This window comes from Hyaloscypha bicolor, assembly GCF_002865645.1.
Source record: "Hyaloscypha bicolor E unplaced genomic scaffold K444scaffold_53, whole genome shotgun sequence".
Classification (NCBI taxonomy): Eukaryota; Fungi; Ascomycota; class Leotiomycetes; order Helotiales; family Hyaloscyphaceae; genus Hyaloscypha; species Hyaloscypha bicolor.
The window spans coordinates 1,918,103-1,990,191 of NW_020194555.1; the positions used below are offsets into that span (position 1 = coordinate 1,918,103).

Here is a 72,089-nt window from a genome sequence, read left to right on the forward strand (position 1 = left end):
CTAGTGCGGTCTTCTTAGCTATGGCGTAGCTAATTAGGGGAGCCTGGCGGGAAGGGGTAGGATTCTAGGCAGAAGGGCCAAATACGCATAAAGAATAAGTACCGAGCATTATGAGGCGGAGGTTATTGGGTTATTAAAAAGGAAGGAAGAAGGGAAAGAAGCGAGTAATAGAGTCGCGAGATTTTTATACCCCGCAAAAGCGGCGGCCGGCCCGTATATACGCCTTGCCTAATACGGCGATTACGGTTTCCGCATACGGGCTTGCCGTCTAGTCATTTACTAATCTAAATAAGTTTTGGATATAGATAAGAAATAGTATAAGAAATATAGGGCTATTTTATAAAATACTAATAAATATAGATCTAAATACTTTAATACTATTATTAAAAGCTAGTTATAATACTCGGTTATCTAAGAATAATAATACCCAGAAAATAAGACTAATAAATAGTAATAAACTAATTATAATCTATAATAGCCTATTTTTAAATATATAATTAAAGGCACTTTTAATATCTAGAAAAAGAATACTAGTTTTTAGTTTATAGGACTTATTAGCTTCTATTTTATTTTATAATAATAAAGTAGTATTAATAGCTAATTTATAGAATCTATTTCTTATTTAAAAATAGTATAATAGATTACTAGTCTCGACTAAATAACTAAATTGCCTAGCTAGTATTTTTTTAGAACCCTTTTCTAAATAATTAAATAGAGAAATAACTTAATATATTTTAAATAAAAAATAGTTTAATTTTCTTAATTTCTTTAAAATAAAGCTAGTAGCTTATTTCCAGATTTTAGAATAGTATTCCTTATTAATAAATAAGAAATATAGCTTATAAAAAATATCTGGAAAAATTCTATAAATATAAATTATAATCTCTTAAGTAACTAAGTCTGGTTCTGGGATTTTTCCCTTTATCTTAGAAATACAGGCTTATTCTAGTTCTATTTTAAATAAAATAGACCAGTTCTATTTTAAGCTAGGCCTATAGTTTATTAGACTAGTAGATTTAGTAATTAGAAATAGTAGGAAAAGTATAGTTCTAAAAATATTATCCTTTTTTTAGAAAGTCAATTTTAGCTTATTATTACTATTTAAGATACTAGATATAGATTAATATATAATATCTTTAGTATATTTTATAGCTTTAAAAATCGAGTAGAAATCTTTATTTTCTAAGAACTTATTCTAATATATTAGCTTAGTACTTTTAATAGTATTAAAATAGGTATTTTTTATATTTTAGAATTCTTATTTATAGAAAGTATATTCTAAAGCTTTAGATTTATAGTTATAGTATAGTATTAATTTATATAAGGTCTTTAAGTCCTTATTCTACTAAGGTTTAGAATATAGACTAGTAATAGATTTTGAAATACTATTACTAGCTACTTCTATTATTCTATTAATAAAGCCTTTTATTAATAGGTCTAGTTTATAGTTTCTAGATATATTAGTAAATAGAAAGAATATATTCTTAAAGCTATTAATAAGGTAGCTTATAAATTTAGTCCAGTCTGCTTTTTTAGTATTAAATCTAACTGGATTAGAACTAGAGCTATAAGTCAATTTACTAATAATAAATATAACTCCAAAGTAATTAGAACCTAAATCTAATAATATTTACTATTCTATTAGTAATAAAGCTTAAGTCTAATATAAAAGAAATAGATATATTAGATTTATAAAAGATATTTTTCTCTGGTTTATTTAATAGCCTTAGAGAATAGTTCTTTATATAGCTAATTAAATAAACTATATAATTACTTTAAGGTTTAAAGGAATTTTACTAAAGATAATATATATTAAAATTACCTAGTAATAAAGAGCTATTATAGAAAGTAGTAAGTAAAATATCTTCTTTTAATATAGTTAATATATTATTAAAGTCTTCTAGATAAATTATATTATAGAAATTAATTAATTATATTTTTAGTATATTTAAACTTAAGTCTATAATTAAGTAATTAGGATTATTTAGTAAATTTAAGGCTAAACTAGCTTATAGTTTATAAGCTATATAAAATAGAGTTCTAGATCTTAGGATATTATAATTCGGGAGTATTTGGAAATAGCTAGAATATATAATAGAATAATATTTTTAATTATTATTTCCTATTATTATCTAAAGCTTCTGAATTACTAGAACTTTAATATTTAGTTCTATAGCTATTTATAAAATGTTTTTAGTAATAGAGCTATTATAATTTATATTAATTTATAGTATTTTAATATAGCTATTTATTAATAGTAATAGTAGAAATTATAGTAGTAATAGCTTTTTTAATTACTAAATAAACCTTATATAACTTAGAACTAGCTAAATAAATAGCATTTAAATAATTAGAATATTTAGTAGTTATATAAAAGTATTTTTTATTCTTTTTTTTATAAATAAAACAAAAATAGCTTTGTCGGAATAGTCGGAATTAATAGGGAGGTAAGGTCTTAAAAACTAAAGTCTTAAAGAGTAAAGTAAAGTAATGGTTTAAATCATAAACTAAAGAGTAAAGTGATTTTAAAGTACTATTTAAGTGCTTGATTTTCTGGTTCTAAGGAGGGAAATCTAGCTACTTAAATAATAAAATCTAGCTATACTAAACTACGAGAATGACTCATAACTCTATTAATTATAATAAGTACGGCCTATAAATCCACCGATTATTAGAAATCAAATTATAAGACAGCTAAATAAATGTCTTATTAAATCGTAATTATGGCTTAATAGATATCCCGATCTTATAAACCGAATCCTTAGTTCCAAATCCAAGTCACGTTCTTAATTAGCTAAGAGCTTACTAAGAAATCACGTTCTTAATTAGCTAAGAGCTTACTAAGAAATCACGTTCTTAATTAGCTAAGAACTTACTAAGAGATTTTAGCTACTTATAAGAGGGCTCTCTTAAATAAGAGATAAAATAGCCTAATAAGGCTAGTTTAATTTTTATAATTTATAGTTATTAGTTAAGGTAACTATTTAATATAAAAATTTAAGTCTTTATAGAATAATAATTCTTAAGTTAAAGACTTTTTAAATCTCTTAGTTACTACTTTAATTTTGGAATTTAATAATTAAAGTAATTATTAATTAAAGTAATTATTAATTAAAGTAGATTTTGTTTTAAATATAAAATACTATATATAGTAGTATATTATATAAAAAGGTTCTAGTGTTTTTTATTTAATATATAATAACTTATATTATTAAAGAAAGTAATATATAAATAATTATTTAATTATTTAAATATAATAACTATCTTTTTAATCTATTATAAACTTTCTAGCTTATAGGTTTTTTGAGGATTTATTTCCTGGTCCTTTAACTACTAATACTATAAAACTAGTATAATTACTCTAAAGTTTATATAACTCTTCTTTAACTATTTGGTTTCTCCGGGAAGTATTCCGGAGAAATAAAGTAAATCTAATTTTTTTTCTTTTTCTTTTAATGTGCTTTATTAGTTTAGAACTATATAGTACGGCTAGCTAGCTAGCGTGTGTCTCAGTAGCTAATATACAGGCCCAAAATCCAATATAGGTGTAATAAATAGTTAGGGACATATCCCTAGAATAAAAACTTAAGGAAATAAAGAAAATAAGTATAAATCGTAAATCCTCTCCTATTTCCTATTCCCCTTTTCCCCTATTCCCTTTCTCCTATTTCCTCTCCTATTTCCTCTCTTATTTCCACTTCCTCTATTTTTACGCTTTGCTTAATATATTATTTTCTTATATATATACTAGTTTCTTTTAATAATACTAGTATATTTAATATTTTAATTTCCGTATATAATAGTAATTATAGGTTAAAAGTACTAGCTTCCAGGCTCCCTTTAAATAGACTAAATAGTCTAAAACATTTCTTTTTATATAGTATATAATATAGAAGGAAGTACTTTGTATTCTTAGTTTTACTATATTTGTATTTATTATTAGATACTATTTTTAGCCTATATAAATAGGACTTTAAATATCCGTAGCCTAGCTTTAGCTAGAAGAATATACTAGCTATAGGCCTAAGTATTTCTATAGATAGGTTTATTTTTCTGGATACTTTCTATAGATATATATTACTATATAATTCTAGCTAGGTTTTCGGTTTAGTATAAGATTCTAAAAGTAGTCTATACTCTAGTTTCTTAACTTTATTAATTTCAATCTCTAGGAAAGTAAAGAAGGTTTTTACTAATTCAGATTCTAATATAGGAGAAGTAGTACCTAGCTTAGCTAGTATATCTACTTCTTTATTCCTTATTATATCTATATGCCCTGGAACCCAGATTAGTTCTATATTAGCTCCTTTAGCTTTAAGGGCCTTAGTAGCTAATATAGCTCTAATCTATTAACTTTGACCGGGCTTATTAGAAGGAGTTTTTAGTCTTAGTAAACTAGCTTGGTTATCTATATAGATATTAAAAAGCTCTTCTCTTTTTGCTTTACTACTAGTATATTTAATAGCCCTAGTAATGCCTTCTAGTTCTCCGTTATAGACTATAGTACTAGCTCCTATATTCTGGCTTTCTCTATATTTAGCTATAACCGGAATATAAGGAGTTTCGTAACTATAAACCACGAGCCCTAGGCCTATTCCGATTCCTTTTTTAGTTTAAGATCTATCTATATATATAGATAATATAAAGCTACTATTATATAAAGTCTTTAGGTAGAAATTATATAATATAGTAGTCTTTTCCTTTAGCTCTTTTAATATAGTAATTTTATAAGGCACTTCTCTATTCCAGGGAGTAAAATAGAAGTGTCTTATAGTCTCTAGATCTCTAGGGTCTACTAGATTACTAATAGAATTCACTATAGTTTCTATTTGAGACTTTTTAGCCAAGTAATCTCGCTTTAGATTAGTATTTAGACTATAAATAGAGTCTATATTAGATTCTATTACTTCTAAATCTCTAGATCTTTGGAAGAACTTCTCGAACTCTAGTCTAATAGGGTGTTTTAGACTTAGTTTAAGGATACGGAAGGCATATTAATATTAACTATGGTTTAGCCTTATAATAGGTGGAACTAAAGCTAATTCGACTTCTATAGGAATAATAGGAGTAGTTTTGAATACTTCTAGGGTTTTCCTTAGGATTAGGTTTTAAATTACCTATAAAGGCCGAATTTGAGCTTTGCTTTTAGTTTTCTACTATAGTATAGAACCATAGTCTATTATACTAGTAATATAGGCTAAATATAGCTATCTAATTATAAAAGGAGATAAGCCACATAATATATTTATAAGTCTTTATATCTTATAAAAGGCTTGTTTTGTTTTAGATACCCTATAGGCTATATATTTCTTAAATCTGAGATTTTTATTAAAATAGATCCCTAGCTATTTGACTACTTTACTAGGGGAAACTAGTTCCCTATTAGGTAGTTTTAGACTAGGCTTATTTTTGGAATTATTAAAATAAATAAGCTTTATTTTATCTATATTAAAGCTAATAGTATTCTTTTTCCCTAAATTAACTATATTTTTTACTTTCCGTTCTAGGGTCTTTATATTCTTTTTAAGACTTTTAGAAGTAGTAGTAAGGGATATATTATCTAAATAAGATCTGAATTTAATATTTATTAACTTAAATAAGTCTCGGATATAGATAAGAAATAATATAGGAGATATAGGGCTATCTTATAAAATACTAGTAAGTATAGACCTAAATACTTTAATATTATTATTAAAAGCTAGTTATAATACTCGGTTATCTAGGAATAATAATACCTAGAGAATAAGGCTAGTAAGTAGTAGTAAACTAATTATAATCTATAATAGCCTATTCTTAGATATGTAATTAAAAGTACCTTTAATATCTAGGAAGAGAGTACTAGTTTTTAGCTTATAGGACTTATTAGTTTCTACTTTATTTTATAGTAATAAAGTAATATTAATAGCTAACTTATAGAGCCTATCTCCTATTTAGGAATAATATAGTAGGTTACTAGTCTTAACTAAATAGCTACGGGCTTAGAGAATTATGAGTATACAAAAACATTTTCCGGTTTTTTTTACTCCCCTTACTTTCACACCCACACTTCACCCACCTTCAGAACTCACTCAATACACCTCAGCCCTTTGGCCCCAGGCTCTAGAACCTACTATAAGTAGAGCTAGAACAGGCTAAATGGCCCCCCCTGACCCCCCGGGCTCTAGCCCCCCTCCCATCGACTTTCAAGAGCTCGGAGAGCTTCCAGAGGGCCCTAGCGAGGAACTAGAGCTACCCACTAGCTCCCCACTAGCCCGGTTTAGCCAGGGAGCTCAATTCGCATTCAATTTAGCTATAAATCTAATCTTTTTAGACGAACTCGCAGCCCCTTTTCCTTAGCCTAATTTAGCTAGTGCGGCTCGACTAAGCCGCCTCCAGAACGGGCTAAAGCGTGGCCCTAGCGCGAGTAATATTAATAGTAATATTAATAAGGAATACTAAAACCACGGAAACTACTACTAATACCAAAATCAAGCTTCGAATAAAGCTAAATTACTAATTCGTTAAGCCCGGGACTTAATAGTCAAAGCTATTACTATTACCCCGTCATATGACTAGTAATCTCGACTACTAGATTTAGTAGAAATCTTTAGGGAATACACAGAATTCGGCCATATTCGCTATACTAGTACTTTACTAGCTTTATAGGTAGCGAACCTCGAAAATGCCACTAAACGGATCGAAATTTAGTCAAGAACTCAAGCTAAGCTAGCTACTCAAGCTAAAACTACCTCCGAAAAGCCTACTTGGGCTAAAATCGCTACTCAAGAACCACAAACACACTCGGAATTATACTCGGAAAAGAACTGGACTTTAGTATTATATACTAAGTCTAAAAATCAGGGAGGAAAAGGCCCTAGTATACTTACTAGTGGCGGTAGTGCTCGTGGCACTAATAAACCACCCAGTGCACGTGACACTAGTGGTTCTGGTACTCGTGATACTAGATCTATAGCCCTCTCTAGGAAATGCACCTTCCTACTAGCTTATATAGAGTAGGCTAGCTCGTTCTCTGCTATTTTAACTCGTAATTTGCTTAATACTGCTTTCCGCTCTAAGGGAATTAAGGGACTAGTAATCTCTATGGTTTTTCTTTCCTCGAAAAATAATATTATAGTTAATACTACTCCCGAATTCAACTCTGACTTTCTGGTTCAAAATTAAGCTATTATAAAGGGAGTACTTCCCTTAGTTATAAGCATATAAAAAGGAGAACCTTAGTATAAAGTTATTATTTACGGTTTACCTATTCGTGAGTTTAATATACCCGAAGGAATAGACTTAGTCCTAGAAGAAATTAAGATCTTTAATAAGGGACTAGAGCCTATTAGCTAGCCCTATTAGGCTATTTCTAAGGAGAAAAGAAACTTAGGCCTCTAGCGAGCCGGTTTAGTAGTAGTGGTATTTCCTACCGAGATTTAAGCTAATAGAGCTATTAAAAATAGACTTCTTATAGCCGGGATCTCTGCTAAAGTAGTAAAATACCATATTATTTCTAGTACTATATAGTATACTAGGTATGCAGGGTACGGGCACTTAGATTCTATTTGCAAAAAGGAACCTAAGTGCTTACTATGTGGTGAGGGTCACGTGACTGAGAACCATTTTTGCTCTATCTGTAAGAAGAAGGGTAAAAAATGCCCCTATATGATTACTAAATACTCTAATTACTTAAGCACTGCCCACTTAGCTAGTTCTAAGCTATGTGAGGTTTATTTAGTAATTAAAAAAGCTACTATTACTATAATTCCTACTATTACTATTAATAAGTAGCTATGTTAAAGTACTATAAGTTAATGTGAATCGTAATAGCTTTACTACTGAAAACGTCTTGCAAATAGCTATAGAACTAGATATTAAAGTCCTAGTAATCCAGGAGCCTTGGGTAATAGCAGGGAATAATAATCGGGAATATTATTCTATTATATACTCTAGCTATTTCCAAATACTCCCGAATTATAGTACCCTGAGGCCTAGAACCCTATTTTATATAGCTCGCGAACTGCAAGCTAGTCTAGCCTCAAACTCACTAAGTAATCCTAATTACTTAATTATAGACTTAAGTCTAGGTATACTAAAAATGCAGCTAATTAATTTCTATAATATAATTTACCCAGAAAACCCTAATAGTATATTAACTATATTAAGAGAGAATATCTTACTTATTACTCTCTATAATAGCTCTTTATTACTAGGTGATTTTAATATATATTATCCTTAGTAGAATTCCCTTAAACCTTAAAGTAGTCATATAGTTTATTTAATTAGCTATATAGAGAACTATTCTCTAAGGCTATTAAATAAACCAGGGGAAGATACCTTCTATAGACCTAATATATTCATTCCTTTTATATTAGACTTAAGTTTTGCTACTAGTAAAATAGTAACTAAGATTAAAGACTAGCAAGTACTACTAGACTTAGGTTCTAATTACTTCGGGGTTCTATTTACTATTAGTAAGTCGACTTATAGCTCTAGTTCTAATCCAGTCAGATTTAATACTAAGAAAGCGGACTGGGCTAAATTTATAAGCTACCTTATTAATAGCCTTGAGAATATGCCCTTTCTACTTACTAGTATACCTGGAAACCATGAACTAGACCTATTAGCAGAAGACTTTACTAATAGAATAGTAGAAGTAGCTAGTAATAGTATTCCAAAATCTATTACTAGTCCGTATTCTAAACCCTAGTAAAATAAGGACTTAAAGACCTTACGTAAATTAATGCTATACTATAGCTATAAGTCTAAAGCTTTAGGGTATACTCTCTATAAATAAGAACTCCAAAATGCAAAAAACACCTATTTTAATACTATTAAGAGTACTAAGCTAGCGTACTAGAATAAGTTCTTAGAAAATAAAGACCCCTAGTCAATTTTTAAAGCTATGAAATATACTAAAGATACTATATATTAACCTATTCCTAGTATCTTAGATAATAGTTCAAATAAGCTAAAATCGACTTTTTAAGAGAAGTGTAATATCTTTAGAACTATACTTTTCCTACTATTCCCTATTACTAAGCCTACTAGTTTAATAAACTATAGGTCTAGCTCAAAGTAAGACTGGCCTATTTTGTCTAAAATAGAGCTAGAATAAGCCTGTATTTCTAAGGTAAAGGGGAAAACCCCTGGACCAGACTTAGTTACTTAAGAGATTATAGTTCATACTTATAAAGCTTCTCTAGATATCTTTTATAGGCTATACTCCTTATTTATTAATAAGGGATACTATCCTAAAGTCTGGAAATAAGCTACTGGCTTTATTCTAAAGAAATTAGGGAAACCAAACTATTTCCTACTCAAAGTATATCAAGTTATTTCCCTACTTAATTACTTAGGGAAGGTTTCTGAGAGAATACTAGCTAGGCGACTTAGCTATTTAGCCGAGACTAGTAACCTACTATATTACTCCCAAATAGGAGGTAGGCTCCACAAGTTAGCTATTAATACTGCTTTATTATTATAAAATAAAGTAGAATTAAATAAGTCCTATAAGCTGAAAACTAGTACTTTCTTCCTAGATATTAAAGGCGCCTTTAATCACGTATCCAAGAATAGGCTATTACAGATTATAATTAGTTTATTACTACCTACTAGCCTTATTCTATGGGTATTATTATTCCTAGATAACCGAGTATTACGACTAGCTTTTAATAATAGTATTAAAGTATTTAGGTCTATACTTACTAGTATTTTATAAGGTAGCCCTATATCCCCTATACTATTCCTTATCTATATCCGAGACTTATTTAAGTTAGTAAATATTAAATTCAGATCCTATTTAAATAATATATCCCTTACTACTACTTCTAAAAGTCTAAAGAAAAATATTAAGACTTTAGAAAAAGAAGTAAAGGATATAGTCAATTTAGGGAAAAAGAATACTATTAGCTTTAATATAGATAAAACAGAGCTTATTTATTTTAATAATTCCAAAAATAAGCCTAGTCTAAAATTACCTAATAGGGAACTAGTTTCCCCTAGTAAAGTAGTTAAATAGCTAGGAATCTATTTTAATAAAAATCTCAAATTTAAGAAACATATAGCCTATAGGGCTTCTAAAACAAAACAAGCCTTTTATAGGATATAGAGACTTACAAATATATTGCGTGGCTTATCTCCTTTTATAATTAGATAGCTATATTTAGCCTATATTACTAGTATAATAGACTATGGTTCTATACTATAGTAGAAGACTAAAAGCAAAGCTCAAATTCGGCCTTTATAGGCAATTCAAAACCTAGCCCTAAGGAAAACCCTAGGAATATTCAAAACTACTTCTATTATTCCTATAGAGGTCGAATTAGCTTTAGTTCCACCTATTATAAGACTAAACCATAGTCGACGTTAATATACCTTCCGTATTCTTAAACTAAGTTTAAAATACTTTATTAGACTAGAGTTCGAGAAGTTCTTCTAAAGATCCCGTAATTTAGAACTAGTAGAATCTAATATAGACTCTATTTATAGTCTAAATACTAATCTAAAGCGAAATCGCATGGCCAAAAAGTCTTAAATAGAAACTATAATAGACTCTATTAGTAATCTAATAGACCCTAAAGACCTAGAGACTATAAGACACTTTTATTTTGCCCCTTGGGATAGAGAAGTGCCTTATAAAATTACTATATTAAAAGAGCCAAAGGAAGAGACTACTATATTATATAACTTCTATCTAAAGACTTTATATAATAATAGCTCTATACTATCTATATATATAAATGGATCTTAAACTGAAAAAGGACTTGGAGTAGGCCTAGGGCTCGTAGTTTATAGTCACGAAACCCCTTATATTCCGGTCATAGCTAAATATAGAGAAAGCCAGAATATAGGAGCTAGTACTATAGTCTATAATAGAGAACTAGAAGGCATTACTAGGGCTATTAAGTACACTAGTAGTAAAGCAAAAAAAAAAAAGCTTTTTAATATCTTTATAAATAACCAAGCTAGTTTACTAAGATTAAAAACTTCTTCTAATAAGCCAGGACAAAGTTAATAGATTAGAGCTATACTAGCTACTAAGGCCCTTAAAGCTAAAGAAGCTAATATAGAACTAATCTGGGTTCCAGGGCATATAAATATAATAGGGAATAAAGAAGTAGACAAACTAGCTAAGCTAGGTACTACTTCTCCTATATTAGAACCTGAATTAGTAAAAACCTCCTTTGCTTTCCTAGGGATTAAAATTAATAAAGTTAAGAAACTAGAGTATAAACTACTTTTAGAATCTTATACTAAACCGAAAACCCAGCTAGAATCATATAGTAATATATATTCATAGAAAGTATCCAGAAAAATAAACCTACCTTTAGGAACTTTTAGGCCCCTAGCTAGTGCCTTCTTCTAGCTAAAGCTAGGCTACGGATATTTAAAGTCTTATTTATATAGGCTAAATATAATATCTAATAATAAATATAAATATAGAAAGACTAAGAATGCAAAATACCTCCTTTTATACTATATGCTATATAGGGAGAAATGACTTAGACTATTTAGTTTATTTAAAGGAAGCTTGGAAGCTAGTGCTTTTAACCTATAATTACTATTATATACGGAAATTAGGATATTAAATATACTAGTATTCTTAAAAGAAACTAGTATATATATAAGAAAATGGCATATTAAGCGAAGCGTGAAAGTAGAAGAAGTAGAAGAAGTAGAAGAAGTAGAAGAAGTAGAAGAAGTAGAAGAAGTAGGAGATAAAGGAGAGAATAAAGATGAAGAAGATGAAGAAAATGAAGAAGATGAAGAAGATGAAGAAGATGAAGAAGATGAAGAAGTCCCTAACTATTTACTACCCTATATTAGAATTTGGGCCTGCATATAAAGCTACTAAGACTCACGCTAGCTTAGCTAGCCGTACTATATAGTTCTAAACTAATTAAAAGAAAAAAAAAAAAAAAAAAAAATAGTCTTAACTAAATAACTAAGTTGCCTAGCTAGTATTCTTTTAGAAACCTTTCCTAGATAATTAAGTAAGGAAATAACTTAATATGCCTTAGATAAGAAATAGTTTAGTTTTCCTAGTTTCTTTAGAATAAAGCTAGTAGCTTATTTCCAGACTTTAGGGTAGTATCTCTTATTAATAAATAAGAAATATAGCCTATAAAAGATATCTAGAGAAGCTCTATAAGTATGGACTATAATCTCTTAAGTAACTAAGTCTAGTCCCGGGGTTTTCTCCTTTATCTTAGAAATATAGGCTTATTTTAGCTCTATTTTAGATAAAATAGGCCAGTTTTATTTTGAGCTAGGTATATAGTTTATTAAACTAGTAGGCTCGGTACTAGGGGATAGTAGGAAAAGTATAGTTCTAAAGATATTATACTTATCTTAGAAAGTTAATTTAAGCTTATTAGAATTACTATCTAAAATACTTAATATAGATTAATATATAGTATCTTTAGTATATTTTATAGCTTTAAAAATTAACTAGGAGTCTTTATTCTCTAAGAACTTATTCTAGTATACTAGCTTAGTACTTTTAATAGTATTAAAGTAGGTATTCTTTATATTTTAGAGTTCTTATTTATAGAGAATATACCCTAAAGCTTTAGACTTATGGCTATAATATAGTATTAATTTATATAAGATCTTTAAGTCCTTATTTTACTAGGGTTTAGAATACGGACTAGTAGTAGATTTTGGAATACTATTACTAGCTACTTCTACTATTCTATTAGTAAAGTCTTTTGCTAATAGGTCTAGTTTATGGTTTCTAGGTATATTAGTAAATAGAAAGGGCATATTCTTAAGGCTATTAATAAAGTAGCTTATAAATTTAGCCTAGTCTGCTTTCTTAGTATTAAATCTAACTGGATTAGAACTAGAGCTATAAGTCGACTTACTAATAGTAAATAGAACCCCGAAGTAATTAGAACCTAATTCTAGTAGTACCTGCTAGTTCTTAATCTTAGTTACTATTTTACTAGTAATAAAACTTAAGTCTAATATAAAAGAAATAGATATATTAGATCTATAAAAAGTATCTTTCCCTAGTTTATTTAATAGCCTTAGAGAATAGTTTTCTATATAGCTAATTAAATAAACTATATAATTACTTTGAGATTTAAGGGAATTCTACTAAGAATAATATATAATAAAATTACTTAGTAATAGAGAGCTATTATAAAAAGTAATAGATAAAATATCCTCTTTTAATATTATTAATATACTATTAGGGTTTTCTAAGTAAACTATATTATAGAAATTAATTAGTTATATTTTTAGTATACCTAGACTCAAGTCTATAATTAGGTAATTAGGATTACTTAGTAAGTTTAAGGCTATACTAGCTTGCAGTTCGCGAGCTATCTAAAATAGGGTTCTAGGCCTTAGGGTACTATAATTCGGGAGTATTTGGAAATAGCTAGAGTATATAATAGAATAATATTCCCGATTATTATTCCTTGCTATTATCCAAGGCTCCTGGATTACTAGGACTTTAATATCTAGTTCTATAGCTATTTACAAGACGTTTTTAGTAATAGAGCTATTATAACTCACATTAACTTATAGTACTTTAATATAGTTACTTATTAATAGTAATAGTAGGAATTATAATAATAATAGCTTTTTTAATTACTAAATAAACCTCATATAGCTTAGAACTAGCTAAGTGGGTAGTACTTAAGTAATTAGAGCATTTAGTAGTTATGTGGGGGTATTTTTTACTCTTCTTTTTATAAATAGAGCAAAAATAGTTCTCAGTCACGTGACCCTTATTATATAGTAAGTACTTAGGTTCCTTTTTATAAATAGAATCTAAGTACCTGTATCCTATATACTTAGTATACTATATAATACTAGAAATAATATAGTATTTTACTACTTTAGTAAAGATTCCGGCTATAAGAAGTCTATTTTTAATAGCTCTATTAGCTTGAATCTCGGTAGGAAATACCACTATTACTAAACCGGCTTACTAGAGGCCTGAGTCTCTTTTCTCCTTTAAAGTAGCCTAATAGGGCTAGCTAATAGGCTCTAGTCCCTTATTAAAGGTCTTAATTTCTTCTAGAACTAAGTTCATTTCTTCGGGTATATTAAATTCACGAATAGGTAGACCATAAATAATAACTTTATACTAAGGTTCTCCTTTTTATATGCTTATAACTAAGGGAAGCACCTCCTTTATAATAGCTTGATTTTGAACTAGAAAGTCAGAGTTGAATTCAGGAGTAGTATTAACTATAATATTACTTTTTAAGGAAAGAGAAATCATAGAAATTACTAGTCCCTTAATTCCCTTAGAGCAAAAAGCAGTATTAAGCGAATTGCGAGTAGAAATAGTAGAGAACAAGCTAGCCTGCTTTATATAAGCTAGTAGGAAGGTGTATTTCCTAGAGAGGGCTATAGATCTGGTATTATGAGTACTAGAACTACTAGTATCACGTGCACTGGGTGGTTTATTAGTATCACGAGTACTACCGCTACTAGTAAGTATACTAGGGCCTTTTCCTCCCTGATTTTTAGACTTAGTATGTAATACTAAAGTCTAGTCCTTTTCCGAGTAAGATTATGGTTCTTGAGTAGTAATTTTAGCCCAAGTAGGCTTTCCGGAGATAGTTTTAGCTTGAGTAGCTAGCTTGGCTTAAGTTCTTGACTAAATTTCGATCCGTTTAGTGGTATTTTCGAGGTTTACTACCTGTAAAGCTAGTAAAGTACTAGTATGGCGGATACGGCCGAATTCTGTATATTTCCTAAAGATTTCTACTAAATCTAGTAGTCGAGATTACTAATCATGTAACGGAGTAATAATAATAGCTTTGACTATTAAGTCCCGGGCTTAATAAATTAGTAATTTAGCTTTATTCGAAGCTTAATTCTAATATTAGTAGTAGTTTCCGTGGTTTTGGTATTTCTTATTAATATTACTATTAATATTGCTCGAGCTAGGGCCATGCTTTAGCCCGTTCTGGAGGCGGCTTAGTCGAGCCGCACTAGCCGAATTAGGCTAAGGAAAAGGGGCTGCGAGTTCGTCTAAAGAGATAGGATTTATAGCTAAATCGAATGCGAATTGAGCTCCCTGGTTGAACCGAGCTAGTGGGGAGCTAGTGGGTAGGTCTAGCTATTCGCTAGGGCCCTCTAGAAGCTCTCCGAGCTCTTAAAAGTCAATGGGAGGGGGGCTAGAGCCCGGGGGGTTAGGGGGGGCCATTTAGCCTATTCTAGCTCTACTTATAGTAGGTTCTAGAGCCTGGGGCCAAAGGGCTAAGGTGTATTAAGTGAGTTCTGAAGGTGGGTAAAGTGTAGATGTGAAAGTAAGGGGAGTAAAAAACCGGAAAAAAGATGTGACTATAGATATTTCTTAGAACTTTATAAAAGTATTACCTTGACTATAAAGTTTCTATTTTCCTTGTATTACTTACTATAAAATATATAAGAGGGAAACTATAATAAAACAAAAACCCATATAAAGTATACTAGAGTACAAAACATAACTAGATAATAAAATAATAAATTAAAAACATAAATAATAAAGCATAAATAGTATATAGTATATAAAAGCTTAATTAATTAAATATATATAAAGGATTATTTTCTAAGTCTATAGAAAAACTAGCTTTCTTATGTGATTTCCGCAAGTCACGTATAAAAGGCCGCGGCCTTTACTATATAACCTAAACTTTAAAACCGCCAAAATAACATGATTTTCGACGAGTATGGCCTGCCATACTATACTAGATAAGCTAATATAAGTCTCAGTAGCTTATATATAGGCCCAAATTCCAATATAGATAATAAATAGTTAGAGATATATTTCTGAAATAAAAACTTAAGGAAATAAAGAAAAAAAGAATATAAATTATAATTTCTTCTCTATTTCCTATTTCCCTTTTCTCTTTTTTCCTATTTTCTTTTTCCTATTTTCTTTCTTATTTCCTCTCCTATTTCTTCTTCTATTTCTACTTCTTCTATTTCTTCTACTTTTATACTTTGCTTAATATATTATTTTCTTATATATATACTAGTTTCTTTTAAAAATACTAGTATATTTAATATTCTAATTTCTATATATAATAGTAATTATAGGTTAAAAGTATTAGCTTCTAAGCTTCTTTTAAATACTATAGATTAAATAGTCTAAGTTATTTCTTCCTATATAATATATAATATAAAAGGAAATATTTTATATTCTTAGTCTTTTTATATTTATATTTATTATTAGATATTATATTTAGCCTATATAAATAGGACTTTAAATATCTATAGCCTAGCTTTAACTAGAAGAAGATATTAGCTAGGAGCCTAAATATTCCAGAAAATAGATTTATCTTTCTAAATACTTTTTATAGATATATATTATTATATAATTCTAGCTGGGTTTTCGGTTTAGTATAAGATTCTAAAAGTAGTCTATATTTTAGTTTCTTAATTTTATTAATTTTAATCTCTAGAAAAGTAAAAGAGGTTTTTACTAATTCAGGTTCTAATTAATATAAGAGAAATAAAACCTAGCTTAGCTAGTTTATCTATTTCTTTATTTCCTATTATATTTATATATCCTGAAACCCAGACTAGTTCTATATTAGCTCTTTTAGCTTTAAGGGCCTTAGTAGCTAATATAGCTCTAATTTATTAGCTTTGGTCTAGCTTATTAGAAGAAGTTTTTAATCTTAGTAAACCGGCTTAGTTATTTATATAAATATTAAAAAGCTCTCCTCTTTTTATTATACTATTAGTATATTTAATAATACTTATAATACCTTCTAGTTCTCTATTATAGACTATAGTACTAGTTCTTATATTTTGGCTTTTTCTATATTTAGCTATAACCGGTATATAAGGAGTTTCATAGCTATAGATTATAAGCCCTAGGCTTATTCCGAGTTCTTTTTTAGTTTAAAATTCATTTATATATATAGATAATATAGAGCTATTATTATATAAAGTCTTTAGATAGAAATTATATAATATAATAGTTTCTTTCTTTAGCTAGCTTAATATTATAATTTTATAAAATATTTCTTTATTCTAGAAAATAAAATAGAAGTATTTTATAGTTTCTAGATCTTTAGAATCTATTAAATTACTAAAAGAAATATCTCTTTTATAATAGCTTAATTTTAAATTAGAAAGTTAGAATTAAATTCGGGAATAGTATTAACTATAATATTACTTTTTAAGGAAAGAGAAGCTATAAAGACTACTAGTTTCTTAATTTCCTTAGAACGGAAAGTAATATTAAGTAAATTATAAATAGAAATAGTAAAGAATAAGCTAGTCTATTCTATATAAGCTAATAGGAAAGTACTTTTTCTAAAGAGGGCTATAAATTTCGAACTAGTATTATAAATACTAGAACTATTAGTATTATAGATACTAAGTAATTTATTAGTATTATAAGTATTACTATTATTAGTAAATATACTAGAGCCTTTTCTTTTCTTATTTTTGGATTTAGTATATAATATTATAATCTAGTTCTTTTCCGAATAAGATTATAATTCTTAAATAGTAATTTTAGCCCAAATAGGCTTTTCGGAAGTAGTTTTAGCCTTGAGTAGCTAATTTGGCTTGAGTTCTTAACTGAATTTTAATCTATTTAGTAATATTTTCGAGATTTACTATTTGAGAGACTAATAAAATACTAGTATATATCTTTTTTCGGTTTTTTTACCTCTCTTACTTTTATATTTATACTTTACCTACCTTTAGAACTCACTTAATATACCTTAGCCCTTTAGCCCCAGGCTCTAGAACCTACTATAAGTAGAGCTAGAATAGGCTAAATGGCCCCCCCTGACCCCCCGGGCTCTAGCCCTTTTTCCATTAACTTTTAAGAGCTCGGAGAGTTTCCAGAGGGCCCTAGCAAATAGCTAGACCTATCCACTAGCTCCCCACTAGCTTAGTTCAGCCAGGGAGCTCAATTTATATTCGATTTAGCTATAAATCCTATCTCTTTAGACAAACTCGCAGCCCCTTTTCCTTAGCCTAATTCGGCTAGTGCGGCTTAACTAAGCCGCCTCTAGAACAGGCTAAAGCATGGCCCTAGCTCGAGTAATATTAATAGTAATATTAATAAGAAATACTAAAACCACGGAAACTACTACTAATATTAGAATTAAGCTTTAAATAAAGCTAAATTACTAATTTATTAAGCCCGGGACTTAATAATTAAAGCTATTACTATTACTTTATTATATAATTAGTAATCTCGACTACTAGATTTAGTAGAAATCTTTAGAGAATATACTAAATTCGGCCGTATCTGTTATACTAGTACTTTACTAGCCTTCCAGATAGCGAATCTCGAAAATACTACTAAACGAATCGAAATTCAGTTAAGAACTTAAGCCAAACTAGTTACTCAAGCTAAAACTACCTCCGAAAAGCCTACTTGGGCTAAAATCGCTACTTAAGAACCACAAATATACTCGGAATTATACTCGGAAAAGAACTAGACTTTAGTATTATATACTAAGTCTAAAAATTAGGGAGGAAAAGGCCCTAGTATACTTACTAGTAGTAGTAGTACTCGTGGCACTAATAAATCACTTAGTACACGTAATACTAGTAGTTCTAGTACTTGTAATACCAGATCTATAGCTCTCTCTAGGAAATGTACCTTTCTACTAGCTTATATAAAGCAGGCTAGCTCGTTCTCTACTATTTCTACTTGTAATTCGCTTAATACTACTTTCCGCTCTAAAGAAATTAAGGAACTAGTAATCTCTATAATTTCTCTTTCCTTAAAGAGTAATATTATAGTTAATATTACTTCCGAATTTAACTCTAACTTTCTAGTTCAAAATCAAGCTATTATAAAAGAAGTACTTCCCTTAGTTATAAGTATATAAAAAGGAGAACCTTAGTATAAAGTTATTATTTATAATCTACCTATTTATAAGTTTAATATACCTAAAGGAATAGACTTAGTTCTAGAAGAAATTAAGACCTTTAATAAGGAACTAGAGCCTATTAGCTAGCCCTATTAGGCTACTTTAAAGGAGAAAAGAGACTTAGGCTTCTAGTAAGCCGGTTTAGTAGTAGTAGTATTTCCTACCGAGATTTAAGCTAATAGAGCTATTAAAAATAGACTTCTTATAGCCGGAATCTTTACTAAAGTAGTAAAATACTATATTATTTCTAGTATTATATAGTATACTAAGTATATAGGATACAGGTACTTAGATTCTATTTATAAAAAGGAACCTAAGTACTTACTATATAATAAGGGTCACGTGACTGAGAACTATTTTTGCTCTATCTGTAAGAAGAAGGGTAAAAAATGCCCCTATATGATTACTAAATACTCTAATTACTTAAGCACTGCCCACTTAGCTAGTTCTAAGCTATGTGAGGTTTATTTAGTAATTAAAAAAGCTACTACTATTATAATTCCTATTATTACTATTAATAAGTAGCTATATTAAAGTACTATAAGTTAATATAAATTATAATAACTCTATTACTAAAAACGTCTTATAAATAGCTATAGAACTAGATATTAAAGTCCTAGTAATTCAGGAGCCTTAGGTAATAGCAGGAAATAATAATCGGAAATAATATTTTATTATATACTCTAGCTATTTCTAAATACTCCCGAATTATAGTACCCTAAGGCCTAGAACCCTATTTTATATAGCTCGCAAACTGCAAGCTAGTATAGCCTCAAATTCACTAAATAATCCTAATTACTTAATTATAGACTTAAGTCTAGATATACTAAAAATACACGAATCTTTAATTACTCACTTTTTCTTCGGATTTTTATCCCCCCGGCTTTTACCCAAGGATCTCATCTACCTTCAGAACTCACTCAGTATACCCTCTCTATTTAGCCTTAGGCTCTAGCACCTACTACTAGTAGTACTAGATCTAGGTTAAATGGCCTCCCCTGAACCCCCGGGCTCCAGCCCCCCCTATAAAGACCCCCAGGACCTCGGAGAGCTCCCAGAGAGCCCTAGTAAATAGCTAGAACTACCTACTAGTATGCCACTAGCTTATTTCGCACCAGGTGCCCGTTTCGTATTCGATTTATCTACTAATCCGCTCTCCTCAGACAAACTCGCAGCCCCTTTTTCCCAGCCTAATTCGGCTAGTGCGGCTCGACTAAGCCGCATTCAGAACGGGCTAAAGAGAGGCCCTAGCTCAAGCAATATTAATAAGAAATATCAGAACTATGAAAACTACTACTAATACCAAAATCAAGCTTCTAATAAAGCTAAACTACTAATTTGCCAAGCCCGGGACTTAATAGTCAAGGCTATTATAATTACCACATTATATAACCAGTAATCCCGTCTACTAGATTTAGTAGAAATCTTCCGAGAATATACTAAATTTGGGCATATTTAATATACTAGTACTTTACTAGCCTCCCAAGTAATAAACCTCGAAAATACTACTAAATAAATTAAGCTCTAAGCTAAAACTCAAGCAAAAACTATACCTGCAAAGTTTACTTGAGCTAATATTACTAACTAAGAACCTATATACCCGGAAAAGGAATAGACTATAGTATTATATACTAAGTCCAAAAATCAGGAAGGAAATAAAGGCCCTAGTACTCGTAATACTAGTAGAAATAGTACTCGTACTACTAGTAAACCAGGTGCTCGTACTACTAGTAGTTCTAGTACTCGTAATACTAGCTCAAATAGTATACGTAATACTAAATCCATGGCCCTCTCTAGGAAATATACCTTCCTACTAGCTTATATAAAGCAGGCTAGTTCTTTTTTAGCTATTTCTATTCGTAATTTGCTTAATATTATTTTCTATTTAAAGAGAATTAAGGAATTAGTAATCTCTATAGTCTCTCTTTCCTCAAAAGGTAATATTATAGTAAATACTACTCCTAAGTTTAACTCTGATTTTTTGGTTCAAAACAAAGCGATTATAAAGGGGGTACTTCCCTTAGTTAAAAAGATATAAAAAGAGGAACCTTAGTATAAAGTTATTATTTATAATATACCTATTTGTGAGTTTAATATACCTAAAGAAATGAACTTAGTCCTAGAAGAAATCAAGACCTTTAATAAGGAACTAGAGCCTATTAGCTAACCTTACTAGGCTACTTCTAAGGAAAAAAGGAACTCAGGCCTATAAAGAGCCGGCTTAGTAGTAGTGGCATTCCTAACCGAGAACCAAGCTAATAGAGCTATTAAAAATAGACTTCTTATAGCCGGGATTTCTGCTAAAGTAGTAAAATACCATACTACTTCTAGTACTATATAGTATTCAAAATATATAGGATATAGGCACTTAGATTCTATTTATAAAAAAGACCCTAAGTATTTATTATATAAAGAGAGTTATATAACTAAGAACTATTTTTGCCCTATTTATAAAAAGAAAGGCAAAAAATACCTCTACTTAATTACTAAATACTCTAATTACTTAAGTACTACTCACTTAGCTAGTTCTAAGCTATATGAGGTCTACTTAGTAATAAAACAAACTACTATCCCTACTATTACTATTAATAAGTAGTTATATTAAAGTACTACAAATTAATATAAATTATAGTAGTTCTATTACTAAGAATATCTTATAAATAGCTATAGAACTAGATATTAAAGTTCTAGTAATCCAGGAACTCTGGGTAATAGCAGGAAATAGTAATTGGGAATATTATTTTATTATATACCCTAGCTATTTCCAAATACTCCCGAATTATGATATCTTAAGGCCTAGAACCCTATTTTATATAGCTCGTGAATTACAAGCTAGTCTAGCCCAAAACTCACTAAGTAATCCCGATTACTTAATTATAGACTTAAGTCTAGGTATACTAAAAATGCAGCTAATTAATCTCTATAATATAGTTTATTTAGAAGACCCTAATAATTTATTAATTATACTAAGAGAGGACATTTTACCTAATACTCTCTATAATAGTACTCTATTATTAGGCGATTTTAATATATATTATCCTTAGTAAGATCTCCTTAAACCTCAAAGCACTTATACTATTTATTTAATTAGCTTAATAGAGAACTACTCTTTAAAGCTATTAAATAAAATAGGGGAAGATACCTTCTATAGACTATATATATCTATTTCTTCTATATTAGACTTAAGTTTTATTACTAGTGGAATTATAACTAAGATTAAAGACTAGCAAGTGCTCCCAGACTTAGGTTCTAATTACTTTGGGGTCCTATTTACTATTAGTAAATCGTCTTATATTTCTAGTTCTAATCCAGTTAGATTTAATACTAAGAAAGCGGACTGGGCTAAATTTACAAGCTACCTTATTAATAGCCTTAAAAATATGCCCTTTCTACTTAGTAGTATACCTGGAAATCAAGAACTAGATTTATTAGCAGAAGATTTTATAAATAGAATAGTAAAAGCAGCTAGTAATAGTATTCCAAAATCTACTACTAGTCCGTATTCTAAATCCTAGTAGAATAAAGACTTAAAAACCTTACGTAAATTAATGCTATATTATAGCCATAAGTTTAAAGCTTTAGAATATACTTTCTATAAATAAGAACTCCAAAATACTAGAAATACCTATTTTAATTCTATTAAAAGTACTAAACAAGTATACTAGAATAAGTTCTTAGAGAATAAAGACTCTTAGTCGATTTTTAAAGCTATGAAATATACTAAAGATACTATATATTAACCTATTTCTAGTATCTTAGATAGTAATAGTTTAAATAAGCTAAAATCGACTTTCTAAGAGAAGTATAATATCTTTAGAACTGAGCTTTTCCTATTACCTCCAAATACTAAGCCTATTAGTCTAATAAACTATAGGCCTAGTTTAAAGTAGGACTGGCCTATTTTATCTAAAATAGAGCTAGAACAAGCATGCATTTCTAAGATAAAGGGGAAAACCCCAGGACCAGACTTAGTTACTCAAGAGATTATAGTCCACGCTTATAGAGCTGCTCCAGATATTTTTTATAGGCTATATTCCTTATTTATTAATAAGGGGTACTACCCTAAAGTCTAGAAACAAGCTACTGGCTTTATTCTAAAGAAATCAGGAAAACCAAACTATTTCCTACCTAAAGCATATCGAGTTATTTCCTTACTTAATTACTTAGGGAAGGTTTCTGAGAGAATATTAGCTAAGAGACTTAGTTATTTAGCCGAGACTAGTAACCTATTACACCCTTCCCAAATAGGAGGTAGGCTACATAAGTTAGCTATTAATACTGCTTTATTACTATAGAATGAAGTAGAGACTAATAAGTCCTATAAGCTGAAAACTACTACTCTCTTCCTAGATATTAAAGGTGCCTTTGATCACGTGTCCAAGAATAGGCTATTACAGATCATGATTAGTTTATTACTACCCACTAGCCTTATTCTCTGGGTATTGTCGTTCCTAGATAACCGAGTATTAAGACTAGCTTTTAATAATAGCATAGAAGCATTTAAGTCTATACTTACTGGTATTCCACAAGGGAGTCCTATATTACCTATACTATTCCTGATCTATATCCGAGATCTATTTAAATCAGCAAACGTCAGTTTTAAGTCCTATTTAGACGATATAACTCTTACTACTGCTTCTAATAGCCTTAAAAAGAATATTAAGACTTTAGAGCGGGAAGTAAAGGATATAGTTAATCTAGGGAATAAAAATGCTATTAGCTTTGATATAGATAAGACTAAGCTCATTTACTTTGATAATTCCAAGAATAAACCTAGCTTAAAACTACCTAATAGGGAACTAGTTTCCCCTAGTAAAGTAGTTAAGTGGATAGGAATGTATTTTGACGAGAATCTCAGATTTAAGGAACATATAGCTTATAGGACTTCTAAAGCAAAACAAGCCTTTTATAGGGTTTAGAGACTTACGAATATATCACGTGGTTTATCCCCATTTGCAATTAGACAGCTATATTTAGCCTGTATTACTAGTATAATAGACTATGGTTCCTTACTATAGTAAAAGACCGAAAATAAAGCTCAAATTCGGCTTTTATAAGCTATTCAGAACCTAGCTTTAAGGAAAACTTTAGGAGTATTTAAAACGGCTCCTATTATTCCTATAGAGGTCGAATCAGCTTTACTTCCACCTATTATAAGGCTAAACCATAGTCATCGCCGATATGCCCTTCATATCCTTAAATTAAGTCTAAATCATCCTATTAGACTAGAGTTTGAGAAGTCCTTCCAAAGATCTAAGTAATTAGAATTAGTAGACTCTAATATAGACTCTATTTATAGTCTAAATACAGATCTAGTTCGAGATCATATGGCTAAAATGTCCCAAATTGAAATTATAGTCGATTCTATTAAGGAACTTATAGTCCCTAAGAACTTAGAGACTATAAGACACTTTTACTTTGCTTCCTGGAACAGAGAAGTACCGTATAAAATCACTATATCAAGATAGCCTAAGGAAGAGACTGCTATATTACATAATCTCTATTTAAAGACTTTATATAATAATAGCTCTATATTATCTATATATATAAATGGATCTCAAACTCAAAAAGGAATCGGAATAGGCCTAGGACTCGTAGTCTATAGTCACGAAACTCCCTATATACCGGTCGTAGCTAAATATAGAGAAAGCCAGAATATAGGTACTAGTGCTATAGTCTATAATAGAGAACTAGAAGGCATTACTAGAGCTATTGAATACGCTAGTAGTAAAGCAAAGAGAGGGGAGCTTTATAATATCTATATAGATAACCAAGCTGGTTTACTAAGATTAAAAACTCCTTCTAATAAGCCGGGACAAAGTCAATAGATTAGAGCTATACTAGCCACTAAAGCCCTTATAGCTAAAGGAGCTAGTATAGAACTAATCTGGGTCCCAGGCCACATAGATATAATTGGGAACGAAGAAGCAGATATACTAGCTAAAATAGGCACTACTTCCCCTATATCAGGTGACCCCGAATTAGTAAAAACCTCCTTTACTTTCCTAGGGGTCCAAATTAATAAAGTTAAGAAACAAGAGTATAGACTACTTTTAGAATCTTATACTAAACCGAAAACCTAGCTAGAATCATATAGTAATATATATCCGTAGAAAGTATCCAGAAAAATAAACCTACCTTTAGGAACACTTAGGCCTATAGCTAGTGCCTTCTTCTAGCTAAAGCTAGGCCACGGATATTTAAAGTCCTATTTATATAGGCTAAAAATAGTATCTAATAACAAATGCAAATGTGGCAAGACTGAGAATGCAAAGCACCTCCTTTTATATTATATGCTATATAGGGAGGAACGAATTAGACTATTTAGTCTATTTAAAGGGAGCTTGGAAGCTAGTGCTTTTAACCTACGGTTACTATTATATACGGAAATTGGGATATTAAATATACTAGTATTCTTAAAAGAAACTAGTATATATATAAGAAAATGGCATATTGAGCGAAGCGTGGAAGTAGAAGAAGTGGAAATAGGGAGAAATAGGGGAGGAAATAGGGGAGGAAATAGGGGAGGAAATAGGGGAGGAAATAGGGGAGGAAATAGGAGAAGGGGAATAGGGAAAAAGGGAAAAGGGAAATAGGGAATAGGAGAGGATTTGCGATTTATACTCATTTTCTTTATTTCCTTAAGTTTTTATTCTAGGGGTACGTCCCCAACTATTTATTATACCTATATTTAGATTTTGGGGCCTGTATATTAGCTACTAAGACACCCGCTACTAGCTATGCCGTGCTATATACGTTCTAAACTAATAAAGCACGTTAAAAGGAAAAAAAAAAACAAAAAAAAAAAAAAAGTATTTAGGTCTATATTTACTAGCATTTTATAAGGGACACCTATATTCCCCTATATTATTTCTTATCTATTTCGAGACTTATTTAAGTTAGTAAATATCTAATTCAGATCCTATTTAGATAACATATTCCTTAGTTACTACTTCTAAAAGTCTAAAGAAAAATATTAAGATTTTAACGCGCAGTAAAGGATATAGTCCGATTTAGGAAAAGAATACTATTAGCTTTAATATAAATAAAAGAGCTATTTATTTTAATAATTCTAAAAATAAGCCTAGTCTAAAACTATCCTAATAGGGAACTAGTTTCTTCTTAGTAAAGTAATCTTAAATAGCTAGGGTCCTAATTTTAATGAAAAATCTCAAGATTAAGAATATATAGGCCTATAGGGCTTCTAAAGACAAAAACAAGCCTTTTTATAGGGTATAGAGACTTACGAAATTTAATTATTATGGTTATTTCCTTTTATAATTAGACCTAGCTAATACTAGCCTGTATTACTCAAGGTGATAATAGCATTATGGTTCTATACTATAGTAGAAACTGAAAAAAAAACTCAAATTTGGCCTTTATAGATAATTCCAAAACCTAGCCCCTAAGAAACCCTCAGGAGTATTTAAAACTGCTCCTATTATTCCTATAGAGGATCGAATTGCTTTAGTTCCACCTATTATAAGGCTAAACCCATAGTTTATATAATATGCCTTCCGTATCCTTAAACTAAGTCTAAAAACACCTTATTAGACTAGAGTTCGAGAAGTTCTTCCAAAGATCTAGAGATTTAGAAGTAATAGAATCTAATATAGACTCTATTTATAGTCTAAATACTAATCTAAAGCGAGATTACTTGGCTAAAAAGTCTCAAATAAAAACTATAGTGAATTCTATTAGTAATCTAGTAGACCCTAGAGATCTAGAGACTATAAGACACTTCTATTTTGCTCCCTGGAATAGAGAAGTGCCTTATAAAATTACTATATTAAAAGAGCTAAAGGAAAAGACTACTATATTACATAATTTCTACCTAAAGACTTTATATAATAGTAGCTTTATACTATCTATATATATAGATAGATCTTAAACTAAAAAAGGAATCGGAATAGGCCTAGGGCTCGTAGTTTATAGTTACGAAACTTCTTATATTCCGGTTATAGCTAAATATAGAAAAAGCCAGAATATAGGAGCTAGTACTATAGTCTATAACGGAGAACTAGAAGGCGTTACTAGGGCTATTAAATACGCTAGTAGTAAAGTAAAGAAAGGGAAGTATTTTAATATTTATATAAATAACTAAGCTAGTTTACTAAGACTAAAAACTTTTTCTAATAAGCCTGGATAAAGTTAATAGATTAGAGCTATACTAGCTACTAAGGCCCTTAAAGCTAAAGGAGCTAATATAGAGCTAATCTGGGTTCCAGGGCATATAGATATAATAGGGAATAAAGAAATAGACGAACTAGCTAAGCTAGGTATTATTTCTCTTATATTAGAACCTGAATTAGTGAAAACCTCCTTTGCTTTCCTAGGGATTGAAATTAATAAAGTTAAGAAACTAGAATATAGACTACTTTTAGAATCTTATACTAAACCGAAAACCTAGCTAGAATTATATAATAATATATATCCGTGAAAAGTATCCAGAAAGATAAACCTACTTTCTGAAATATTTAGGCCCCTAGCTAGTGCCTTCTTCTAGCTAAAGCTAGGCCACGGATATTTAAAGTCCTATTTATATAGGCTAAATATAATGTCTAATAATAAATACAAATGCGGAAAGACTAAGAATACAAAGCATTTCCTTTTATACTATATGCTATATAGGAAGAAATGACTTAGACTATTTAGTCTATTTAAAGGAAGCCTGGAAGCTAGTGCTTTTAACTTATGACTACTATTATATACGGAAATTGGGATATTAAAGATACTAGTATTCTTAAAAAAAACTAGTATATATATAAGGAAATAGTATATTAAGCGAAGCGTGGAAGTGGAAGAGGTAAAAGAAGTGGAAATAATAGAGGAAATAGGGGAGGAAATAGGGAAGGAAATAGGGGAGGAAATAGGGGAGGAAATAGGGAAGGAAATAGGGGAGGAAATAGGGGAGGAAATAGGAGAGGAAATAGGAAAAGGGGAATAGGGAAAAAGAGAAAAGGGGAATAGGGAATAGGGAAGGATTTGTAATTTATACTCATCTTTATTATTTCCTTAAGTTTTTGTTTTAGGGATATGTCCCTAACTATTTATTATACCTATATTGGAATTTGGGCCTATATATTAGCTATTGAGATACACGCTAGTTTAGCTAGCCGTGCTATATAGTTCTAAACTAATAAAGCACGTTAAAAGGAAAGAAAAAAAAAAAAATAAGATTAGATATACTAGAAAAGAAAGCACCTTTTACTTAGTGGCTAGCTGCTATTACTAGGAAAATTACTATAACTATATATAGAAGTATATTAATGCTTATAAAGTTTATTAGTATAAGAATAAAAAAAGACAAGAAGAAGCTCTATATCTAATAAAAGCTATATTTCTTTTTTATTATATTAGGATTAATGTAATTAAATTACTAGATTATAAAGGATATAACTTATTAGTTATTACTAGAGATAACTTCTTAGGATAGGTTAAAGCTAGACCTTTAAAAAGCCTAACTAGTAAGAAGATTACTAAGTTTATTTAGGAAGAAATTATTTATAAATATAGTTTATTTAGATAGCTTAAGGTAAATAGCAGATTGAAATTTAAAGAAGTAGTAATTCAGGAATTTAATAAGCTAGGAATTAATAAAATCATTATTTTGGCCTATAATTTTAAAGGAAATAGCATAATTAAAAGAGGGCATTAACTAATTATTTAAGTACTTATTATACTCACAATAGGTAGAAAGAAGCCTTGGGTAGATTTATTACTATATATTCTATTTACTAACCGAGTTACTATATATGAACCGACTAGATTTACTTTCTTTTATATAGTCTATAGTAGGGAAGCTATATTATCTATAGAAATATGCTTTCTAACCTAGAGAATACTTGGGTAAGATAAAGTTTATAATAGAGAAATACTTCTAGAAATATATATAAAGCAAATATAGATAAGAAATAAAGATATTAAAAAAGCTAGAATAAAGAAAAACAGATAATACTAAGAGAGAAAAAAGTAATTTAATACTACTTACCAGATTTATATAAAGCCTATTTCTAAAAAGAATCTGGTTCTCATATATAATATTAAATTAATAGATTAAGACAAGTCAAGAAATATAAAGCTATTATATTACTAGCTTGGCCCGTATAGAGTAAGGTATACAGATTAACTAAAAGAATACTATATACTAGAAGAGCTTAATAATATTATACTTTAAAGAATATATGCCAGGAATTAATTTAAGTAGTTTATTAAAAGAGATAGATTCTGGTACTTCCCTAAAAACAAAGTTAATAACGAGTATATATCTATAAATAAGCGTTTTAAGACAGATATAGAACTAGAAAAGAAAGTAGTTATAAAGTACTATAAGCGAAATAGTACTTAGGAGATCGAGAAAGCTACTGGTATTATTATATATATTCCAGAGTTACCGGAATTAAAGAGAGCGAAATATGTTTCCTTTATAGAGAACTAGAAGGAAGTATCTAATAATAGGAACTTTTCTTAACCTAAAGTAAAGCTTATTACCTTTAATTCTTTATATATCTTTTATTTCTTTCTCCTAACTATTATTTATAGCCTCTAGAGAATATTATTATCGGATTATTATTCTAGAAACCGGATAAGCTTTACTATTATTTATTTCTTACTATTATCTAATTATTACTACTAGATAGTATTCTACTACTAGATCTTGGGAATTAAATATAAAGAATTTCTTTTAATATAAAAATAAATAGGGGGTCGAGAGGTTACCTTATAAACTCTTAATTCCGAACTATAGTAATAGATAGTAACTATATTTAGAATTAGGGTAAAAGAAAAAGAAAAGAAGAAACGTAGCCTTTTATATATGTCTTACTAAGATAGAGATCTTTTGGAAGCTTTACTTGCCTTTTTAACTAGCTACTCTTATAGCTTATACTAGTCTAAAGCTTGATTATAATATCTATAGATCTCGACTTTAACTTGAACTACTATTATAAGTTTCCTTATAATACCCAAATAAACTTCCTAATTAGGAGTTATATATAGACGAAATAGCTAAACTAGAAGCCTTATAAAAGGAAAAGGAAACCTTATTAAACCTAATAGTTATTTCCAAAGATACTTAATAATATGTAATTCTGGAAATCTATTAGATATTAGATAAACTAGATCTGCCTATTTAAAGCCTACTTTATACTAGAAAACCCACTTCTTTTTTAATATAATTATGGCTATACTCAAGGCATATACTATAGCTACTTTAAAAGCATATACTAAGGCTTAGTTAGTATATTATATATTCCTATTTCTATAGAGAACTTCTCTAGTATAGAACCTATTCTCTAATTATAATACCGTTTTATTACTAGAAACTAATTACTTTTTTAAAAAGCTAGTATAATTTGCTAATTCTTATTATTAATCTATTTCTTATTATTAAATATTATTTAAATAATTCCCATATCCTTAATACTAATTCGGAATACCTAATCTTTCTACGTTCTATATTAACTTTAATATTAACTATTCCAAACTCAATAATAATACTACAAATCCTATTTGTACTATTTTATAGTTCTCTTTTCCACATATTCTAAAGCATTTAATATTACTTTTATAAATATAGATATTACTTTAAAGTCCCAACTAACTAAATAGTTTTTATACTATATAAAGCCGACTTTAACGAGTACTAAACAAATATAATTAGCTTTCGGAAGAGATACGGATTAGTTTCGGAAGAAGTAATACCTTATTCTAAGTTATTCCTTAATCCTATTATTCTAATTCCTTTTCTATTAATACTTACTTTATGTTTTCCCTAATATTTTTAGTATAATTATATATCTTATCTTTTATATATTTCCTATATTATTTCCTTTCTTTTATACTATTTTTTGAGTTAATAGGGATGTCTCTAAATAAATAGGAAGTCGGGGCATGCCTATATTATGAAATTTTCGTTATTTCCTTCTATATTCTAATACTTTAGATATTATTACTATATTTATATTTCTATTATATTACTTTCTTATTTCCCTATTATTACCGTTTAGTTTAACCTGCCTTAATTATTTCCTTAATTATATTCCCTTAGGTATATATAGTTATATTCTTTTCTATAGTAGAAGCCTAGCTCCACATTTTATCTTTTATAATTATTCCTAATTCATAACTATATTACCTCAAATATACCTAATTATTACATCTATTTTCCCTATTATATATACTATTATTTTAGCTTTATTTTCTTGCTAGAAAGAAAAAAAAACTCGAATACACGTAATGTATTTACGTGATTTAAGATTATTCCAATTTACTCTTTATTTTGAAATATGCTTAAAAGAAATCCTTATAATCTCGAGAACCTTTAATTCTATAACCTATAACTATTATACTAATAATATCTTTATAACTTATTAAGAATAATAAAATGGCCAAAGAATAGATTTCTTAAGTTAGTAAAGTATAGTAGCTAGTTCTTATAAGCCGCAGTATTATTAAAAGCCTATAGATTAATAGTATTAAAGTTTAGAGTATTAAAGAAGCTTAGGTAATTATAGAAGGCCTGCTAATACTAGAAAAGATAGCTATAATTACTAAATTTAATATAAATGTCCTAGATAAGCTAAGTAGTATGTATAATGAGCTCTTAAAGTAAAAAACCTTTATTAGAGACGGAACTGGACTAGGATTAACTAAGGAGGAGCTAAAGGACTACTAAGCTAATAATAGGGAATTCGAGAATATTATTAAAGGCATTTCTAAAAATAGATAAGAGAAGCTTAATAAGATTAAGACTATAGTAAATAGTCTTAATACTAAGGGTTAGAATAAAATCGCACTATGTAGTAAAGCTTTTAGCTAATATGTTAATAATATCTATAATAATCTTGGTAAGAACATTTATAAGAAGTTATATTCTCTTTTTAAAACAAAAATTTTAGTATGCGAAGCTATTTAGTTAATTAATAAAGCTACTTTAGAGCGTATTAAGGATAAGAAGTATTAGAATACTAGTACATTTACTAAATTAGATATTACTAAGGTACTTAAGTATACTAAAGCTATTTCGGAATCTGGAGAATTAGAGTTTAAGCTACTATTAGCTAATAACCTTAAAGCTAGATAGTATATCTTTAATATTTCCGGAATTCTAATTAAGGGAGCTTATAATAATAAGCCTTTTCCTGCTTTCCGAGATAAGCCTAAAGAATAAGCCCCTATTATGATTTTAGCTTTGACTTAACCAGATCTAGCTAAGAAAAATGAAGCTAATTTAATAAAGCTTAGTAAGGAAACTACTAGAGAGAAAACTACTAGTAAGACTAGCGGAACTAGTATAACTAGATAAGAAGAACCTGGCAAGAATAGAGAGTAAGCTGAGCCTAAGACTTCTAATAAATAGTAAAGATCTAAGCACTAGACTAAGCGCAAGGTTAGTGAAATAAAAGAAAGTAAAGAGGAACCCTTTATTCTAAAGGAAAAAATACTGTCTAGAAAGACTTCCTTAATTATACCCAGAACTAAGAAGCGGAAGACCAGGGATATTGAGTCCGGAGAACTTAATAGTAATATTAAGTGTACCTATAAAATACTAGCTAAATGAAAATTAATACTTACTTAGTAGGATGAGTATACCTTTAAGGAAATATATGGCGGCGTTTTGGGACCTATCTATAAGCAAGAATACTATGGGGTTAATAATGGATTCCTTAAAGCTCCCTATATAGGATATATTTAGTAACTTACTAATACTCTCTCTATTAATATGCGAGATATTAAGGACGCTCTAAAGCTAGTTACTAAGATCTATAAAATTACTAAAGGCAAGAAACATGTTTCTATTACTTGAGTAAATAAGGAAACACGGGATTTCTTCTTTAAGATATAGGAAATTAAGTAATATAGATATAAGCGTCATGTTTCTAAATAATTCCGCCCAAATTTGTAGCTCTAATTCAATATTATAGTTCCTGTTCCTGAGTCTAGTACTACTAATCTGGGTATAAATAGCCATATTTATAAGAAGAATTACCTGAAGTAAATTAAGAAGCTTAGTATTCGAGAACTCTTAATAGTAGAGATAGAGATATTATAGTTCTACCTCTAAAAAAACAATATATTAATATATAGAGATCTAGGTAATAGCTACTTTACCTTAGCCTCTTAACTTTTAATAATAGATCCATTAATATGGCTTGGATTTCACGAGGTATTAAGCAAGTGTCTTATTTACTTAATTACTTACCCTTAGCTAGCCTAATACTTTGCTTCTAGAAACATTAATTATAATTAGTATAAAGGTAATACTAAAGATCTGGCTACTACTAAAGCTTTAAGTAGCAAATTCTACCTTAATAAAAAGTATCGGAATATTAGCTATATTTTTCTTATAAACTGCAAGAAGGCCGCTACTTTTAGTAAGAAGTTCTTTAAAAACATTAATTATTCCTCTATTTCTAATAAATTTGAGCCAGAAATAGCTAAGGAATTAAGCGAGTATCTACTAAAGATAATAGGAGGAAAGACTCCGAGTATAGTCTATATAACTAGATAAATAAATGCCTTTAGCTAGGTAATCTATAAGTCTAGAATTATGAGAAAGCATTAATTCTCGGATAATATATAAGTTAAAGAATAGCTTAATAATAATTTGCCACTTAATAGGCCTTTTACTATAGTTCCCATGAGTCTAGTTATTATTAAGGATAGAATATGCGAAAATGAAGTCTCCTATAAGATTATTAAAGCCTCTTATCTAGAACTTTCCCCTCTTATTAAAGATTAATTCAAGGATATAATAGATAATACGAAATTCAAAGAAGCTATCCGTTTAGAGTATATTAGTGTAATTTACAATATAATTCACTATAATAAGCCTCCTTAATACCCTATAGTAAAGGCAGAAATTAAGTAATAGTTAAAGGCAAACGCTAATTAATATGGAAAACTATATCGGATTTAGCGTGAGAATATGGCTGAGCGGGTTCGGATTATCTTTAAGTAAGTTCGGGAATATGAAATAAGACTATTTAAGGGTAATAAGTCTTATTTTAGGTATACGGAAAAGAAATTAGATTAACTAATAGAGGAGGATCCTAAATATTTTATTATTTCGGACTCTGAGTAGGAATTTTCTGTTATTTTTAGTACTTAGGGGACAAGCACGAATAAATAGGGGATTAGATGTGGTATGGCAGGTCATACTCGTCGAAAATTATATTATTTTGGCGGTTTTAAGATTTAGGTTATATGGTAAAGGCCACGGCCTTTTATACGTGACTTGCGGAAATCACATAAGAAAGCTAGTTTTTCTATAGACTTAGAGAATAATTCTTTATATATATTTAATTAATTGAGCTTTTATATATTATATACTATTTATGCTTTACTATTTACGTTTTTGATTTATTATTTTACTATCTAGTTACGTTTTGCGCTCTAGTATACTTTATATAGGTTTTTGTCTTATTATAGTTTCCCTCTCATACTAGCCATATTATATAGTTCTAAACTAATAAAGTATATTAAAGAGAAAAAAAAAAAAAAGTACTAGTATAGTAGATATAGCCGAATTTAGTATATTCTCTAAAGATTTCTACTAAATCTAGTAATTAAGATTACTAGTTATATAATAGAGTAATAATAATAACTTTAATTATTAAGTTCCGGGCTTAATAAATTAGTAATTTAGCTTTATTTAAAGCTTAATTCTAATATTAATAGTAGTTTCTATAGTTTTAGTATTTCTTATTAATATTACTATTAATATTACTCAAGCTAGAGTTATATTTTAGCCTATTCTAGAGGCGGCTTAGTTAAGCCGTACTAGCCGAATTAGGCTAAGGAAAAGAGGCTATAAGTTTATTTAAAGAAATAGAATTTATAGCTAAATTAAATACAAATTAAGCTCTCTGGCTAAACCGAGCTAATAGGGAGCTAGTAGATAGGTCTAGCTATTTACTAGGGCTTTCTGGAAGCTCTTTAAACTCTTAAAAGTTAATAGAAAGGGGGCTAGAGCCCGGAAAGTTAGGGGAAGCCATTTAGCCTATTCTAGCTCTATTTATAATAGGTTCTAGAGCCTGAGGCTAAAGGACTAAAGTATATTAAATAAGTTCTAAAGGTAGGTAAAGTATAAATATAAAAGTAAAAGAGGTAAAAAACCGGGGGAAAAAATATAAGTTAATTATATAAGTATAAAAGTATTATTTATATAAGATTAGTAAAATTATTATTTAGAAATAGGAATTATAATATTATAATATTAATATATAATTTCTAAATCTACTAAGCCTAAAAAGGTCTGGTCTACTAGTTAAATTACTAATAAAATATAAGGTTATATAATTATATCTCGTATTTTATATCTTATTATTTATATCTTATTACCTATATCTTATATCTCGTATCCCGTAACTATATATATAACTTCTAAAGAAATAGCTATACTAATACTAGAAACTCTTTAAAAAATACAAAAAACAGAAAATAGTATTTTCTTCTAATTATATATAAATTCTCTAATCCGGCCTAATACCAGATTTCCCAAATACTTTATATATCTATATTACTTTTGAGATTTTAGTTATATACTAAAGACTATGGCTTTTTATATATAACCTCTTTTCCTATATATTTATATTTTCTAATTTAGTCTAGTATTAGATATTTAGATACTAGATACTCAGATATTAAATATCTAGATACTAGATATTAAGGAAATCTCTATATATATTCTCTTATTCTTATATCTATTTCCTATTCTATTTATATTTAATTTATTTCTCTATATCTAACTATATAATATTCGTATTAATAAGATATTTAAAGGTATTTAATAGCTTTAATTTTATTATAGAATTAGTAGGATTTAATTCTTTCTTAATTTACTTAACTTCTATAATCTCTTATTATTTATATATTTAATAGAGATATATTATATTAATTATTAGATATTTCTCTCGAGTAATATCTAATTTAATAAGATATTTATATAATAATTTCAAATCCGTATAAATAACTAATAGTAGTTCTATTTCTAATACTTTATTAATTATAGATTTAACTAAAGTACTTATATTAAAACTATAAGCTATATTATAGAATTCTAAAGCTAGAATACTTCTAGTAACTTTCTTGTATTTAGTAAAGAACTAGTAAATAATATTAGTATATCTAGTTCTATTTACTAGAACTAGAATATATCTAATTTAGGAAAAGAGATCTCTATTATTTGCAAATAAAGTATTTATAAAAATAATTAAATATAAGAACTTTTTTACTAGCTTTATAAATTTTAGTTCTTTAGTAATATTCTTAATTTGCTATTAAATATATTTATTAAATGCCTTTATATTAGTTTCCGAAAGTTTAATAGCTTAAGTAATAATTAATAGGTTATATAAAGCTTCTGGTTAATAGACTAATATAATATATATTTCTCTAGTATATTAGGTAATATATTAGTTCTTAATAAATAGATTCAATAATCTTTTTTCCGGTTTTTTACTCCCCTTACTTTCACATCCACACTTTACTCACCTTTAGAACTCACTCAATATACCTCAGCCCTTTGGCCCCAGGCTCTAGAACCTACTATTTTTTTTTTCTTTTTTTTTTTTTCCTTTTAACGTACTTTATTAGTTTAGAACTATATAGTACGGCTAGCTAAGCTAGCGTGAGTCTCAGTAGCTTATATATAGGCCCAAATTCTAATATAAGTAGTAAATAGTTAGGGACATATCCCTGAAATAAAAACTTAAGGAAATAAAGAAAAAATAAGTATAAATTATAATTTCTCCCCTACTTCCTATTTCTCTTTTCCCTTTTTCCCTATTTCCCTTCTCCTATTTTCTCTCCTATTTCCTCCCCTATTTCCTTCCCTATTTTCTCCCCTATTTCCTCCCTTATTTCCACTTCTTCTACTTCTTCTACTTCTTCTACTTCTTCTACTTCTTCTACTTCTTCTACTTCTTCTACTTCTTCTATTTCTTCTACTTCTTCTACTTCCACGCTTTACTTAATATGCCATTTTCTTATATATATACTAGTTTCTTTTAAGAATACTAGTATATTTAATATCCCAATTTCCATATATAATAGTAATTATAGGTTAAAAGCACTAGCTTCTAAGCTCCCTTTAAATAGACTAAATAGTCTAAGTCATTCCTCCCTATATAGTATATAGTATAAAAGGAGGTGCTTTATATTCTTAGTCTTTTCATATTTATATTTATTATTAGATATTATATTTAGCCTATATAAATAGGACTTTAAATATCCGTGGCCTAGCTTTAGCTAGAAGAAGGCACTAGCTAGGGGCCTAAAAGTTCCTAAAGATAGGTTTATCTTTCTAGATACTTTCCACGGATATATATTACTATATAATTCTAGCTGGGTTTTCGGTTTAGTATAAGATTCTAAAAGTAGTCTATACTCTAGTTTCTTAACTTTATTAATTTTAATCCCTAGGAAAGCAAAGAAGGTTTTTACTAATTCAGGTTCTAATATAGGAGAAGTAGTATCTAGCTTAGCTAGTTCGTCTGCTTCTTTATTTCCTATTATATCTATATGCCCTGGAACTCAGATTAGTTCTATATTAGCTCCTTTAGCTTTAAGGGCCTTAGTAGCTAGTATAGCTCTAATCTATTAACTTTGTCCTGGCTTATTAAAAGAAGTTTTTAATCTTAGTAAACTAGCTTGGTTATCTATAAAGATATTAAAAAGCTTCCCTCTCTTTGCTTTATTACTAGCATACTTAATAGCCCTAGTAATACCTTCTAGTTCTCTATTATAGACTATAGTACTAGCTCCTATATTCTGGCTTTCTCTATATTTAGCTATAACCGGAATATAAGGGGTTTCATAACTATAAACTATGAGTCCTAGGCCTACTTTAAGTTCTTTTTTAGTTTGAGATCTATTTATATATATAAATAGTATAAAGCTATTATTATATAAAGTCTTTAGATAGAAGTTATATAATATAGTAGTCTCTTTTTTTGGCTCTTTTAATATAGTGATTTTATAAGGCACTTCTCTGTCCCAAGGGGCAAAATAAAAGTGTCTTATAGTCTCTAGGTCTTTAGGGTCTATTAGATTACTAATAGAGTCTACTATAGTTTCTACTTGAGACTTTTTGGCTATGCAATTTCGCTTTAGATTAGTATTTAGACTATAAATAAAGTTTATATTAGATTCTACTAGTTCTAAATTATAGGATCTTTGGAAGAACTTCTCGAACTCTAGTCTAATAGGATATTTTAAACTTAGTTTAAGGATACGGAAGGCATATTAATATTAACTATAGTTTAGCCTTATAATAGGTAGAACTAAAGCTAATTTGACCTCTATAGGAATAATAGGAGCAGTTTTGAATACTCCTAGAGTTTTCCTTAGGGCTAGGTTTTGAATTGCCTATAAAGGCTAAATTTGAGCTTTGCTTTTAGTCTTTTACTATAGTATAGAACCATAGTCTATTATACTAGTAATATAGGCTAAATATAGCTATCTAATTATAAAAGGAAATAAGCCATACAATATATTCATAAGTCTCTATATCCTATAAAAGGCTTATTTTGCTTTAGAAGCCCTATAGGCTATATATTTCTTAAATCTGAGATTTTTATTAAAATAGATCCCTAGCTATTTGACTACTTTACTAGGGGAAACTAGTTCCCTATTAGGTAGTTTTAGACTAGGCTTATTTTTGGAATTATTAAAATAAATAAGCTCTGTTTTATTTATATTAAAGCTAATAGTATTCTTTTTCCCTAAATTGACTATATCCTTTACTTCTCTTTCTAGAGTCTTAATATTTTTCTTTAGACTTTTAGAAATAGTAATAAGGGATATATTATCTAAATAGGATCTGAATTTAATATTTACTAACTTAAATAAGTCTCGGATATAGATAAGGAATAGTATAGGGAATATAGGGCTGCCTTATGAAATACTAGTAAGTATAGACCTAAATACTTTAATACTATTATTAAAAGCTAGTTATAATACTCAGTTATCTAGGAATAATAATACCTATAGAATAAGGCTAGTAGGTAGTAATAAACTAATTATAATCTATAATAGCCTATTCTTGGATACGTAATTAAAGGCGCCTTTAATATCTAGAAAGAGAGTACTAGTTTTTAGCTTATAGGACTTATTTAATTCTACTTTATTTTATAATAGTAAAGCAGTATTAATAGCTAACTTATAGAGCCTACCTCTCATTTGGGAGTAATATAGTAGGTTACTAGTCTCGGCTAAATAGCTAAGTTGCCTAGCTAGTATTCTCTCAGAAACCTTCCCTAAGTAATTAAGTAGGGAAATAACTCAATATACTTTAGGTAGGAAATAGTTTGGTTTCCCTAATTTCTTTAGAATAAAGCTAGTAGCTTATTTCCAGACTTTAGGGTAGTATCCCTTATTAATAAATAAGGAGTATAGCCTATAAAAGATATCTAGAGAAGCTCTATAAGCATGAACTATAATCTCTTGAGTAACTAAGTCTGGTCCAGGGGTTTTCCCCTTTACCTTAGAAATATAGGCTTATTCTAGCTCTATTTTAGACAAAATAGGCCAGTCCTACTTTGAGCTAGACCTATAGTTTATTAAACTAGTAAGCTTAGTAATAGGAAGTAGTAGGAAAAGCATAGTTCTAAAGATATTATACTTCTCTTGGAAAGTCGATTTTAGCTTATTTGAACTATTATCTAAGATACTAGAAATAAGTTAATATATAGTATCTTTAATATATTTTATAGCTTTAAAAATCGACTGGGGTCTTTATTCTCTAAGAACTTATTCCAGTATGCTAGCTTAGTACTCTTAATAGTATTAAAATAGGTGTTTTTTGCATTTTGGAGTTCTTGTTTATAGAGAGTATACCCTAAAGCTTTAGACTTATGGCTATAGTATAGTATTAATTTACGTAAGGTCTTTAAGTCCTTATTCTACTAGGGTTTAGAATACGGACTAGTAGTAGATTTTGGAATACTATTACTAGCTGCTTCTACTATTCTATTAGTAAAGTCTTCTGCTAATAGGTCTAGTTCATGGTTTCCAGGTATACTAGTAAGTAGAAAGGGCATATTCTCAAGGCTATTAATAAGGTAGCTTATAAATTTAGCCTAGTCCGCTTTCTTAGTATTAAATCTGACTAGATTAGAACTAGAGCTATAAGTCGACTTACTAATAGTAAATAGAATCCCGAAGTAATCGGAACCTAAGTCTAGTAATACTTGCTAGTCTTTAATCTTAGTTATTATTTTACTAGTAGCAAAACTTAAGTCTAATACGGAAGAAATAGATATATTAGGTCTATAGAAGATATCTTCCCCTGGTTTATTTAATAGCCTTAGAGAATGGTTCTCTATATAGCTAATTAAATAAACTATATAATTACTTTAAGGTTTAAGGAAATCCTACTAAGAATAATATATATTAAAATCACCTAGTAATAGAGAGCTATTATAGAGAGTAATAGGTAAGATATTCTCTCTTAATATAGTTAATATATTATTAGGGTCTTCTGGGTAAATTATATTATAGAAATTAATTAGCTGCATTTTTAGTATACCTAGACTTAAGTCTATAATTAAGTAATTAGGATTACTTAGTAAGTTTGAGGCTAGACTAGCTTGCAGTTCGCGAGCTATATAAAATAGGGTTCTAGGCCTTAGGGTACTATAATTCGGGAGTATTTGGAAATAGCTAGAGTATATAATAGAATAATATTCCCGATTATTATTCCTTGCTATTATCCAAGGCTCCTGGATTACTAGGACTTTAATATCTAGTTCTATAGCTATTTACAAGACGTTTTTAGTAATAAAGCTATTATAATTCACATTAACTTATAGTACTTTAATATAGCTACTTATTAATAGTAATAGTAGGAATTATAGTAGTAGTAGCTTTTTTAATTACTAAGTAAACCTCACATAGCTTAGAACTAGCTGAGTAGGTAGTACTTAAGTAATTAGAGTATTTAGTAGTTACGTGAAGGCATTTTTTACCCTTCTTTTTATAAATAAAGCAAAAATGGTTCTCAGTCACATGACCCTCACTATATAGTAAGTACTTAGGTTCCTTTTTGCAAATAGAATCTAAGTGCCCGTACTTTACATACCTAGTATATTATATAGTACTAGAAATAGTATAGTATTTTACTACTTTAGTAAAGATCCCGGCTATAAGAAGTCTATTTTTAATAGCTCTATTAGCTTAAATCTCGGTAGGAAATACTACTACTACTAAACCGGCTTACTAGAGGCCTGAGTCTCTTTTCTTCTTAGAAGTAGCCTAATAGGGCTAGCTAATAGGCTCTAGTCCCTTATTAAAGGTCTTAATTTCTTCTAGGACTAAGTTTATTCCTTCGGGTATATTAAACTCACGAATAGGTAAACCGTGAATAATAACTTTATATTAAGGTTCTCCTTTTTATATGCTTATAACTAAGGGAAGTATTTCCTTTATAATAGCTTGATTTTGAACTAGAAAGTCAGAGTTAAATTCGGGAGTAGTATTAACTATAATATTACTTTTTAAGAAAAGAGAAACCATAGAGATTACTAGTTCCTTAATTCCCTTAGAGCAGAAAGTAGTATTAAGCGAATTACGAGTTGAAATAGCAGAGAACGAGCTAGTCTGCTCTATATAAGCTAGTAAGAAGGTGCATTTCCTAGAGAGGGCTATAGATCTGGTATTATAAGTACTAGAACTACTAGTATCACGTGTACTGGGTGGTTTATTAGTGCCATAAGTACTACCGCTACTAGTAAGTATACTAGGGCCTTTTCCTCCCTGATTTTTAGACTTAGTATATAATACTAAAGTCTAGTTCTTTTCCGAGTATAATTCCGAGTATATTTATAGTTCTTGAGTAGCGATTTTAGCCCAAGTAGGCTTTTTAGAGGTAGTTTTAGCTTGAGTAGCTAGCTTGGCTTGAGTTCTTGACTAAATTTCGATTCATTTAGTAGCATTTTCGAGGTTTGCTACTTATAAAGCTAGTAAAGTACTAGTATGGCAGATACGGCCGAATTCTATATATTCCCTAAAGATTTCTACTAAATCTAGTAGTCGAGATTACTAGTTATGTGACGGGGTAATAGTAATGGCTTTAACTATTAAGTCCCGGGCTTAACGAATTAGTAATTTAGCTTTATTTAAAGCTTGATTTTAGTATTAGTAGTAGTTTCCGTGGTTTTGGTATTCCTTATTAATATTACTATTAATATTGCTCGCACTAGGGCCACGCTTTAGCCCGTTCTGGAGGCGGCTTAGTCGAGCCGCACTAGCTAAATTAGGCTGAGGAAAAGGGGCTACGAGTTTGTCTAAAGAGATTAGATTTATAGCTAAATCGAATGCGAATTGAGCTCCCTGGCTAAACCGGGCTAGTGGGGAGCTAGTAGGTAGCTCTAGTTCCTTGCTATGGCCCTCTGGAAGCTCTCCGAGCTCTTGAAAGTCGATGGGAGGGGGGCTGGAGCCCGGGGGGTCAGGGGGGGCCATTTAGCCTGTTCTAGCTCTACTTATAGTAGGTTCTAGAGCCTGGGGCCAAAGGGCTGAGGTGTATTGAGTGAGTTCTGAAGGTAGGTGAAGTGTGGGTGTGAAAGTAAAGGGAGTAAAAAAAACCGGAAAATGTTTTGAATTTCCAGGTATGAGAACCTACTATAAGTAGAGCTAGAACAGGCTAAATGGCCCTCCCTGACCCCCCGGGCTCTAGCCCCCCTCCTATCGACTTTTAAGAGCCCGGAGAGCTTCCAGAGGGCCCTAGCAAATAGCTAGACCTACCCACTAGCTCCCTACTAGCTCGGTTCAGCCAGGGAGCTCAATTCGCATTTAATTTAGCTACAAATCCCATCTCTTTAGACGAACTCGCAGCCCCTTTTCCTTAGCCTAATTCAGCTAGTGCGGCTTAACTAAGCCGCCTCCAGAACGGGCTAAAGCGTGGCCCTAGCTTGAGCGATATTAATAGTAATATTAATAAGGAATACTAAAACCACGGAAACCACTACTAATATTAGAATTAAGCTTTAAATAAAGCTAAATTACTAATTCGTTAAGCCCGGGACTTAATAGTCAAAGCTATTACTATTACTCCGTCACATGACTAGTAATCTCAACTACTAGATTTAGTAGAAATCTTTAGAGAATATACTAAATTCGGCCATATCCGCTATACTAGTACTTTACTAGCCTCCCAGGTAGCAAACCTCGAAAATGCCACTAAACGGATCGAAATTGATGATGATCATTCATATGATCCCGGAAAAGGAGGGACTAAAAACCTGAATCATACATTATGATATCAGGTCAGGAAAAGGCTCACTCTAACACCAAGAACTCATCGCTAAAATCGGGTTCATCCGAAAAGCCCCCATCAAAATCGAACTCATCGATCAAACCGAACTCAAGAATTGACACTAATAAACCACTTTTTTTTTTTTTTTTTTTTTTTTTTTTTTTTCTTTTAACGTGGCTTTATTAGTTTAGATACTATGTAGTACGGCTAGCTAGCTAGCGTGTGGTTCTCAGTAGCTAATATACCAGGCCCCAAAAATCCAATATAGGTATAATAAATAGTTGGGGACGTACCCACTAGAATAAAAACTTAACGGAAATAAGAAAATAGTATAAATCGCAAATCCTCTCCTATTCCTTTCCCCTTTTCCCTAATCCCCTCCTCTATTTCCACCTATTTCCTCCCCTATTCCTCCCCTTTCTCCTATTTCTATCCCGTATTTCAACTTCTTCCACTTCCTGCTTCGGTCATATGCCATTTTTTATACAAACTATCTTTTAAGAATACTAATGGTTATTCGGTATACTAATCTTCCGTATATAATTAGAACTCGTAGATTAAAAGCACTAGCCTCCAAGCTACCCTTGAATAGACTAAATAGTCTAATTCGTTCCTCCTTATATAGCTCGCAATATAAAAGGAGGTGCTTTGCATTCTCAGTCTTCCCACATTTGCATTTATTATTAGACGCTATTTTTAGCCTATATAAATAGGACTTTATATATCCGTGGCCTAGCTTTAATTGGAAGAAGGCACTAGCTAGTAGCCTTAAAGTTCCTAAAAGTAGCTATATTTTCTTGGATACTTTCCACGGATATATATTACTATATGATTCTAGCTAGGTCTTCGGTTTAGTATAAGATTCTAAAAGTAGTCTATACTCTTGTTTCTTAACTTTATTAATTTGGACCCCTAGGAAAGCAAAGGAGGTTTTTACTAATTCGGGGTCACCTAATATAGGGGAAGTAGTGCCTATTTTAGCTAGTATATCTGCTTCTTCGTTCCCAATTATATCTGTATGGCCTGGGACCCAGATTAGTTCTATACTAGCTCCTTTAGCTATAAGGGCTTTAGTGGCTAGTATAGCTCTAATCTGTTGACTTTGTCCCGGCTTATTAGAAGGAGTTTTTAATCTTAGTAAACTAGCTTGGTTATCTATATAGATATTATAAAGCTCCCCTCTCTTTGCTTTACTACTAGCGTATTTAATAGCTCTAGTAACGCCTTCTAGTTCTCTATTATAGACTATAGTACTAGTACCTATATTCTGGCTTTCTCTATATTTAGCTATGACCGGTATATAGGGAGTTTCGTGACTATAGACTACGAGTCCTAGGCCTATTCCGATTCCTTTTTGAGTTTGAGATCCATCTATATATATAGATAATATAGAGCTATTATTATATAAAGTCTTTAAATAGAGATTATGTAATATAGTAGTCTCTTCCTTAGGCTATCTTAATATAGTGATTTTATATGGTACTTCTCTGTTCCAGGGAGCAAAGTAAAAGTGTCTTATAGTCTCTAAGTTCTTAGGGACTATAAGTTCCTTAATAAAATCAACTATAATTTCAATTTGGGACATTTTAGCCATATGATCTCGAACTAGATCTGTATTTAGACTATAAATAGAGTCTATATCAGAGTCTACTAATTCTAATTACTTAGATCTTTGGAAGGACTTCTCAAACTCTAGTCTAATAGGATAATTTAGACTTAATTTAAGGATATAAAGGGCATATTAGCGACGACTATGGTTTAGCCTTATAATAGGTAGAAGTAAAGCTAATTCGACCTCTATAGGAATAATAGGAGCCATTTTAAATACTCCTAAAGTTTTCCTTAAAGCTAGGTTCTAAATAGCTTATAAAGGCCGAATTTGAGCTTTATTTTCGGTCTTCCACTATAGTAAGGAACCATAGTCTATTATACTAGTAATACAGGCTAAATATAGCTGTCTAATTACAAATGGGAATAAACCACGTAATATATTCGTAAGTCTCTGAACCCTATAAAAGGCTTGTTTTGCTTTAGAAGTCCTATAAGCTATATGTTCCTTAAATCTGAGATTCTCGTCAAAATATATTCCTATTTACTTAACTACTTTACTAGGGGAAACTAGTTCCCTATTAGGTAGTTTTAAGCTAGGTTTATTCTTGGAATTATTAAAGTGAATAAGCTCAGTCTTATCTATATTAAAGCTAATAGCATTTTTATTCCCTAGATCGACTATATCCTTTACTTCCCGCTCTAAAGTCTTAATATTCTTTTTAAGGCTATTAGAAGCAGTAGTAAGGGTTATATCGTCTAAATAGGACTTAAAACTAACGTTTGCTAATTTAAATAGATCTCGGATATAGATCAGGAATAGTATAGGTAATATAGGACTCCCTTATGGAATACTAGTAAGTATAGACTTAAATGCTTCTATGCTATTATTAAAAGCTAGTCTTAATACTCGGTTATCTAGGAACGACAATACCCAGAGAATAAGGCTAGTGGGTAGTAATAAACTAATCATAATCTGTAATAGCCTATTCTTGGACACGTGATCAAAGGCACCTTTGATATCTAGGAAGAGAGTAGTAGTTTTTAGCTTATAGGACTTATTAGTCTCTACTTCATTCTGTAGTAATAAAGCAGTATTAATAGCTAACTTATATAGCCTACCTCCTATTTGGGAAGGGTGTAATAGGTTACTAGTCTCGGCTAAATAACTAAGTCTCTTAGCTAATATTCTCTCAGAAACCTTCCCTAAGCAATTAAGTAAGGAAATAACTCAATATGCTTTAGGTAGGGAATAGTTTGGTTTTCCTAATTTCTTTAGAATAAAGCCAGTAGCTTGTTTCCAGACTTTAGGGTAGTACCCCTTATTAATAAATAAGGAATATAGCCTATAAAAAATGTCTGGAGTAGCTCTATAAGCGTGGACTATAATCTCTTAAGTAACTAAGTCTGGTCCTGGGGTTTTCCCCTTTATCTTAGAGGTGCATGCTTGTTCTAGCTCTATTTTGGATAGAATAGGCCAGTTCCACTTTAAACTAGGCCTATAGTTTATTAGGCTAATAGGCTTAGTATTAGGAAATAGTGAGAAAAGCTTAGCTCTAAAGATATTACACTTCTCTTGAAAAGTCGACTTTAAATCGCTATTACTACTATTACTACTATTTCCACTATTACTACTTAAGATACTAGGGATCGGTTCATATAAGGTATCTTTAGTGTATTTCATAGCTTTAAAAATTAACTAGGAGTCTTCATTCTCTAAGAACTTATTCCAATGCGCTAGCTTAGCGCCTTTAATAGCAATAAAGTAGGTATTCTTTGTATTTTGGAGTTCTTGTTTATAGAGAGTATATCCTGAGGCTTTAGACTTACGGCTATAGTATAGCATTGATTTACGTAAAGTCTTTAAGTCCTCATTCCACCAGGGTTTAGAATATGGACTAATAGTAGATTTTGGAATACTATTACTAGCCGCATCCACTATTCTATTAGTAAAGTCTTCAGCTAATAGGTCTAGTTCATGGTTTCCAGGTATACTAGTAAGTGGAAAGGGCATATTATTAAGGCTACTAATAAGGTAGCTTATAAATTTAGCCCAGTCCGCTTTCCTAGTATTAAATCTGACTGAATTAGAACTAGAGCTATAAGTCGACTTACTAATAGTAAATAGTACCCCAAAGTAATCAGAACCTAAGTCTGGTAGTACTTGCCAGTCTTTAATCTTAGTTACTATTCCACTAGTAGTAAAACTTAAGTCTAATACGGAAGGAGTAGACATATTAGATCTATAGAAGGTATCTTTCCCTGGTTTATTTAATAGCCTTAGAGAATGGCTCTCTATATAGCTAATTAAATGAATTGCATGACTGCTTTGAGGCCTTAGGGGATCCTACCAAGGATGATGTATATTAAAATCGCCTAGTAATAAAGAGCTATTAAAGAGAGTAGTAGGTAAAATGTCCTCTCTTAATATAGTCAATATACTATTAGGGTCTTCTGGGTGAATTGTATTATAGAAATTAATTAGCTGCATTTTTAGTGCACCTAGACTTAAGTCTATAATTAGGCAATCTGGATTACTTGGTGAGTTTTGAGCTAGGCTAGCCTGTAATTCACGGGCTACGTAAATTAAGGTTCTAGGTCTCAAGGTACCGTAATTCGGGAGTATTTAATAATAGCTCGAGTATATAATGGAATAATATTTCCGATTATTACTATCCCTTACTATTACCCATAGTTCCTGGATTACTAGGACTTTAATATCTAATTCTATAGCTATTTACAAGACGTTTTTAGTAGTAGTTCCATTACGATTCACATTAAATTATAGTACTTTTACGTAGTTACTCATTAATAGTAATAGTAGGAATCAAAGTAGTGGCTTGCTTTATAGCTAAGTAGACTTCACATAGCTTAGAACTAGCTGAATATGTAGTACTTAAGTAATTGGAGCATTTGGTAATCACGTGGGGGCATTTTTTACCCTTCTTTTTACAGATAGAGCAAAAATGGTTCTCAGTCACATGACTTTCCCCACATAGTAAACACATAGGTTCTCTTTTGCAAATAGAATCTAAGTGCCCGTACCCTGCGCACCTAGTGCACTGTACAGTACTAGAGATAGTATGATATTTTACTACCTTAGCAGAGATTCCGGCTATAAGGAGTCTATTTTTAATAGCTCTATTAGCTTGGATCTCGGTAGGGAATGCCACTACTACTAAACCGGCTCGCTAGAGGCCTGAGTCTCTCTTTTCCTTAGAAGTGGCCCAATAAGGCTGGCCAATAGGCTCTAGTCCTTTATTAAAGGTCTTGATTTCTTCTAAGACTAAGTTTATTCCTTCGGGTATATTGAACTCACGAATAGGTATACCGTGGATAATAACTTTATACCATGGTTCCCCTTTTTATATGCTTTTAACTAAGGGAAGCACCCCCTTTATAATCTCAATATTTAAAACCAGAAAATCAGAGTTGAACTCCGGGGTAGTATTTACTATAATATTACCCCTTGAGGAAAGAGAGACCATAGAGATTACTAGTCCCTTGATTCCCTTAGAGCGGAAAGCAGTATTAAGCGAATTGCGAGTAGAAATAGCTAAAAAGGAAGTAGCCTGCTCTATATGAGCTAGTAGGAAGGTGCATTTCCTAGAGAGGGCTGTGTTTTTAGCATTACGTGTGCTATATAGACTAGTGTCACGAGCACTAGTATTAGTGCCACGAGTACTACCGCTACTAGTAAGTATACTAGTGCCATTCCCTCCCTGATTTTTGGACTTAGTATGTGATACTAAAGTCCAGTCCGATACTGAGTTTGTGGGTTCTTGACTAGCTATACTAGCCCAAGTAGGCTTAGCTTGTATAGCTTGTGTAGGCTTCGTAGGGGCAGTTTTTGCTTGTGTTCTTGCTTGAATTTCGATCCGTTTAGTGGCATTTTCGAGGTTCGCTACTTGAGAGGCTAGTAGAGTACTAGTATGGCGGATACGGCCGAATTCAGTGTATTCCCTGAAGATTTCTACTAGATCTAGTAGTCGAGATTATTAATTATAGGAAGTAGTAATACTAATAGCCTTGACTATTAGTTCCCGGGCTTGGCGAATCAGTAATTTAGCTTCGTTCGAAGCTTGGTTCTAATATTGGTAGTGGTTTCCGTGGTTTTGGTATTCCTTATTAATATTGCTATCGATATCGCTCGAGCTAGGGCCACGCTTTAGCCCGTTTAGTGTGCGGCTCTGTCGATTCGCACTAGCCTGATTAAGCTGAGAAAAAGGGGCTGCGAGTTCGTCTGAGGATATGGGGTTCGTGGTTAAATCGAAGGCGAACTGGGAACCTGGGGGGAATCGAGGTAATGGGGGGCTAGTAGGTAGCTCTAGCTCCGAGCTAGGGCTCTCAGGGAGCTCTCCGAGGTCCTGGGGGTCGATATTAGGGGGACTGGAGCCCGGGGGGTCAGGGGGGGCCATTTAGCCGGCTCTAGTTCTACTTATAGTAGGTTCTAGAGCCTGGGGCTAAAGGGAGTAAGTGTATGGAGTGAGTTCTGTAGGTAGGTGAAGTGTGTAACTGAAAGTAAGGGGGGTAAAAAACCGGAAAAAAAGTTGACCCTGTAATAAACCACTTAGTGCCCGTAATACTAGTAGTTCTAGTACTCGTGACACTAGCTCGAAATCTACGGCCCTTTCTAGGAAAAGCACCTTCCTACTAGCTCATATGGAGCAGGCTAGCTCATTCTCTACTATTTCTACTCGCAATTCGCTTAATACTGCTTTCCGCTCTAAGAGAATCAAGAAACTAGTAATCTCTATAGTCTCTCTTTCCTCAAAGAATAATATTATAATTAATACTACTCCCGAATTCAACTCTAACTTTCTGGTTCAAAATCAAGCTATTATAAAGGGGGTACTTCCCTTAATTACAAGCATATAAAAAGGAGAACCTTGATATAAAGTTATTATTTACGGTTTACCTATTCGTGAGTTCAATATACCCGAAGAAATAAACTTAGTTCTAGAAGAAATCAAGACCTTTAATAAGGGACTAGAGCCTATTAGCTAGCCCTATTAGGCTACTTCTAAGAAAAAAAGAAACTCAGGCCTCTAGCAAGCCGGTTTAGTAATAGTGGTATTCCCTACCGAGATTCAAGCTAATAGAGCTATTAAAAATAGACTCCTTATAGCCAGGATCTCTGCTAAAGTAGTAAAATACTATACTATTTCTAGTACTATATAGTATACTAGGTATGCAGGATACGGGCACTTAGATTCTATTTACAAAAAGGAACCTAAGTGCTTACTATATAGTAAGGGTCACGTGACTGAGAACCATTTTTGCTCTATTTATAAGAAGAAGGGCAAAAAATGCCCCTATATAACTACTAAATACTCTAATTACTTAAGCACTACTTACTCAGCTAGTTCTAAGCTATGTGAGGTTTACTTAGTAATTAAAAAAGCTACTACTACTATAATTCCTACTATTACTATTAATAAGTAGCTACGTCAAAGTACTATAAATTAATATGAATCATAATAGCTCTACTACTAAAAACGTCTTATAAATAGCTATAGAACTAGATATTAAAGTTCTAGTAATCCAAGAACTATAAGTAATAATAAGGGATAATAATAATCGGAAATATCATTCCATTATATACTCTAGCTATTTCCAAATACTCCCGAATTATAATACCCTAAAGCCTAGAACCCTATTTTATATAACTCGCGAACTACAAGCTAGTCTAGCCTCAAACTCACTAAGTAATCCTAATTACTTAATTATAAACTTAAGTCTAGGTATACTAAAAATATAGCTAATTAATTTCTATAATGCAATTTACCCAGAAGACCCTAATAATATATTAACTATATTAAGAAAGAGCATTTTACTTACTACTCTCTATAATAGCTCTCTATTACTAGGTGATTTTAATATATATTATTCTTAGTAGGATTCCCTTAAACCTTAAAACAATTATATAGTTCATTTAATTAGCTATATAAAGAACTATTCTCTAAGGCTATTAAATAAACCAGGGGAAAATATCTTCTATAGACCTAATATGTCCATTCCTTCCATATTAGACTTAAGTTTTACTACTAGTGAAATAGTAACTAAGATTAAAGACTAGCAAGTACTACCAGACTTAGGTTCTAATTACTTCGGGGTTCTATTTACTATTAGTAAGTCGACTTATAGCTCTAGTTCTAATCCAGTCAGATTTAATACTAAGAAAGCGAACTGGGCTAAATTTACAAGCTACCTTATTAATAGCCTTGAGAATATGCCCTTTCTACTTACTAGTATACCTGGAAATCATGAACTAGACCTATTAGCAAAAGACTTTACTATTATATTTAAATAATTAAATAATTATTTATATATTACTTTCTTTAATAATATAAGTTATTATATATTAAATAAAAAATACTAGAACCTTTTTATATAGTATACTACTATATATAGTATTTTATATTTAAAATAAAATCTACTTTAATTAATAATTACTTTAATTATTAAATTCCAAAATTAAAGTAGTAACTAAGAGATTTAAAAAGTCTTTAACTTAAGAATTATTATTCTATAAAGACTTAAATTTTTATATTAAATAGTTAACTAATAACTATAAATTATAAAAATTAAACTAGCCTTATTAGGCTATTTTATCTCTTATCTAAGAGAGCCCTCTTATAAGTGGCTAAAATCTCTTAGTAAGTTCTTAGCTAATTAAGAACGTAATTTCTTAGTAAGCTCTTAGCTAATTAAGAATATAACTTGGATTTGGAACTAAGAATTCGGTTCATAAGATCGGGATATCTATTAAGCCATAATTACGATTTAATAGGACATTTATTTAGCCATCTTATAATTTGATTTCTAATAATCGGTGGATTTATAGGCCATACTTATTATAATTAATAGAGTTATGAGTCATTCTCGTAGTTTGGTATAGCTAGATTTTATTATTTAAGTAGCTAGATTTCCCCCCTTAGAACCAGAAAATCAAGCACTCGAATAGCACTTCAGAATTACTTTACTCCTTACTTTATAATCTTAAACCATTACTTTACTTTACTCTTTAAGACTTTAGTCTTTAAGACCTTACCTCCTTATTAATTCCGACTATTCCGACAATTTTACTAGGGTTTAGAATATGGACTAGTAGTAGATTTTGGAATACTATTACTAGCTACTTCTATTATTCTATTAGTAAATATCGGAATAGTCGGAATCGATAAGAAGGTAAGGTCTTAAAGACTAAAGTCTTAAAGAGTAAAGTAAAGTAATAGTTTAAGATTATAAAGTAAGGAGTAAAGTAATTCTGAAGTACTATTCGAGTACTTGATTTTCTGGTTCTAAGAGGGGAAATCTAGCTATTTAAATAATAAAATCTAGCTATACCAAACCACGAGAATAACTTATAACTCTATTAATTATAATAAGTACGGCCTATAAATCCACTAATTATTAGAAATCAAATTATAAGACGGCTAAATAAATGTCTCATTAAATCATAATTATGGCTTAATAGATGTCCCGATCTTACGAACCGAATTCTTAGTTCCAAATCCAAGTTACATTCTTAATTAGCTAAGAGCTTACTAAGAAATCATATTCTTAATTAGCTAAGAGCTTACTAAGAAATTACGTTCTTAATTAGCTAAGAACTTACTAAGAGATTTTAGCCACTTATAAGAGGGCTCTCTTAGATAAGAGATAAAATAGCCTAATAAGGCTAGTTTAATTTTTATAATTTATAGTTATTAGTTAACTATTTAATATAAAAATTTAAGTCTTTATAGAATAATAATTCTTAAGTTAAAGACTTTTTAAATCTCTTAGTTACTACTTTAATTTTGGAATTTAATAATTAAAGTAATTATTAATTAAAGTAGATTTTATTTTAAATATAAAATACTATATATAGTAGTATACTATATAAAAAGGTTCTAGTATTTTTTATTTAATATATAATAACTTATATTATTAAAGAAAGTAATATATAAATAATTATTTAATTATTTAAATATAATAATAATATATCCCTTACTACTACTTCTAAAAGTCTTAAAAAGAATATAAAGACCCTAGAACGGGAAGTAAAGGATATAGTTAACTTAGGGAAAAAGAATACTATTAGCTTTAATATAAATAAAACAGAGCTTATTTATTTTAATAATTCCAAAAATAAGCCTAGTCTAAAACTACCTAATAAGGAACTAGTTTCCCCTAGTAAAGTAGTCAAATAGCTAGGAATCTATTTCGATAAAAATCTCAGATTTAAGGAACATATAGCCTATAGGGCATCCAAAGCAAAACAAGCCTTTTATAAGATATAAAGACTTACGAATATATCACGTGGCTTATCTCCTTTTATAATTAGACAGCTATATTTAGCCTGTATTACTAGTATAATAGACTATGGTTCTATACTATAATAAAAGACTAAAAGCAAAGCTCAAATTTGGCCTTTATAGGCGATTCAAAACCTAGCCTTAAGAAAAACCCTAGAAGTATTCAAAACTGCTCCTATTATTCCTATAGAGGTCAAATCAGCTTTAGTTCCACCTATTATAAGGCTAAACCATAGTCGACGTTAATATACCTTCCGTATCCTTAAACTAAGTCTAAAACACCCTATTAGACTAGAGTTCGAGAAGTCCTTCCAAAGATCTAGAGATTTAGAAGTAATAGAATCTAATATAGACTCTATTTATAATCTAAATACTAATCTAAAGCGAGATTGCTTGGCTAAAAAGTCTCAAATAGAAACTATAATAAATTCTATTAGTAATCTAGTAGACCCTAGAAATCTAGAGACTATAAGACACTTCTATTTCGCTCCCTGAAATAAAGAAGTGCCTTATAAAATTACTATATTAAAAGAGCCAAAGGAAGAAACTACTATATTATATAATTTCTACCTAAAGACTTTATATAATAATAGCTCCATACTATCTATATATACAGATAAATCTCAAACTAAAAAAGAAATCAAAGTAGGCCTAGGGCTCGTGGTTTATAGTCACGAAACTTCTTATATTCCGGTTATAGCTAAATATAGAGAAAGCCAGAATATAGGAGCTAGTACTATAGTCTATAACAGAGAACTAGAAGGCGTTACTAGGGCTATTAAATACGCTAGTAGTAAAGTAAAGAGAGAAGAGCTTTTTAATATCTATATAAATAACCAAGCTAGTTTACTAAGACTAAAAAACTCCTTCTAATAAGCCCAGTCAAAGTTAATAGATTAGAGCTATATTAGCTACTAAGGCCCTTAAAGCTAAAGGAGCTAATATAGAACTAATCTAGGTTCCAGGGCATACGGACATAATAGGGAATAAAGAAGCAGACATACTAGCTAAGCTAGGCACTACTTCTCCTATATTAGAACCTAAATTAGTAAAAACCTCCTTTACTTTCCTAGGAATTAAAATTAATAAAGTTAAGAAACTAGAGTATAGACTACTTTTAGAATCTTATACTAAACCGAAAACCTAGCTAGAATCATATAATAATATATATCCGTGAAAAGTATCCAGAAAAATAAACCTACCTATAGAAATACTTAGGCCTATAGCTAGTACATTCTTCTAGCTAAAGCTAGGCCACGGATATTTAAAGTCCTATTTATATAGGCTAAAAATAGTATCTAATAACAAATACAAATATAGCAAAACTGAGAATACAAAGCACTTCCTTCTATATTATATATTATATAGGGAGGAACGTTTTAGACTATTTAGTCTATTTAAAGAGAGCCTGGAAGCTAGTGCTTTTAACCTATAGTTACTATTACACACGGAAATTGGGATATTAAATATACTAGTATTCTTAAAAGAAACTAGTATATATATAAGAAAATGGCATATTGAGCGAAGCGTGAAAGTAGAGGAAGTGGAAATAAAAGAGGAAATAGGGGAGGAAATAGGGGAGGAAATAGGAGAGGAAATAGGAGAAGGGAAATAGAAGAAAAGGGAAATAGAGAATAGGAGAGGATTTGCGATTTATACTCATTTTCTTTATTTCCTTAAGTTTTTATTCTAGGGATACGTCCCCAACTATTTATTATACCTATATTGGATTTTGGGCCTATATATTAGCTACTAAGACACACGCTAGCTAGCTAGCCATGCTATATAGTTCTAAACTAATAAAGTATATTAAAATAAAAAAATAAAAATAAATAAATAAATATAATATTTAGAATTTAAAAAGCAAAATAAAAGATTCTTTATAAAAATAATTTAAAGCTAAAAAAAAGAAAACTAGAATATAAAAAGCTATAAAAATATATATATATTATAATATATTAATTTATAAAAAGCTTAGCTTTTTATATATTTTTAATATATTTTAAATATATTTTAAATATATTTAGAAAATAATAAACCTGAAATAATAAAATATAAGTAATAAAATATAAGTAATAAAATATAAATAATAAAATATAAATAATAAAATATAAATATAAATATAATAATAAAATATAAATAATAAAATATAAATAATAAAATATAAATATTAGTTTATTAATAATATATATAAAATATAAATATATTAAAATTAATAAAGTTTTTTTTTAGAAATAAGAATTATAATATTATAATATTAATATATAATTCCTAAATCTATTAAGCTTAATAAAGTTTAGTTTACTAATTAAGTTATTTATAAAATATAAGATTATATAATTATATTTCGTATTTTATATTTTATTATTTATATTTCATTTTTCGAGTTCTATAATTATATATATAACTTTTAAAGAAATAGTTATATTAATTAATATTAGAACCTTTTTAAAAATATAAAAAATAATACTTTTTTCTAATTATATATAAATTCTCTAATTTGGCCCAATATTAGATTTCTTAAATACTTTATATATTTATATTACTTTTTAAGGTTTTAGTTATATATTAAAAGCTATAGCCTTTTATATTTAATTTTCATTTTTATAATATTCTCTTATTTTATATATTTATTTATTTTTATTTTATATATCCATTTCTTATTTTATTTATATTTTATTTATTTTTCTATATCTAATTATATTTTATTTATATTAATTAAATATTTAAAGATATTTAATAACTTTAATTTTTTCTTAATTTATTTAATTTCTATAATTTCTTATTATTTATATATCTAATAAAAATATATTATATTAATTATTAGATATTTATTTCGAGTAATATCTAATTTAATAAAATATTTATATAATAATTTCGAATTTATATAAATAACTAATAAAAGTTCTATTTCTAATACTTTATTAATTATTAATTTAATAAAAATACTTATATTAAAACTATAAGCTATATTATATAATTCTAAAACCAAAATACTTCTAGTAATTCTCTTATATTTAATAAAAAACTAGTAAATAATATTAATATATCTAGTTTTATTTACTAGAACTAGAATATATTTAATTTATAAATAAAGTATTTATAAAAAGAATTAAATATAAGAATTCTTTTATTAGCTTTATAAATTTTAGTTATTTAATAATAATTTTAATTTATTATTAAATATATTTATTAAATACTTTAATATTAGTTTCTAAAGATTTAATAGCTTATATTATAATTTCCAGATATTTCTTAAATATATATAATATAACCGCTTTATTAAAGAAATATATTTGAAATATACTAGAGATATTTAGAAAACTAAGCCTTTTTAAAACTAGAATATTATAAAATATTTTTTTATAGCCTTTTATATTCTAGTTTTTTTTTCTTTAGCTTTAAATTATTTTTATAAGAAATCCTTTATTTTGCTTTTTAAGCTCTAAATATTACATTTGTAATAATATTTAAAGCTTATTTCTTTTAATTCTATAAAGAATTTTAAATAAACTAATTTAGAATTATTAGAAATATAAATATTATTAAGATAATATAATCTTAGAAATATAAGTAATAGACTTTAAAATAATAAAAGTAAAAAACTTTAAAACCCTTAAAGAAATTAAATATTTATATTTTTATAAATATATAATAGTAATATATTAGAAACTTTTTTAAAACCCCGAAAATTAAAAAATCTTAAATAAAGACTATTTTTTAATTAAGTTCTAGAATAATAGATATTTATAAGCTAATAATTTAATTATTATTCTTAAGCTTTATTTTATAATTTTATAGGCCTTATATATATACTAATAATAAGATTATTAAAGAAAATATAATAAGTTAAATTTTTAGAATATTATATAATTCTAAATAATATTAATTTTTTCTAAAACTTTTATTAGTTTAAATTATTCTATTAGTAGCTCTTTTTAAATTAAATATTCTATTAATATTTTTAGAGGTTTTTTAAATAAATTTATTAAAAAAAAGGCTTTTTCTTTTATTAAAAAGCTTCTATATACTAATTAGTTTATTATTATTAAATAATTATATAAATAAACTAAAAAAAACTAATTATTTATTTTTAGATATTAATTTAATTATTATTAGCTATTAGGAAAATCTTAAAAAAGCTATTTTATATAAAATAAGCTATAGAAATACTAAAAGCCTTTTCGAGAATATTAAGGTTTATAATACTAAGCTTAAAAATAATATTAAATATTATATAACTATAATAAATCGGTTTATAATAATTCTAATTACTTTTATTTTATTTATTTCTATTATTTCTATAGTTCTATCTATTTGAAATTTCTTTTAAAAAGAATTCCAAATTATTTAGAATTTATTTCTATTTAGAATTTCTTATATTTTATACTTTTTTTTTTATAGAAATATTAGAATTACTAAGCTTCTAGATCTAATTTTCTTTATTAGAAATTATATTATTTTTAATAACTAGCTAGTTTAGATTAAAAATAAGCTATAAGGAAATACTAATTTATATTTTTTAAAAAATCTTAAAATTATTTATATTTCTAATAGATTTACTAGTAATACTTTTATTCTAACTAATTCTTATATAAATAAGAATAATTCAAATTAATATTATTAGTTTTTAAAGTTATATTTTTATTTAAAAAAGCTATATTCTAATTCTAATAAAATATAAAATTCTTATTATAATTTTAGTAAGCTTTAAATATATTTTAGTAAATAATTAGATAGTAAGCCTATATTAGGAAACTATAACTCCTATATTAGATAAAGTATATATATAGGCCAGCTACTACTTTTATAGAATATAAAAATCTTATAATTCTATTCTTTATTTCTTTTTCTTTTTTCTTTCTTTCTAATAATCTAATAACCTCTATCTTATAATACTTAGTATTTACTTTTTATATATATTTAGCCCTTCTATTTAGATTCTATTCTTTTTAACTAGACTTCTCTAATTAGCTATATTATAGCTAAGAAAATAATACTAATAAGATATAAAATAGTTTTAACTAGAATTTATAATTTCCTCTATTACTTTAATACTATTAAGTAGCTAAATAGCTATAATATTATAAATCGCCTTATAAGCTACTTTATACTAGCTAAGTTATAAGCTTTCTATATTCTAATATTCTTATAATCTATCTTATTATTATATTATAACCATTTCTTATAATATAATAATATCTTATAATAATATAGTCTGGTCTTCTATCTAGCTATACTATAAGTAAATAATATATAGGCAGCTTCTTATAAATTTCTTTATACTATAATATATTTCGTATTTATTTAATTATATAGATTTGAGTTAATTTAAAATAAAAAGATTATATAGAATTCTAATAGAATATTACTTATATTTATTAAAGATATATTAATTAGATTATAATAGCTAAAATACTAATAAAAAATATCTATAATATATGAGGTTATCTAAAGCCTTTAAATAAATAAATAAAATTAATATCCGAAAATATATAACTTCTTTTTTCCTTTAACTACTTCTGCCTTCTTATCTAGCTTTTTATAGTCTTATTAATAATTGAGAAAAAATATTAAGATTAGTTAATTATAGTAGATAGTAAAATAAAAATAGTAATTATAGAAGAATAATAGGTATCTTCTAATATAAGAATATAGAATTCAAGGTCTTAGATACTAGTAGCTATAGTAAATCTTTATATATATAAAGAGTAGTATTAATACTAAGATATTTTTAATTATAGATATATTAAAAAAGGAAAGAGAATAATATATTAGAAATATATAATAGACTATAGAAAGTATTTCTATTCTTAAAAATAATATAAAATAGCTATATAAGTTCTGGTTTCTTTTTATTTATTATCTTTCTATAATCTAGTTTCTATAGCTAATAATAAATAGAAAATTTCTTAAATACTTTCAAATATTTCTATATATTTAAAATAGTTATTTTAGCCTTTAAACTATATATTTATATACTAATTACTTTATATTTCAAAAAAGTAATAAGCTACTATAATTAGTATTTTTAATAAGCTCTAGTATATTAGTTTAAATAATATAAAACTTAATATACTATAATTAGTAATAACTAATAACTATAAAAATAATAATCTTAAAATTCGAAATAAGTTCTAAAATCGAGATATTTAATTAATAATAATTATAACTAATTTTAGATATCTAAAAGTAAGAAATAGTATAATTACTAATTATAATAATAATAATAATAATTTCGATCTTTCCTCTATTAAATAACTATTATATACTATATTATAGAAAGAGAGTTTTATAATAAAGAACTAGTTTTTAAATAATATAATATTCGAAATTAGAAATAGAATTTCAAATAAGAAAGATAGCTCTTTTAATAATAATAGGTTAGTACTAGATAATAATCCAAGTAATATTTCAGGTAAATATAATTTTTATTTTCTATTATAGAAACAGATAAATAGTTTTTCTAATATAATATAGGAAATCTAATTATATTACTAGATAATAATAACTTAAAAGCCTCTAAAGCTAAAGTTAATAATAGTAGTCTTTATACTAAAAGTATAATAGTAAATAAGAATCTTTTTAATAGTCTAGAAACTATTATTTATTTAATAATTCCGGTATCTTCTAATTCTAATATATAATATAATATTAATAACTTATTTAAAATAGTAAAATATTTATAGTATTCTAAATCTAATTCTTTAATATTTAATTCTATATACTATTATATATCTTCTATTTCTAGTATTTTAAATAAACTATTATATAATTATACTAGTATAATAAATTAATATATAGCCTATATTAAATCTAAGGCTATATTATTCCCTTCTACTTATTTTTATAATTACTCTTCTAATTATCTTTCTATAGTTTAAAATATAATAGACAAGTATAAGCTAGTATATTCTATACTAAATTCCGATATTTTTAATAAAAAGGAAAGATAGTAATAAGAAAAAGAGAAATAGAATAATTGAATCTATAATAATAATAATAAAAATAATAAGCAAATATAGTAGGAAATAAAAGAAAATATAATAGTAATACTAATATCTGAAAAAGTTAATAATATTTATTTATTTAATAAGAATAAAAGCTTAAAGCTAGCTATTTATAATTTATTTCTAGAATCAAGTTAGGATAAATTAGAGAGCTATAATAGTAATTATAGTAATAATAAGCTTAATAGTAATCCCGTATTAATTAATATAAATAGGAAACCATATCTTACTAAATAGAAATAATTATTCTTATCTAATAACCCAATATATAAGAAATACAAATACTATCTTAAATAGAGATCTAATTTCTAATATAGATTATATATTAAACTTTATTAGTACTTTTCGAAATTATATTTCTTTCTTAATTATAGTTTAAGAGTTATTATAGTATCTAGTACTAAGAAATAATTACTTTTACTAGTACTTTTTTTTTTTTTTTTTTTTTTTTTTTTTTTTTTCCTTTTAATGTGCTTTATTAGTTTAGAACTATATAGCACGGCTAGCTAGCTAGCGTGTGTCTTAGTAGCTAATATACAGGCCCAAAATCCAATATAGGTGTAATAAATAGTTGGGGATATATCCCGGAAATAGTAATAGTAAGGAAATAAATAAAATAAATATAAATCGAGTTTCCTTCCTTATTCCCTAAATCTTCTTTATTTCTTAAATTCCCTTTATCTCTAAATCTCCTTTTTTCTCTATTCTTTTTCTACTATTTCTACTTCCTTTCTTTGGTTAGTATGCCATTTCCTTATATATATACTAGTTTCTTTTAAGAATATTAGTATGTTTACTATTCCGATTTCCGTATATAGAAGTAGCCGTAAATTAAAAGCACTAGCCTCTAAGCTTTCTTTAAATTAACTAAATAGTCTATTTCGCTCTTCTTTATATAGCGTATAATATAAAAGAAGGTGCTTTGTATTCTTAGTCTTCCCGTATTTGTATTTATTATTAGATACTATATTTAGCCTATATAAATAGGACTTTAAATATCCATGGCCTAGCTTTAATTAGAAGAAGGCACTAGCTAGGGGCCTAAGTATTCCTAAAAGTAGGTTTATCTTTTTGGATACTTTCCACGGATATATATTACTATATAATTCTAGCTGGGTTTTTGGTTTAGTATAAGATTCTAGAAGTAGTCTATACTCTAGTTTCTTAACTTTATTAATTTCAACTCCTAAGAAAGTAAAGGAGGTTTTTACTAATTCAGGGTTTAATATAGTAATAGTAGTACCTATTTTGGCTAGTTTGTCTGCTTCTTTGTTCCCTACTATATCTATATGCCCTGGAACCCAGATTAGTTCTATATTAGCCCCTTTAGCTTTAAGGGCCTTAGTAGCTAATATAGCTCTAATCTGTTAGCTTTGGCCTGGTTTATTAGAAGGAGTTTTTAATTATAGTAAACTAGCTTAGTTATCTATATAGATATTAAAAAGCTCTCCTTTCTTTACTATACTACTAGCGTATTTAATAGCCATAGTAATGCCTTCTAGTTCTCTATTATAGACTATAGTACTAGCTCCTATATTTCGGCTTTCTTTATATTTAGCTATAACCGGAATATAAGAAGTTTCATAATTATAGACTGCGAGCCCTAGGCCTATTCCCGTTCCTTTTTCAGTTTAAGATCTATTTATATATATAGATAGTACGGAGCTATTATTATATAAAGTCTTTAAGTAGAGATTATGTAATATAGTAGTCTCTTCCTTTGGCTATCTGGATATAGTAATTTTATAAGGTATTTCTTTGTCCCAAGGGATAAAGTAAAAGTGCCTTATAGTCTCTAAATCTTTAGGGTCTATAAGGTCTCTTATAGAATTAACTATAATTTCAATTTGAGACATTTTAGTCATGTGATCTTGCTTTAGATCGGTATTTAGATTATAAATAGAATTTATATCTGATTCTATTTCTTCTAAATCCCTAGATCTTTGGAAGGACTTCTCGAACTTTAGTCTAATAGGGTGTTTTAGACTTAATTTCAGGATACGGAAGGCATATTAATGACGACTATAGTTTAGCCTTATAATAGGTAGAACTAAAGCTGATTCGACCTCTATAGGGATAATAGGAGCAGTTTTAAAGACTCCTAAGGCTTTCCTTAGGGCTAGGTTCTGAATGGCTTATAAAGGCCGAATTTGAGCTTTGCTTTCTGTCTTCTACTATAGTATAGAACTATAGTCTATTATACTAGTAATATAGGCTAAATATAGCTGTCTAATTATAAAAGGAGATAAACCGCGCGATATATTCATAAGTCTCTGTACCCTATAAAAGGCTTGTTTTGCTTTAGAAGCCCTATAGGCTATATGTTCCTTAAATCTGAGATTTTCGTCGAAATACATTCCTAGCCATTTAACTACTTTACTAGGAAAAACTAGGTTCCTATTTAAAAGAGTTAAATTAGGCTTATTTTTGGAATTATTAAAATGAATTAGATCTGTTTTATCTAAATTAAAGCTAATAGTATTTTTTTTCTCTAGTTCGAAAATATCCTTTACTTCCCGCTCTAAGGTCTTAATATTCTTTTTTAGACTTTTAGAAGCAGTAGTAAGGAATATATTATCTAAATAGAAGTAGGGATTAATATTAATATTTCTAGACTTAAATAAATCTCGGATATAAATCAAGAATAGTATAGGTAATATAGGGCTATCTTATGAAATGCTAGTAAGTATAGACTTAAATACTTTAATATTATTATTAAAAGCTAGTTATAGTACCCGGTTATCTAGGAATAATAATACCCATAGAATAAGGCTAGTAAGTAGTAATAAACTAATTATAATCTGTAATAGCCTATTCTTGGACACGTGATTAAAGGCACCTTTAATATCTAGAAAGAGAGTACTAGTTTTCAGCTTATAGGACTTATTAGTTTCTACTTTATTTTATAATAGTAAAGCAGTATTAATAGCTGACTTGTGGAGCCTATTACCTATTTGGGAAGAGTATAATAGGTTACTAGTCTCGGCTAAATAGCTAAGTCGCCTAGCTAGTATTCTTTCAGAAACCTTCCCTAAGTAATTAAGTAAAGAAATAACTCGATATGCCTTAGGTAGGGAATAGTTTGGTTTTCCTAATTTCTTTAAAATAAAGCTAGTAGCTTGTTTCTAGACTTTAGGATAGTATTTCTTATTAATAAATAAGAAATATAGCCTATAAAAAATGTTTGGAGTAGCTCTATAGGCGTGAATTATAATCTCTTGAGTAATTAAGTCTGGTCCCGGGGTTTTCCCCTTTATCTTAGAAATACATGCTTATTCTAGCTCTATTTTAGATAAAATAGGCCAGTCCTACTTTAAACTAGGCCTATAGTTTATTAGACTAATAGGCTTAGTATTTGGAGGTAGTAAGAAAAGCTCAGTTCTAAAGATATTATACTTCTCTTAGAAAGTTAATTTTAGCTTATTTAAACTATTACTATCTAAGATACTAGGAATAGGTTAATATATAGTATCTTTAGTATATTTCATAGCTTTAAAAATCGACTGGGAGTCTTTATTCTCTAAGAACTTATTCTAGTATACTTGTTTAGTACTTTTAATAGAATTAAAATAGGTATTTCTAGTATTTTAGAGTTCTTATTTATAGAGAGTATACCCTAAAGCTTTAAACTTACGGCTATAATATAGTATTAATTTACATAAGGTTTTTAAGTCTTTATTTTACTAGGATTTGAAATACGGACTAGTAATAGATTTTGGAATACTATTACTAGCTGCTTTTACTATTCTATTTATAAAATCTTCTACTAATAGATCTAGTTCTTGATTTCCAGGTATACTACTAAGTAAAAAGGGCATATTTTCAAGGCTATTAATAAGGTAGCTTGTAAATTTAGCCTAGTCTGCTTTCTTAGTATTAAATCTAACTGGATTAGAACTAGAAATATAAGATGATTTACTAATAGTAAATAGGACCCTAAAGTAATTAGAACCTAAGTCTGGGAGTACTTGCTAGTCTTTAATCTTAGTTATAATTCTACTAGTAGTAAAACTTAAGTCTAATATAGAAAAAATAGATATATATAGTCTATAGAAGGTATCTTCCCTTATTTTATTTAATAGCTTTAAAGAGTAATTCTCTATTAAGCTAATTAAATAAATAGTATAAGTGCTTTAAGGTTTAAGGAAGTCTTACTAAGAATAATATATATTAAAATCGCCTAATAATAGAGTACTATTATAGAGAGTATTAGGTAAAATATCCTCTCTTAGTATAGTTAATAAACTATTAGGGTCTTCTGAATAAACTATATTATAGAGATTAATTAGCTGCATTTTTAGTATACCTAGACTTAAGTCTATAATTAAGTAATCGGGATTACTTAGTGAGTTTTGGGCTAGACTAGCTTGTAATTCACGAGCTACGTAAAATAGAGTTCTAGGCCTTAAGATACCGTAATTCGGGAGTATTTAGAAATAGCTAGGGTATATAATAGAATAATATTCCCGATTACTATTCCCTGCTATTATCTAGGGTTCCTGGATTACTAGGACTTTAATATCCAGTTCTATAGCTATTTATAAGACATTCTTAGTAATAGAACTACTATAATTTATATTAATTTATAGTACTTTAATATAACTACTTATTAATAGTAATAATAGGGGTAGTAGTTTGTTTTATTACTAAGTAGACCTCATATAGCTTAGAACTAGCTAAGTGAGTAGTACTTAAGTAATTAGAGTATTTAGTAATTAAGTAAGGGTATTTTTTGCCTTTCTTTTTATAAATAGGGCAAAAATAGTTCTTAGTTATATAACTCTCTCTATATAATAAATACTTAGGGTTCTTTTTGTAAATAGAATCTAAGTGCCCGTATCTTATATATTTTAAATACTATATAATACTAGAAGTAGTATGGTATTTTATTACTTTAGCAGAAATCCCGGCTATAAGGAGTCTATTTTTAATAGCTCTATTAGCTTAGTTCTCGGTTAGAAATACTACTACTACTAAGCCGGCTCTTTATAGGCCTGAGTCTCTCTTTTCCTTAGAAATAGCCTAGTAAGGTTAGCTAATAGGCTCTAGTCCCTTATTAAAGGTCTTGATTTCTTCTAGGACTAAGTTTATTCCTTCGGGTATATTAAACTCACGAATACAATATTATTTTTTCCGGTTTTTTTTACTTCCCTTACTTTCACACCCACACTTCACCCACCTTCAGAACTCACTCAATACACCTCAGCCCTTTGGCCCCAGGCTCTAGAACCTACTATAAGTAGAGCTAGAACAGGCTAAATGGCCCCCCCTGACCCCCCGGGCTCTAGCCCCCCTCCCATCGACTTTCAAGAGCTCGGAGAGCTTCCAGAGGGCCCTAGCGAGGAACTAGAGCTACCCACTAGCTCCCCACTAGCCCGGTTTAGCCAGGGAGCTCAATTCGCATTCAATTTAGCTATAAATCTAATCTTTTTAGACGAACTCGCAGCCCCTTTTCCTTAGCCTAATTTAGCTAGTGCGGCTCGACTAAGCCGCCTCCAGAACGGGCTAAAGCGTGGCCCTAGCGCGAGTAATATTAATAGTAATATTAATAAGGAATACTAAAACCACGGAAACTACTACTAATACCAAAATCAAGCTTCGAATAAAGCTAAATTACTAATTCATTAAGCCCGGGACTTAATAGTCAAAGCTATTACTATTACCCCGTCATATGACTAGTAATCTCGACTACTAGATTTAGTAGAAATCTTTAGGGAATACACAGAATTTGGCCGTATCCGCTATACTAGTACTTTACTAGCTTTACAGGTAGCGAACCTCAAAAATGCCACTAAACGGATCGAAATTTAGTCAAGAACTCAAGCCAAGCTAGCTACTTAAGTTAAAACTACCTCCGAAAAGCCTACTTGGGCTAAAATCGCTACTCAAGAACCACAAATATACTCGGAATTATACTCGGAAAAGGACTAGACTTTAGTATTATATACTAAGTCTAAAAATCAGGGAGGAAAAGGCCCTAGTATACTTACTAGTAGCGGTAGTACTCGTGGCACTAATAAACCACCCAGTGCACGTGATACTAGTGGTTCTGGTGCTCGTAATACCAGATCTATAGCCCTCTCTAGGAAATGCACCTTCCTACTAGCTTATATAGAGCAGGCTAGCTCGTTCTCTGCTATTTTAACTCGCAATTCGCTTAATACTGCTTTCTGCTCTAAGGGAATTAAGGGACTAGTAATCTTTATAGTTTCTCTTTTCTCAAAGAGTAATATTATAGTTAATACTACTCCCGAATTTAACTCTAACTTTCTGGTTCAAAATTAAGCTATTATAAAAGGGGTACTTCCCTTAGTTATAAGCGTATAAAAAGAAGAATCTTAGTATAAAGTTATTATTCACGGTTTACCTATTCGTGAGTTTAATATACCCGAAGAAATAAACTTAGTTCTAGAAGAAATCAAGACCTTTAATAAGGGACTAGAGCCTATTAGCCAGCCCTATTAGGCTACTTCTAAGGAGAAAAGAGACTCAGGCCTCTAGCAAGCCGGTTTAGTAGTAGTGGTATTCCCTACCGAGATTTAAGCTAATAGAGCTATTAAAAATAGACTTCTTATAGCCGGGATCTCTGCTAAAGTAATAAAATACTATACTATTTCTAGTACTATATAGTATACTAGGTATGCAGGATACGGGCACTTAGATTCTATTTGCAAAAAGGAACCTAAGTGCTTACTATATAGTAAGGGTCACGTGACTGAGAACTATTTTTACTTTATCTATAAGAAGAAGAGTAAAAAATGCCCCCACATAACTACTAAATACTCTAATTACTTAAGTACTACTCACTTAGCTAGTTCTAAGCTATGTGAGGTTTACTTAGTAATTAAAAAAGCTATTACTACTATAATTCCTACTATTACTATTAATGAGTAGCTATATTAAAGTACTATAAGTTAATGTGAATTGTAATAGCTTTACTACTAAAAACGTCTTATAAATAGCTATAGAACTAGATATTAAAGTCCTAGTAATCCAGGAGCCTTGGGTAATAGCAGGGAATAATAATCGGGAATATTGTTTTATTATATACTCTAGCTATTTCCAAATACTCCCGAATTACGGTACCCTGAGGCCTAGAACCCTATTTTATATAGCTCGCGAACTGCAAGCTAGTCTAGCCTCAAACTCACTAAGTGATTTTAATTACTTAATTATAGACTTAAGTCTAGGTATACTAAAAATATAGCTAATTAATTTCTATAATATAATTTACTCAGAAAATCCTAATAGTATATTAACTATATTAAGAAAGAATATCTTACCTATTACTCTCTATAATAGCTCTCTATTACTAGGTAATTTTAATATATATTATTCTTGGTGGGATTTCCTTAAACCTTAAAGTAGTTATATAGTTCATTTAATTAGCTATATAAAGAACCATTTTTTAAGGCTATTAAATAAACCAGGGGAAGATATCTTCTATAGACCTAATATGTCTATTTCTTCCGTATTAGACTTAAGTTTTACTACTAGTGAAATAGTAACTAAGATTAAAGACTGGCAAGTACTATTAGACTTAGGTTCCAATTACTTCGGGGTTCTATTTACTATTAGTAAGTCGACTTATAGCTCTAGTTCTAATCCAGTTAGATTTAATACTAAGAAAGCGGACTGGGCTAAATTTATAAGCTATCTTATTAATAGCCTTGAGAATATGCCCTTTTCACTTACTAGTATACCTGGAAACCATGAACTAGACCTATTAGCAGAAGACTTTACTAATAGAATAGTGAAAGCAGCTAGTAATAGTATTCCAAAATCTACTACTAGTCTATATTCTAAACCCTAGTGAAATAAGGACTTAAAGACCTTATATAAATTAATACTATACTATAGCCGTAAGTCTAAAGCTTTAGGGTATACTCTTTATAAATAAGAACTCTAAAATGTAAAAAATACCTATTTTAATACTATTAAGAGTACTAAGCTAGCATACTGGAATAAGTTCTTAGAGAATAAAGACCCCTAGTCGATTTTTAAAGCTATGAAATATACTAAAGATACTATATATTAACCTATTTCTAGTATCTTAGATAATAGTTCAAATAAGCTAAAATCGACTTTCCAAGAGAAATATAATATCTTTAGAACTATGCTTTTCCTATTACTTCCTATTACTAAGCCTACTAGTTTAATAAACTATAGGTCTAGCTCAAAGTAGGACTAGCTTATTTTGTCTAAAATAGAGCTAGAATAAGCCTGTATTTCTAAGGTAAAGGAGAAAACCCCTGGACCAGACTTAGTTACTTAAGAGATTATAGTTCATACTTATAGAGCTTCTCTAGATATCTTTTATAGGCTATACTCCTTATTTATTAATAAGGAATATTACCCTAAAGTCTGGAAACAAGCTACTGGCTTTATTCTAAAGAAATCAGGGAAACTAAACTATTTCCTACCCAAAGTATATCGAGTTATTTCCCTACTTAATTACTTAGGGAAGGTTTCTGAGAGAATACTAGCTAGGTGACTTAGCTATTTAGCCGAGACTAGTAACCTATTATATTATTCCCAAATAGGAGATAGGCTCTATAAGTCAGCTATTAATACTGCTTTACTATTACAAAATAAAGTAGAATTAAATAAGTCCTATAAGCTAAAAACTAGTACTCTCTTCCTAGATATTAAAGGCGCCTTTAATCACGTATCCAAGAATAGGCTATTATAGATTATAATTAGTTTATTACTACTTACTAGCCTTATTCTATAGGTATTATTATTCCTAGACAACCGAGTATTATGACTAGCTTTTAATAATAGTATTGAAGTATTTAGGTCTATACTTACTAGTATTTCACAAGGTAGCCCTATATTTCCTATACTATTTCTTATCTATATCCGAGACTTATTTAAGTTAGTAAATATTAAATTCAGATCCTATTTAGATAATATATTCCTTACTACTACTTCTAAAAGTCTAAAGAAAAATATTAAGACTCTAGAAAAAGAAGTAAAGAATATAGTCAATTTAGGGAAAAAGAATACTATTAGCTTTAATATAGATAAAATAGAGCTTATTTATTTTAATAATTCCAAAAATAAGCCTAGTCTAAAACTACCTAATAGGGAACTAGTTTCCCCTAGTAAAGTAGTTAAATGACTAGGGATCTATTTTAATGAAAATCTCAGATTTAAGGAATATATAGCCTATAGGGCTTCCAAAGCAAAACAAGCCTTTTATAGGGTATAAAGACTTATGAATATATCGCATGGCTTATCCCCTTTTATAATTAGATAGCTATATTTAGCCTGTATTACTAGTATAATAGACTATGGTTCTATATTATAGTAAAAGACTGAAAGTAAAGCTCAAATTCGGCCTTTACAGGCGATTTAAAACCTAGCCCTAAGGAAAACCCTAGGAGTATTCAAAACTGCTCCTATTATTCCTATAAAAGTCAAATTAGCTTTAGTTCTACCTATTATAAGGCTAAATCATAGTCGACGTTAATATGCCTTCTATATCCTTAAACTAAGTTTAAAATACCCTATTAGACTAGAGTTCGAGAAGTCCTTCTAAAGATCCCGTAATTTAGAACTAGTAGAATCTAATATAGACTCTATTTATAGTCTAAATACTAATCTAAAGCGAAATCGCATGGCCAAAAAGTCTCAAGTAAAAACTATAATAGACTTTATTAGTAATCTAATAGACCCTAAAGACCTAGAGACTATAAGACACTTTTATTTTGCCCTTTAGGACAGAGAAGTGCCTTATAAAATCACTATATTAAAAGAGCCAAAGAAAGAGACTACTATATTATATAACTTCTATCTAAAGACTTTATATAATAATAGCTCTATACTATCTATATATATAGATAAATCTCAAACTAAAAAAGGACTTAGAATAGGCCTAGAACTCATAGTCTATAGTCACGAAACCCCTTATATTCCGGTTATAGCTAAATATAGAGAAAGCCAGAATATAGGAGCTAGTACTATAGTCTATAATAGAGAACTAGAAGGCATTACTAGGGCTATTAAGTACACTAGTAGTAAAGCAAAAAAAAAAAAGCTTTTTAATATCTTTATAAATAACCAAGCTAGTTTACTAAGATTAAAAACTCCTTCTAATAAGCCAGGACAAAGTTAATAGATTAGAGCTATACTAGCTACTAAGGCCCTTAAAGCTAAAGAAGCTAATATAGAACTAATCTGGGTTCCAGGGCATATAGATATAATAGGGAATAAAGAAGCAGACGAACTAGCTAAGCTAGGTACTACTTCTCCTATATTAGAACCTGAATTAGTAAAAACCTTCTTTGCTTTCCTAGGGATTAAAATTAATAAAGTTAAGAAACTAGAGTATAGACTATTTTTAGAATCTTATACTAAACCAAAAACCCAGCTAGAATTATATAGTAATATATATCCGTAGAAAGTATCTAGAAAGATAAACCTATCTTTAGGAACTTTTAGGCCCCTAGCTAGTACCTTCTTCTAGCTAAAGCTAGGCCACGGATATTTAAAGTCTTATTTATATAGGCTAAATATAATATCTAATAATAAATACAAATGCGGAAAGACTAAGAATATAAAGCACCTCCTTTTATATTATATACTATATAGGGAGGAATAACTTAGACTATTTAGTCTATTTAAAGGGAGCTTGGAAGCTAGTGCTTTTAACCTACGATTACTATTATATACGGAAATTGGGATATTAAATATACTAGTATTCTTAAAAGAAACTAGTATATATACAAGAAAATGGTATATTGAGCGAAGCGTGGAAATAGAAGAAGTGGAAGAAGTAGAAGAAGTAGAAGAAGTGAAAGAAGTAGAAGAAGTAGAAGAAGTGGAAGAAGTAGAAGAAGTGAAAGAAGTGGAAATAAGGGAGAAAATAGGGGAGGAAATAGGGGAGGAAATAGGAGAGGAAATAGGGGAGGAAATAGGAGAAGGGAAATAGGGGAAAAGGGAAAAGGGAAATAGGGAATAGGGGAGAAATTATGATTTATACTTATTTTTTCTTTATTTCCTTAAGTTTTTATTTCAGGGATATGTCCCTAACTATTTACTACCTATATTGGAATTTGGGCCTGGTAATATAAGCTACTGAGACTCACGCTAGCTTAGCTAGCCGTACTATATACGTTCTAAACTAATAAAGCACGTTAAAAGGAAAAAAAAAAAAAAAAAAAAAAAAAAAACTCACGAATAGGTATACCATAAATAATAACTTTATACCAAGGTTCTCCTTTTTATATCTTTTTAACTAAGGGAAGTACTCCCTTTATAATTACTTCGTTTTAAACCAAAAAATCAGAGTTAAACTCAGAGGTAGTATTTACTATAATATTACTCTTTAAGAAAAGAGAGACTATAGAGATTACTAATTCCTTGATTCCCTTTAAATAGAAAGCAGTATTAAGCAAATTGCGAACAGAAATAGCTAAAAAAGAACTAGCCTGCTCTATATGAGCTAGTAGGAAGGTGCATTTCCTAGAGAGGGCCATGGATTTAGTATTACGTATGCTATTTGAGCTAGTATTACGAGCACTAGAACCACTAGTAGTACGAGTACCTGGTTTACTAGTGGTACGAGTACTATTTCCACTAGTATTACGAGTACTAGGGCCTTTGTTTCCTCCCTGATTTTTGGACTTAGTATATAATACTATAGTCCATTCCTTTTCCGGGTATATAGGTTCTTGGTTAGTAATATTAGCCCAAGTAGACTTTGCAGGTGTAGTTTTTGCTTGAGTTTTAGCTTAGAGCTCAATTCGTTTAGTAGCATTTTCGAGGTTTGCTACTTGGGAGGCTAGTAAAGTACTAGTATATTAAATACGCCTAAATTCAGTATACTCTCGGAAGATTTCTACTAAATCTAGTAGGCGGGATTACTGGTCATGTGATGTGGTAATTGCAATAGCCTTGACTATTAAGTCCCGGGCTTGGCGAATTAGTAGTTTAGCTTTATTAGAAGCTTGATTTTGGTATTAGTGGTGGTTTCCATGGTTCTGATATTCCTTATCAATATTGCTTGAGCTAGGGCCTCTCTTTAGCCCGTTCTGAATGCGGCTCAGTCGAGCCGCACTAGCCGAATTAGGCTGGGAAAAAGGGGCTGCGAGTTCGTCTGAGGAGAGCAGATTAGTAGATAAATCGA

The 72,089-nt window shown here is 29.1% G+C and overlaps 2 protein-coding genes across 2 annotated transcripts; both read right to left on the reverse strand.

Annotated features, from left to right (window-relative positions):
• Window positions 1-13,969: 13,969 nt before the first annotated feature.
• K444DRAFT_524174 (uncharacterized protein) lies at window positions 13,970-14,731 on the reverse strand (the record flags this gene model as incomplete). The annotated part of the gene is made up of 3 exons (XM_024874336.1): window positions 13,970-14,083; window positions 14,114-14,444; window positions 14,604-14,731. Coding segments are annotated over 3 exons (573 nt in total), but the record flags the coding sequence as incomplete, so codon positions are not given.
• A 56,501-nt stretch (window positions 14,732-71,232) lies between these two features.
• K444DRAFT_717339 (uncharacterized protein) lies at window positions 71,233-71,439 on the reverse strand (the record flags this gene model as incomplete). The annotated part of the gene is made up of 1 exon (XM_024888403.1): window positions 71,233-71,439. The coding sequence occupies one exon, from the start codon at window positions 71,437-71,439 to the stop codon at window positions 71,233-71,235; it is 207 nt and encodes a 68-aa protein (XP_024739463.1).
• Window positions 71,440-72,089: the final 650 nt, after the last annotated feature.